This window comes from Schizophyllum commune (assembly GCF_000143185.2).
Source record: "Schizophyllum commune H4-8 unplaced genomic scaffold SCHCOscaffold_13, whole genome shotgun sequence".
Lineage (NCBI taxonomy): Eukaryota > Fungi > Basidiomycota > Agaricomycetes > Agaricales > Schizophyllaceae > Schizophyllum > Schizophyllum commune.
The window spans coordinates 5,487-74,063 of NW_026089550.1; the positions used below are offsets into that span (position 1 = coordinate 5,487).

At 57.2% G+C, this 68,577-nt stretch overlaps 11 protein-coding genes across 11 annotated transcripts; 9 read left to right on the top strand and 2 right to left on the bottom strand.

Annotated features, from left to right (window-relative positions):
- Positions 1-782: 782 nt before the first annotated feature.
- SCHCODRAFT_02518165 (uncharacterized protein) lies at positions 783-8,214 on the top strand (the record flags this gene model as incomplete). Its single annotated transcript, XM_003026988.1, has 10 exons — positions 783-872; positions 923-1,291; positions 2,754-2,947; positions 2,998-3,160; positions 6,306-6,457; positions 6,513-6,901; positions 6,960-7,136; positions 7,185-7,320; positions 7,370-8,035; positions 8,094-8,214. Coding segments are annotated over 10 exons (2,457 nt in total), but the record flags the coding sequence as incomplete, so codon positions are not given.
- Positions 8,215-15,863: 7,649 nt separating this feature from the next.
- SCHCODRAFT_02705868 (uncharacterized protein) lies at positions 15,864-16,148 on the bottom strand (the record flags this gene model as incomplete). Its single annotated transcript, XM_050347009.1, has 3 exons — positions 15,864-15,971; positions 16,017-16,085; positions 16,131-16,148. The coding sequence occupies 3 exons, from the start codon at positions 16,146-16,148 to the stop codon at positions 15,864-15,866; spliced, it is 195 nt and encodes a 64-aa protein (XP_050197543.1).
- Positions 16,149-16,909: 761 nt separating this feature from the next.
- On the top strand, positions 16,910-17,254 carry SCHCODRAFT_02517717 (uncharacterized protein; the record flags this gene model as incomplete). Its single annotated transcript, XM_003026987.2, has 1 exon — positions 16,910-17,254. One exon carries the CDS (start codon positions 16,910-16,912, stop codon positions 17,252-17,254), a length of 345 nt encoding a protein of 114 aa, XP_003027033.1.
- Positions 17,255-17,690: 436 nt separating this feature from the next.
- Positions 17,691-17,927, bottom strand: SCHCODRAFT_02518113 (uncharacterized protein; the record flags this gene model as incomplete). The annotated part of the gene is made up of 1 exon (XM_050343390.1): positions 17,691-17,927. A coding segment is annotated over one exon (237 nt), but the record flags the coding sequence as incomplete, so codon positions are not given.
- Positions 17,928-20,423: 2,496 nt separating this feature from the next.
- SCHCODRAFT_02517427 (uncharacterized protein) lies at positions 20,424-20,579 on the top strand (the record flags this gene model as incomplete). Its single annotated transcript, XM_050343374.1, has 1 exon — positions 20,424-20,579. A coding segment is annotated over one exon (156 nt), but the record flags the coding sequence as incomplete, so codon positions are not given.
- A 12,533-nt stretch (positions 20,580-33,112) lies between these two features.
- On the top strand, positions 33,113-33,349 carry SCHCODRAFT_02518455 (uncharacterized protein; the record flags this gene model as incomplete). Its single annotated transcript, XM_050343395.1, has 1 exon — positions 33,113-33,349. A coding segment is annotated over one exon (237 nt), but the record flags the coding sequence as incomplete, so codon positions are not given.
- Positions 33,350-33,498: 149 nt separating this feature from the next.
- Positions 33,499-33,657, top strand: SCHCODRAFT_02453018 (uncharacterized protein; the record flags this gene model as incomplete). The annotated part of the gene is made up of 1 exon (XM_050342563.1): positions 33,499-33,657. A coding segment is annotated over one exon (159 nt), but the record flags the coding sequence as incomplete, so codon positions are not given.
- Positions 33,658-34,301: 644 nt separating this feature from the next.
- On the top strand, positions 34,302-34,654 carry SCHCODRAFT_01108244 (uncharacterized protein; the record flags this gene model as incomplete). Its single annotated transcript, XM_003026985.2, has 2 exons — positions 34,302-34,470; positions 34,521-34,654. The coding sequence occupies 2 exons, from the start codon at positions 34,302-34,304 to the stop codon at positions 34,652-34,654; spliced, it is 303 nt and encodes a 100-aa protein (XP_003027031.1).
- Positions 34,655-37,150: 2,496 nt separating this feature from the next.
- On the top strand, positions 37,151-37,995 carry SCHCODRAFT_01108510 (S-adenosyl-L-methionine-dependent methyltransferase; the record flags this gene model as incomplete). The annotated part of the gene is made up of 3 exons (XM_003026984.2): positions 37,151-37,568; positions 37,621-37,733; positions 37,813-37,995. 3 exons carry the CDS (start codon positions 37,151-37,153, stop codon positions 37,993-37,995), a joined length of 714 nt encoding a protein of 237 aa, XP_003027030.2.
- Positions 37,996-38,522: 527 nt separating this feature from the next.
- SCHCODRAFT_02672508 (uncharacterized protein) lies at positions 38,523-45,236 on the top strand (the record flags this gene model as incomplete). The annotated part of the gene is made up of 15 exons (XM_050346646.1): positions 38,523-38,681; positions 38,737-39,545; positions 39,596-39,724; positions 39,776-40,071; positions 40,119-40,409; positions 40,433-40,532; positions 40,580-40,606; positions 40,656-40,824; positions 40,889-41,106; positions 44,070-44,423; positions 44,474-44,557; positions 44,607-44,660; positions 44,713-44,747; positions 45,079-45,109; positions 45,164-45,236. The coding sequence occupies 15 exons, from the start codon at positions 38,523-38,525 to the stop codon at positions 45,234-45,236; spliced, it is 2,829 nt and encodes a 942-aa protein (XP_050197548.1).
- A 658-nt stretch (positions 45,237-45,894) lies between these two features.
- SCHCODRAFT_02672509 (uncharacterized protein) lies at positions 45,895-49,570 on the top strand (the record flags this gene model as incomplete). The annotated part of the gene is made up of 15 exons (XM_050346647.1): positions 45,895-45,933; positions 45,955-46,188; positions 46,285-46,548; positions 46,596-46,795; positions 46,849-47,011; positions 47,065-47,210; positions 47,265-47,433; positions 47,502-47,655; positions 47,713-47,747; positions 47,781-47,895; positions 47,947-48,061; positions 48,112-48,806; positions 48,832-48,852; positions 48,901-49,180; positions 49,315-49,570. The coding sequence occupies 15 exons, from the start codon at positions 45,895-45,897 to the stop codon at positions 49,568-49,570; spliced, it is 2,886 nt and encodes a 961-aa protein (XP_050197549.1).
- Positions 49,571-68,577: the final 19,007 nt, after the last annotated feature.

The window sequence follows — 68,577 nt, forward strand, 5'->3', positions numbered from 1 at the left end:
CTGTCACCGCTCACAGCTACTCATACGCCGACCCCCTCGCTTCGCGCCCCGGATCTCGTCATGCCCCTGCTGCCCTTGCCAGACATGACCGCCACCTGTACCCATGGCCCGCACGCGCATAGCAACCGCGCGCCCCTCATCCCAAAACCCCACCCGTCCCCTTCCTTAGCAGCCAGGCTCAACCGAGAGCATTGCCTGTCCCGCCCCCCTCCCACACGGCACGTGCACGCTCACGCTTCCTTGCGCGGGGTGCACGACACGTGTCGTGCTGGCGAAAATTTTCGCCGGCGTGTTTTCGTACTTTCTCGCTACGTTCCGCGCTTCCCAGCGCTCCCTTTTGTACATTACATGTTGATAATACATCTATTCTATGTTTTCTACACAAAGCCGAGCGAGAGCGCGACCAGAGGCGGCGGCGACGCGCGCGAGCGCGACGCGCCGACAAGCTGACTAAGCGATTGCAATGACGCGCGGGCGGCGCATCAGCCGCCGCAGGGCACGAGGCAGCCCCGATGGCGGCGGAGCGCGCGCGATGCGCGGCGCGTGCTGCGGAAGACTCCGACCGGCGAGGCCGGGGGGTCACCTACCGCAAAGGGCGACGCTCGGCATCGTCCCGGGCAGCGGCCGGAGGGCCGTGGCTGTGCGGATAAGACATTCCTTACTTTTTCAACGGTTTGCCGGACACTTGTCAGCTACTTTTTAAAATGTGTTACCTGCACAGGTGAGCTGAAGACCCCCCTCTGCCCTCTCTCGATCCCCCGCGCGCCGCCGAAACATTGCGGCTGTTCTGCTGCTGGGAGTGCGGTGATTTCAATGAGTGTTTGAACTGCGCTCTGGCGCGGCACCGCTCAATGCCCTTGCACGATATCCAGGTCAGTTCTGCGCCACAATTGACGCGTCGCGATTGCTAATGAATTCTCAGGAATGGACGGGGTCGTACTGGCAACGAATCACCCTCAAGAGCATGGGTTTAATCTATCAGCTCGGGCACGGGGGGCTTCCTTGCGCTCATCCCGACCCGGTCGTCCGGCAAATGGTTGTCGTGGACGATCTTATTCATACTGTCGCGTACCGATACTGCTCGTGCCGTGGACTTTGCTCCAACAACGCTGTGCGCCAACTCCTCCGCAATCGATGGTATCCCGCGACCATCGCCGAGCCCGAGACCTGCGTGACCTTCCGCGCCCTCAATGCATTTCGATTGGCGGCGGTGCATGCTAACGTCAACGTGAACAACTGGCTGAAGGCAATTGAAGAGCGGACGGATGCTCTGAAGCTTGGGAAAGTGCTGGTGTCAGGGGATATCCATGCCACCCACAAGCGCCCACAAGCGTGATGTGGACTCAATTGGTTTGGTCATGTTTGATTTGTGGACTGATGGCATTTGCATGTGTTGACACCCCCCATCAGTCATCACCTATGACTCATTCCTGGTGTGTTTCCCTTATATCTCCTACTTCCCTTCTCCCCTCTCCCTTTGGCAACCTACCCCTTTCCCTGTCTCTTATTTATCCCTTCCCCTTCCTGGACATTGCCAGTACTCTACCTGTCTCCCACCACCACTACTGTATGGCGCCTTATCGCACCATCATCGCTCACCGATCTTGTGACCTGATGACTGTAGTAGTTATCTCCTATCCCCTTGATTACTATAGCTACAGTATATATACAGGCAGTGGGCATCAGGAGATCCTTTGGGTTTGATCTCCTTGGTTCCCCGCTCGCCTAGGTGTGTTGGTACTTACTGGTTACTGTTCCCTGCTAATATACCTTGGTTCCCCGCTCGCCTAGCTCGCGCCCCTACGCCTGGCTCTTAGTTAACCTCTGGGAGTTCTCTAATCCAGAAACGCTCGTCGTTGGCTACGGTGGGTGTCGCCCATCAATGATCGCCCCATCCCCTCCTCGCTGCCTTGGGCCCTCCACACCCTCGGCTGCCTCCGCCGCCTCCTAGCGAGCCCGCCTCCCTTGGCTTGGGTTGCGCCCCCAGGCTTGGTCTACGCCCGCGCCTCTGCAGCGGTTGTGGTGCTAGTACTCCGGGGAACGGCCCTCCCTGTACGCCGTGGCACCCCTCGCCTCCCGCTCTGGTGTGTTTCCCCTTCGTCCCCCGGTGTGGTCTAGTTGGTCGTCCACCCTGGCAGCAGTGGGAAGTGTACCTTTGGGAGTACCACCCCTCGTCAGGCCTTCCGCTCCCATCGGCCCGTTGTGGGCTCACCTCCCCTCGCCTCGCTGGCCACTCGTCCTGGTCGCATCCCCCTTCCCTGACCGATGCCGCCATCCATCGATCACCGCCACCGGTCATGTCTCTGACCAATACGCCTTCCCACTCTCCTAGTGACGCCGCCCCCTCGTCACTACCCTCCACCTCGTGTAGGCGCTGGCGGCGCTGCCTACCGGGCACCCTACTCGTGGGCGCCCCCCCATGTATGGCTCACGCATGGGTCCACTGTGTAGTGGTATTCAGTACGCTTGCCCTCCTCTCTCTACCGAGCTACGCCCTACCCTACTCCCTCTTCTATCGTCGGTCACGACCCGCCATCACCGTCGATCCTCTCCCTCGTCCACCGTGACGCTCTTCACCCTTCTAGGACGTCACGCCTCCCTCTAGGTGGTGTGGCTGTCCGGGGACCATGGCTGCCTAGACGTTAGCCCCGTCTCCGCTACCGTCTCCACTCGGCCACTCCCGGCTGGTCCCCTTACAGCCGGTGAGTCGGTCTTCTTGTTCATACGACATGTTCATTGACCCGGCGCTACAGGATCGTCGCGCTGCCTCTCACCGAATATATCGGCAGTACACGTTCCTTCTGCGCTCGAAGCGCTTTGGTCGCGGGAACGATCCCTCCGGGCTGCAAGGAACGACGCAAGGTGCGTTGGCGTGGCGATGCTGGGCATGCCCGCGGGAGGGTGTCAACCTCCCGGATGGATGGAAGGACGTAGAGGATTCCCAAGCGTACATACCACCCTCGCTTTGATCTTCAAGTGGCTGACATTGGGCAATAGGTATCTATATCGGCCGACTTTGGCTTGTGATGCGAACTTCCGGTTGAAAAACCTTGTCCGCCGCAACGAGCGACACGACCCTGAGCTCGGCGATGGCCTCGGGTATTTCGTGAAGAAGGACGACTACAAGGAGCATCTCACGCGCTACGTGAACGAGACTGACGTACGTCTGAGCATTGTTCTTATTGAGCTTGCGCTAACGCCGACCACAGATTAGTACATGCATTGCTTTCAAGCACCTGTGGCCGTAAGGACCTTTAAAAGACGTCCGACTATTATCATTCAGGTATTTCAAAAGACATCGTATGCCTTATCCACACAGCCACGGCCCCCCGGCAGGTCGCCGGGCAGGCTCCGGTCGACGCCCGATGCGGCAGGCGACCCCCCGGCCTTGCCGGTCGGGGTTTCCCGCAGCACGCGACGCGCGACGCGCGCGCTCCGCCGCCGCCGCCGTTGCCACGTGCCCTGCGGCGGCTGATGCGCCGCCTTCGCGCGCGCGTCGCGGCTGCTTAGTCAGCGCGTCGAGGGGCATCGCGCTCGCGCTCGCGCTTGCGCGCGCCGCCGCCGCCGCCGTCGTCGTCGTTCACGTTGTGTCATGCAGAAAGCAAAGGAAAGTGTATATATTGGGTGGTAAATACATATAACGTAACTAAAAAGTGCGGGGGATGCGCAGAGAAACACAAAAAAGCGCATGCGAAAATTTTTCGCTGGCGCAGCATGCCCTAAGCAGCGCGCGAGAGCAAATGCGCACGCTCGCGCGTGCTTGGGGTGGTATAGGAAAGGAGGGGGGAGGGAGTGCGAATGGTGGTGGGAGGAGCGACGCTCGACCGGCATCACCATGGGGTACGTTGTTAGGTTGTGGCAGGGGGTGTGAGTGCAAGCGTGCGTGTAGTGGGTTGATGGGGGCGAGACGAGCCGCGCGCGGGAGAGGCGGCGCGAGTGGTGGTGGCGGTGGCGGTCAAAAGGCAGGTGCGACTGCCGTCGCACGGTTGCGCGCTAGCGAGCGGGCACCTGCACGATTGCAAGCGCGCGGGCGACCGCTCGCAGGTTTCAACCCCTCCTAGGCCGAGATGACCCAGGAATGTCGAAATACGCGTCCCGCGCCGAGCACAGCACCGCGAATTCGCCGGTGCGGTGGGTACTCAAACGGGCCGTGCTCGACACGGGGACGCGTTTCGGCACAGAGGGAGGGGGGACGGGGAGGGGGAGGTCTTGAGGAATTACTGATTAGAAAAATCGCCCCGCAGCGCTGGACGCGCCGCGGGGAGATGCACTGTAAAAAAGCGGGAATAGAGAGCAAAGGGGGTCAGTAAAAACCATGTGCAGAGCGCAGGGACGCACCTGCGAGATGCACGGGCATCCTCCCCTCCCCTTCGACGATTTTCCGGGGCTTTGACGCGTAGCCGCGCGTTGCAGGCGGCCCCCGCGTGTCGCTTGCCCGGCTAACATCGAGCGCGTGTTGAGCACGCATTTGGCGCGTGAAAACGCGTAAAACACGCCCTATATCGTCTTGTTATGAGAGGAGGAGGACGGGTGGACGGGTGGGGTGGTGGTGCGGGTGTCGAGGTGGTGGTTGGGAGCAAGGAACGCGCCGCCACGACACGGCGGATGTCCGGGCCGGCGACTCGGTCCGATGTCCGGGCTTCGTCGTCGTCGTACTCGACGGCCTCGGACGCAAGCCGAGGGATGCTAGATGGTAAAGTGAAGGAAGATTAGCGTAGTAGACATGTATTAGATTGCACATATGAGTTTTTGTAGCCTATAAGTGTCTGTAGCTTGCTGAACTTGAGCTTCAGTTACGATGCCCTTTGTGCAAACCAATGTATTCACCTTCTTCAGCCTTGAAAACAGATCTTTTGGGTTGTATCTCGCTCAAAACCAGACGGATGGGCGTCAAACAAGCTGCAATGCGTAGAGTAACTCTTTCTTTAACTTGGCATGTATGCTTTACAATATTCTGTGTTCTAGATAGAGTGTAGGGACACAGATAGTAGGTCTTGAGGGGCAAATTTGGAATAATTTGATGTCTGACACATACTCTGAGAGGGTATTCCAGTTCAGACCTCAGATTCAATTTCTATACACCCTTCCCCTCCTCTCTATCAAATTTCTACGCTCATAGATGCTCATTGGCATGCTCAAGGGCCCATCGAAGTTGACGAAGGCGCCGCTCGGATGCCCGGACCGATATCCGCGCAGTCCCGAGACAGATTTCAGCGGTCCCGAACATCGAGACCAATCTGGCACGGCTGGCCACCGCCCGCTGCGCGCTATTCCAGAGCGCGTCTCGCCGGTACTTCCCCCCAACATTTCCAGCAATCTTGGACACCTCTCCCCCTTCCTTTTCCACCATTTTTAGCACACGTGGTTGCTCACCGTTGCGCGCGCAGGCATCGTGATCGGATGCCTGCACCTTCCCTCTCACCACCACCTCGCCACCCTCGCCCACCGCCGCCCCCTCCCCCCTCATTCCTGTCGCGTCGGAAATGCCAAGCAGCCCCTCACACGCGCTCTCCCCACCCTAAGGCAGCGGCATGTGCGCGACCCGCAACCCCCCAGCCCGCACGCGCTTCCGAGCGTGGTGTTGATCCCCACGCCCCTCAAGACCGTTGCCCTCTCCAAAACCGCCTACGTCACCCCTGTCGCGGCAACGGCAACGACACTCGATTGCACGTCATGTGCAGGGATAGCACAGGTTGTGCTCGACCTCCCCCTTTCCCCATCCCCATCCCCACCCCCCCCCCCCCCGTCTCAGCTTGCGGCCGGAGCAGTGGTTGGGGGTGCTTACACTGCTCACCCACACCCTCTCCCACCCTACCTAACGCGCGCTCGGTCGTGCCCGCTTGTGCGGGCTCGATGACACGTGTCGCGCTGGCGAAAATTTTTGCTGGCGCATTTTCACTCTTTTTCTCTACTACCCGCACTCCCTAGCGCTTTTTATGTACACTGTATATTGTACTATGCATATATCACTCATTTGCTATACGAACTAGCGCGAGAACGCGACCCGCGGCAGCAACGACGCGCGCGAGCGCGAGGCGCCGACGTGCTGACTAAGCGACGGCGGCGGCGCGCAGGCGGCGCATCAGCCGCCGCAGAGCACGAGGCGGCGCGAGTGGCGGCGGAGCGCGCGCGATGTGCGGCGCGTGCTGCGGGAAACCCCGACCGGCGAGGCCGGGGGGTCGCCTGCCGCATCGGGCGTCGACCGGAGCCTGCCCGGTGACCTGCCGGGGGTCCGTGGCTGTGTGGATAAGACATACGACGTCTTTTGAACTACCCGAATGATAATAGTCGGACGTCTTTTAAAGGTCCTTACGACCACAGCTGCTTTCAAGGCACTCGTCGAGAAGGACACGAAAGCGACATCGGGCCTGCGAGTCTCGGGGGTGGTCGGGACCATCTGCGCGCGCCACGAGCTGGTACAGCCGCACGGTATCGCCGACTTGCAGAAGGGCGAGAGGTCTGTCCGTCCCCACCTTCACCTAGGCATTCCATCTGACCAGTCTCGCGTGCAGATACTGCAACGTCGACTACGTCTTGCTGTCGGTCGTCGCCATGATCGGCTGCTTGGCGCTAACCGTGTCCTACGACATCGGCTGCCAATATACGATCAACTTCTTCGACAGGATGAGGAAGATGCCGCGCGCGCTGCAACGAGAGGACCTGGACGTCGTGTTTGGGCTTCCAGTCTGGCACGGCGGCATCCACGAGGAGTCTTGCAGGACAGTTAACTCGCTGAAGTACCACGATGGCGTGGGTCGAACAGATGGGGAGGCGATTGAGCGAATATGGTCGCTTCTGAACCCTTCTGCTTGGGCGACGAAGTACATGGGCGAGGGCGCGCGGCATGATTGGCTGGAGGACAAGATAGATAACGTCAATTTTGGCAAGCTCATCGGCCTCGGTAAGTCTTCCAGTGGTGTGCTTGACTTGCTTTATTCATACTGAACCCCACCCGACAGTCTATCTTCTCGCGCGTCGTTATATCGTAGCCACAGACGAGCTCAAGGTCCAGGTTGAGTCGTTCCGCATCATCCAGAAGTCGATCGAGCGCGACTTGCTCTCGAAGTGGAAGGCGGAACTGACTGCTTGGAAGAGTGACCGCAGCCTCCCGTGCCCATATATGGCCCCCGTCATAGGTTAGAATCATCGTGTCGTGGGGCTGCTCATGACTAACGCGTTCTCAGAGGGCTTGTCAGAGGCGGAGGTTCGACGTCGCTTGGATCGCGAGGAGCTGGACGAGCTCAAGGCGGGTCGCGCGGGTGTCGAGGGGACGTCGCAGACTGCGTTTTTGGTTGCCGGCATGCGACTAGAGGCAGCACAGTGAGTGTTCCGTTCTTACCTTACGACGTGGTCTGACATGATGCTGCAGACGACGAATCATCGCCGACCTTGACGGCGTTGCTGTACTGCCCATGAACGTTGAGGGCCTCATCAACAACCGCCGACGAGCGCTCCTGGAGAAGATAAAGCCCTTCAACGACTTGCTCAAGACTCACATCCCTGGCGCGCCGTCTACCGCATCTGAAGAAGAACGCGACAAAGCCATCGATCCCGAACACCTCACCATCACCATGCCGTCGCGTTTACCCGCAGACAAGCGATGCGTCGCGTGCGCTGAAGGGCTGCCAGCAAAGGAGTTGAAGTTACGCCGCGCTCAAGCGCACGATACCATTCAGCAGATACGCAAGAAGCTGCATGCGAAGCAGTATTACATCCAGTACCGCAACTCGAACCTTACGGGCCAGAAGCAAAACACCCGCGCGCGTACATTGCTGGCCACCTTACAAGAACGCATCGATCTCGACGCGCAGGCGTATCGCGCGGCCCGTCAGGCCATCTTGGACTTGCGGGGCGTTAACCAGGACCCGGACTACCCCGTGCTCCATGCGAAGGACCTCCAGCTCGAGGGCGAGCGTGCCGAGGCGGACGACGACGCGGCGAGGAAGTCAGCGGCTGCCGATAGGCAGCGCACTCGTCATGTCCATGTCTCGATGGGCAAGAGCACGATGTCCTGGATCTGGACAGCAAACGGACTGTACGCCAACACCGACATAGACGCTGCGGACGTGGAGAAGAGTGAGTCTTCTCTACAGTCATATCTGTATATGTGCTGACACTTGTACTACTGTAGCTGTACGGCATCTGTGGGCGCAAGCTCTAGCACGCAAGAATTGTTGGGTGGAGGAGGTGGAGCTGCTGCGTGAGGACATGTGACAGTGTCTGCGTAGCTTGGAGGCGGAAGCGGAAGTCTGGCGCGCGCGGGCAACTGTCTCGCTCGGGCGAGGGCCGGCTTATGATCTCGGCGCGCGTGCATACGCGCTGAAGCAGCAGGCGCAATGGCTGCAGCTTCGTGACCACTTCCGCGATGTCTGGGACCATCCGGTCGGAAAGACGAAGCGTCGCATGTTTGAGACGTGGCAACAGCTCAACGACGACACAGACGTGTGGTTGGCCGAGTCTCAGACCCTGCTAGGCCTTGACGAGCCAGTGGATAGCCCAACGGACGCGCCCCTGCCCCTGCTCCCATCTACATCCTCAGGACGCCAGGCATAACATGCACCGTGAGCCGACCATATAAGACGCGCGCGATTCGGGTGGGGTACAAGGCCGGCTACGACGATGGTGGACATGTAGGCTCCGCGCGAGCACGCGGGCACTGCGCTCCGAGGTCAAGGATGGCGAGGAGGGCGAGAACGAGAACGAGAGCGAGGGAGGCGAGAGGGAAGGCGAGAGCACGCGTCGCCTTCCATGTGCGCCTCATCGAAGGGCCGCTGCTCGCATGCCGGATGCTGCAGCGCGGGCATCGCTTGAGGCGTCGCATAGGTACACAGCGCATGCGCGATGGTGCGCGAGGGACGGCTATTGTCCCGCACCACCCGCGGAGGTGCTCTCGGCAACCGCCGGCAGCAACCCCTGCATCATTACGACCGCGTCGCGAAGCTGCCGAGCCGGAGGAACACGACGACAGCGCGAACGAATGCATACCCCATCCGCACGAGTACCAGCACGATCGACGCGAGTGCGAGCAGGACCGGAAATGTCCGTGCGGAACCGGCACGAAGAGCGCTATCGCAACAGAGGCGCTACACACCGTCCAAGGGCCTCGTACAAGTGCCTGTGTATCGTAGAGGCACGCCAGCGCAATTCCCCCGGACCAGCATCTATGTACGGCGCCACGCAATGGTCCCGGCAGTGGCGTGGCGCCCGGAGGCATGCCGCCAGAGCGCCGGCACCAACCGAATCGCCCCAGATTTGCGGTCTACGGGTCGCGAACGCGCACGATTTGGAGCACAGACACGCCGGCGGCGTCGCGCGTATCCCTGCCTGCTCTGCACAATGTCGCGGGGTATATGCTGTCAGAATTGTAGGTACCAGTAGGGGGCGGGGGGCGCGCGGGAAGCGCGCCAGGCGTGCACAAGGTGCGTGGCATCCAAATGGGGCAAGACTTGACTCTATACACCTAAATACCGATTTAATGTATTATACCTGCCCACACAGTCAATAAAACCGCGAAAATGGCTTTATCTGTGGTCAGAATCGCCGAAAAACCCAAAGCCTGCATTTGTAAGCTGGCTGGAGAGCGCCGCAAAAGTGAGCTAACCAGCCCCTGGATAACGCCATGGCTCGTTGAATGAGGTCCCGTGGATAGGTTCACGCCCGATGGGAACTTCTTACATCGTTGGGTGCTCGGGCAAAGGTCGATGTCCGGTAACAAAGTGGTACACGCCACCGTGCGAGTACGGGCAGCATGGACCGGCATGGAACTGGCACAACGGGTTCGGATTCGACGCCGGCTTCTTGCAGCGAGGGCACTTGTTCTTGTTGAGCATGCTGGGAAGCGCACCACTCAGCTTACCTGAATATAAGAGAGCTTAGCTAGAGGCTATGCGCAGAGTAGGTGAAGACCTGTTATTACAGGGCAGAGGAGCCCTCCTTATATACTACAGGAGAGGCGACGATGTCATACGTAGTAATAGCTAATGAGTCAAGAGGACAGAACACGCTGAGTAAAGCGTACATGTGACAAGTCCAACCTATGTGTCCATATGTGTCCATCTGAGTCATATGATACTCGCGTGTAAGTGCATGTGATGCACACGTGACATGTCGTGACAGGCCGAATGTTCAACACTCCCCCTCGCTAAGTGCGCGCCAGCGTATGCAAGCGCATATCTTCATCGGCCGTCTAGGACGAGTAGAACTCAAGTCCTAGTTGCGATCTGAACTTCAAGAACAGAGTGCGCCCTAAGTTCTTGGTGAACAAATCCGCAGGGTTGTCTGAGCCGTCTATAAAGAACAACTCGACCTCCTTCTCCTCGACCAGCTCACGGATGTAGTGGTAACGGATGTCGATGTGTTTCATCCGGCGGTCTCGGTAGGCGTTAGAGCCCGTGAAGATGGAGCCCTGGTTGTCACCGCAGATGGGGACAGGAACAGTGATTTTGCGTCTGAGTTCTGCTAAGAGACTCTTCAGCCACATCACCTGGCGGCTACAGTCGGAGAGCGCCATGTATTCTGCTTCTGTCGACGAGGCTGCGACTGTGCGCTGCAAACGTGACTGCCAGCAGATGTTCCCGTTGGCCAACTTCATGAAGAAGCCGGTGGTCGATCTCCTCTTGATTGGATCGGAGGCCCAATCCGAATCAGTGTACGCAATAAGTCCGCCATTGGATTTGCCATCAAAGACAAGTGCGTAATCCCTGGTACCAGCCAAATAGCGGCAGATATACAGCGCTTTATGGAGGTGATCCTGAGACGGGTTGGCGGCGAACTGTGACAACTTGGTCACTGCGAACGCAATGTCGGAGCGTGTGCCCAACATGATGAAGAGAAGCGATCCAATGACCGACTGGAATTTCTGACGGAGTGCGGGATCGACTTCATCCTCATTTGGCATCGGAACGTAGCCGGCCGGTAGAGGTGTCGCTGCGAACTTGCAGTTCTGCATCCCAAAGCGTTGCAGCACCTTATCGAGGTACGGAATCTGATCGAGCTTGATCTTAGATCCGTCTCGTGTGATGCGCATGCGCAGGAACTCCTCAGTGATTTCCTGATTGCGGCATTCCCATCGCTTGTTGAACTCAGCCTTGAGAAAGGCAATGAGCTTCTTGTCCTTCGAGAAGAACATCGCGTCATCTACGTAGACAATGATCACACAGAAGTGACCGTTCGAGTCCTCGTAGAAGAAGACACCGGCATCCGATGTGAGTCGGACCCAGCCCATGGCTTTTGTGGACTTCGTCAGCGCTTTCCACCATGCGAGAGCAGCTTGTTTCAGTCCGTAGATCGCCTTGTGCAGGAGCATGACTTTGCCCTGCTTCCCTTTGGCAATAAAGCCTTCGGGTTGTTCCATGTAGATCTCTTCGTCTAGATCGCCGTATAGAAAGGCTTTCCTGACGTCAAGACCTGACATATGCCAGCCTTCAAGCGCGGCAAGCGCGATGACCAGTCGGAACGTCTCGTACCTGACAACAGGCGAGAAGATTTCGTCATAGTCGATGCCCTCGACTTGACTGAACCCCTTGGCTACAAGCCGGGCTCGTTTGCGGCCATCAGATTTCTGATCAAAGACCCAGCGGCATTTGATGACCTTCCGTCCTTTCGGACGGTCCACAAGGGAGTAAACCTTGCGCTGACGGAGCGCCTCAAGCTCCTCGCGGCAAGCGTCAAACCACTCCTTCTGTAGCGCCTTCGGCAGCTTGTAAATATCGCGAAATGTCCAATTGCGAATATTGGACGTGTCTGGGACGGTCTCATTCGGAATCGCCTTTGAAAGCAGCTCCGTGATGAGTCCTACTCCCCCTTCCCGGCATAGCTTTTGTATGCGAGCTTCGTCGTCGTCTAGATGCTCAGGAGCGTCTGCGCGCGAAGATGGCTGCGAGCTAGGGTCGGGAATCCCTTTCTCAGCACCGGATGTGGCTTTCGAACGCGAGCTACGCGGTTCATCATCGCCAACCATCTCTCTCCACTTCGTCTCGCTCGAGACATCGCGTTCAATTTCCGCTGGAGCGCGATCTCCATAGACATTATTCGGACGTGCAAGCTTCGACCGCAATCGCGTAGACTTCCGAGTAGGTTCAGGAGGTGGTCCTGCTTGCTTACGCCCTCTGCCTCGCTTAGGAGCGGGCGGGGCTGCCTCTGGAGTCTTATCCCGACGATCAGGCGGCGGGTCCTGATGATTTTGATCGTCATCATCATCATCATTTCCTCTTGGGGGTAGAGGAGGAGCCGGAGGTGCCAGTGGAGACGGAGCATCGTCATCATCACCTGGCAGATCTCCTGGTCCCTGCAGATCTTGTGGATCCGCTGGATCATCGTCACGCTGTGGTTCATCACCGACAGGGACATGTTGACGACGATTCGAATCGCTGTCAGGGCAGCGGGGAAACACTTCTTCATCAAACATCGCCTGAGTGGCAACGAAGAGAGATGTGTTAGAGCGCATGAACAAATATCCCTTCACACCATCGGGAATACCCAGGTACGTCATCAGCTCCGATTTGGGCGATAACTTGTTCTGGCGTTTCTCCTCGGGGATAAAGACATAAGCAGCGCAACCAAAGACCCGGAGATGTGAAATATCCGGTTTCTCCTTGTGGAGTGCTTCGTACGGAGTTTTCCACTTCAAACGCCGGATAGGCGTCCAATTGTAGATCCGTGTCGCGAGTGCAATCGCGAACTCCCAGAACGAGTTAGGCAGACATGCCGTGAAGCGCATGGCTTCGGCCTTGTCCATAATCGTCCGGTTGAAGCGCTCGGCGCGACCGTTCTGCTGATGAGCGTAAGGTGCGCCTTTCTCCACCAGAATCCCGTTCTCCGCAAGGAATTCCTCCATTCCCATGCCTTTAAACTCTCCCCCATTATCGATATGCCACTTTTTAATCGTAGCACCGAACTGGTTTTTGACCATCGCAATAAAGTTGCGCGTAGCCTGCTTGGCGTCGGACTTCTGCGATATGCATACTGTCCAGCCAAAGGAGAGTGCCTCATCAAAGAAGCCAATAAAGTAACGATACTTGTGATAAGATATCGTCGGGAATTCTTTGAGATCCGAATGGATAACATCAAAGGGATTTTTCGCACGATGCTCGGAAGGCGGGAAGGCACGTTGGTGCATTTTCCCTTGCGCGCAACCTTTGCAGGGGCGAGTTTCCTCGGGAAAAACAAGGTCTTGGGGAAAGCCCTTGGTGTGTTTCTTCGCCTGACGTAGAACGTCTTTCGACGGATGTGCGAATCGCCGGTGCATGATGTCATAGTCGACCTTGTATACGGTAGACACAGACTGCACAGTCTTCGCCGTAGAAGGCGTCGACCAGAGGAAGTACAGGGTTTGCACTTCGTTGAGCTTGTAAAACTCAAGTACCGAAAGAGGAGAGTTCTTCCGATGTAAGCTGATCATCGTGCTGTTTCCACGCACAGATAATCCTCCTTGAAGTAAGGAGCCCAAGGAAAGTAGACGACCATGCAATCCAGGCACGTGGTACACTGGATATAGCTGCGAAGTCGTGACAACTTTCCTCCCATGCCTCGTGACGCAGTGATCAACAAAGGCTGTCCCTCGACCAACCAATGCAAGCGTAGTGTCTTTGGATGCGGTCTGCGCGACAATTGGCTCAGAGAGTTTCTCATAGCCAGCCAGATCACTCTCTTCCGACGTCACGTGGAGAGATGCACCAGAGTCGACGAGCCAAGAAGGCGGGAAACCCAATTCGTCTCCGTGAAGCGGTGCTTTTCCCTTACACTTAGGACACGCAGCAATGTCGTTGCAGGCACAAAATATATTCGTACATAATTCATGCGAACCAGTCAGCATACAATATAGTACAGAATCGCGCGATAAGATCAAGCGCTGTGTGCCGCAATCAGTATTGCGCAGTAAATCCTCGTGAGAGGGTACTTGCCTGTCGGCGCCAGTGAGACCAGCAGCCTGGGCGATGGCGTCATCGACGTTGACCTCGACGTCCCCGAACATATTCTCCTCGCGCAGGTACTCCTCCAGAGGAGAGAGATCCCAGCTGATCTGCTCATCGATCGTCCCGTCGAAGAGGAACGAGTTGAGCGTGTGATCGTCGACGCGAGCACGCTTGACGGGCGGCTCATCATCGATCTGCATCTTCGAAGAAGACGCGCGCGGAGTGGGGAAATCGTCGGTACAGTCCATGTTGACGGGGAAGCCGCCAACGTTGACGACGGAGTCGATCTCGCGATAGATCTCAGGAGTGACCTGAAGGTCGAGCTCCTTGGCGGTGGCGAAGACGTTCTTCGCGCCTTCCGCGATGGGGGTGTCGGCGATCGCCTTATCGGCGGCGACAGCTGGCTTCTCAACCACCTGACGGACCTTAGTCCCGGCGGGAGTGATGAGGGCGACGTGAGACGTCTTGACGTTCTCAACAGATGGAGTGAGCGCCGAGATGCGAGCGGATCCGACGACCTCAGAGATCGTGGCATGCGCATGCGCGTGCTCAGGCTGCTTCCCTTTCCCCTTGTCCTTCTTGTTCTTCCCGCCACGCTGGCCGCGTTTGTCCTTCTTCTTCTTCTCAGCCTTATCGCCACCATTGGGCGCAGAGTTTCCACTCTGTTGCTGATTAGAGTACTTCGGATCATCGCGCTTGCGCTTGACGTTCGAGAACTTCTGGACGTGAGAGCCAGACATCGTCTGCTTGTGGGAGTAGTGCGTAAGAAGCGCCTCTCGAACCACAGCAACAGTGAGATCACTCTTGTCGTATCGCTGAAGGATAGACTCGGTGATGGACTGTATACCAGCGACATGCAAGAGAATCATCGCCTTGAGTAACTCAGGGATGACGATCTCGTCGGCAGCGAGCCGTGCAAACGCGTTGGTGACGACGTTGATCTGGGGATCAGGATGCTGACCGCTATTGAACTTGGCGTTCAACGCCGTCTGGAAGAACCCGAAGAGGTCGGCAATCTGAGTGCTGCCATACTCCTCCTGGAGATATTCAACCAGCGACTTCGCAGTCTCCATCTTGTCCGCCGGGATGCTGCTCTTGACGTTAGGCGAGAGGCGCAATTTAATGCTGCCCCTGACCTTGACGTCGTCGCGCTTCCACGACGTGATCTCGTCTTGATTGACGACTGTGCCCGCGTCGTTCGTCCGAGGAGAAGGAACTTCTTCCTCAATGACGTAGGCGAGCCCTTGGGCTTCAAGCCACGACGACATGCCATCCACCCATTGGGTGAAGTTGTTCCCCTCGAAGAGGAACGTGGCCTGGTAGAGCGAGTTCGACATGATCTGAATAGATCGTCAGCATCGGATCGAACATCATAGTGGCGGCCAGGAACGGCGCCGATGAGCGAATCGAGCATGATGCCGATGGCCATCGTCTCCTTCAGAGACGGGTGCATCGGATCAAGCGTGTAAACGCGATCCGGCATGGTGTCACCTGCGCTTAGAGCGGCATGGTGACGGCAAGCAATGAGGGTGCTCGTCATTGCAGCCAGTGACGGCGCTAATGACTTGTGTCGCAGCCACAGAGGGCGCAGACACTGTGCCGCTGCCAGCAAGGGCGCAGGCACTGCTCACCGGGGCTCATAACCTGTTGAGCATGCTGGGAAGCGCACCACTCAGCTTACCTGAATATAAGAGAGCTTAGCTAGAGGCTATGCGCAGAGTAGGTGAAGACCTGTTATTACAGGGCAGAGGAGCCCTCCTTATATACTACAGGAGAGGCGACGATGTCATACGTAGTAATAGCTAATGAGTCAAGAGGACAGAACACGCTGAGTAAAGCGTACATGTGACAAGTCCAACCTATGTGTCCATATGTGTCCATCTGAGTCATATGATACTCGCGTGTAAGTGCATGTGATGCACACGTGACATGTCGTGACAGGCCGAATGTTCAACAGTTCTTGACGCAATCGTTGCAGACGGGTTGGTTGCAAGGCTGTGCCCGGCCGTTGGCAAGTTTGCTGCACGCGCAACGCAGTGTGTTGTCGCGGGCGCGGATCTACGGCTCGTTAGCGTTCAGCCCTATGAGCGGCGTGTAACATACAATCTCTTCAAGGCCTGGCTTGAGGAGGGCGCTCAGAACCCGGGCAGTGCGAAGGGCCGTCGCGATGTTCTATGCACCATCAGTATGGTGAGAAGGAAAAGCGATAGTGCTTACCTCAGGAGGTGAAGACATGTCGATGTGGTGAGGATGGATAGCAACAAAGAACCGCGTACCTCTTATATGCGACGGTCAGCTAATGTTGTAAGCCAGGTTATAACTTCCCCCGAGATTAGTCGGAGGGCGGGTTGCAACTCCTGCGAGTAGGTTCACGGGCCCGGCAATTGCCGAGACCGACCTCCGCTGGAGGAGCCGGGCGGCGGGATCGTTCCCTTATACGGCGCCGTGGCCGTGATGCGTGCGTCGCCGACGTCGGCTGTGATGCGCGCGCTTTGATGGCGCGTCGGGGGGAGCACGTGCCCGCCGTCAACGCGTCAGGACGCCTCGCGCGCGCGCGCCGTTGCCGTTCCGCGCATCGTATTGGACGAATACAACAAAATACAGATATATGTTAAGTATATACATACAGTAAGGAGTAGGGAGGAGGGAGGGAAGGGGGGGAAACGAAAAAAAGCGCGAGCGCGATTTCTTGCGAGCGCTCGACACACTGCTACGGTTCGGTAAGCGCGCACAATGGCGTGAGAGGGGAGGAGGGAGAAGGAGGGCGGTAAGCGCGGTCAATGCGCATAGGAACACGCCGAACAACGCGTTCAACGCGTCGATCGAGCGCGATAGGGGGTGGAGGAAGGCAGCGCTATGCGCGCTTGCGAAGCGCGTCATAGTGCACCTGATGCGCACGAAGAAGGTGGCGAGGACAGGGGTGAGGGTGAGGGGCGAGGAGCGCGCTACGCAGACACACGCATACTGGCACATGCCAGGTTCCCCATCACCTGCGCATGCATTCCCCTCGCCCCCCTTCTCGTCGTTGTCTCGTCCCTGTTCTCCTCACCCGTCCTCGTATCCTCCTCGCCTCGCCACTCCTCGTATCCTCCTCGCCTCTCCCCTCCTCGTATCCTCCCCGTTCCTGCCCAGCTCCCTTCCCCCCTACCACCATCCTCCCCCTCCTCATCCTCTCGGCGAGGCATGCCCTCGCACTCCCTCTACTGGCGCGTACACCGCGCACGCTTCCCATACCTCACTGTGGGTGGAGGTGGTATAGGCTTGGTACGCGGTATACGCGCCGGCAGAAGGGACGCGTGCGCAAGCGTCGCCCCGCTGGCAATCTCGGTGGGCTGGCATAGCCAGCCGACCGAGCCAGATGCGTGGCGCACTGGTCACCTTTAAGGGCGCCCGGCGCATCTCCAGCAATGCCGAGCCTCGCTGCAAAGGCGAGGCTGCGCAGGGAGGGGGAGGAGGGGGAGGGTGCCAACACCCGGCAGCCGATTGCAGGGCGCGACTTGTATGGGTGTCGGCGTTACAGCAGGAAGAATGTGGGGGACTCACTTTCAACGCTTTACGCGTCTCGAGCGAGTCCCATGCGTCCTCAGACCGCGTCTAAGGGCGGATGTGGTGCTGGGAGGGGGGCAATTTGCTTGCCGCCGCGTGTTACGACAACGCAGCGCCCCCCGCGCGTTCCCAAGGCGCCGTATAGAGTATATTTGTTAGCTTCAATACGTGTGAGGTGCGGGGATACGCACCTGCGACCTCCTCGCTCGCCAGCTGTGCAGGTAAACTGTTTTAAAAAGTAGCAGACAAGTGTCTGCCGTACTTTTGATAATGTAGCGAATGTCTTCTCCGCACAGCCACGGCCGCCCGGAAGCTGCCCGGGACGTTGCCGGGCTGCGCCCAATGCGGCAGGCGACCTCCGGGCTCGCCGCCGCGGGTGATCGCGCTGCACGCGTCGGCCGTCGCGCGTGATGCCGCCGCCATCGGGGCTCCCGCGCGCCGCCCGCCGTTGATGCGCCGCTGGCGCGGCTGCACAGCCACGTCAGCGCGTCGCGTTGACGTCGCGCCGCGTGCTGCCGCCGCCGCTGCGGGTCGTGCTCGTCCGCGCGTGTACAGCAGAGATAAGGTGTATATACAATATGTACACGAAAAGTACGTAGAATGCGTGCGGGATGCGCGAAGTGAAGAGAAAATGCGAAAAAGCGCCAGCGAAAATTTTTCGCCAATGCGACACGTGCAATGCAGCCCGCGCAGGCACGCGGATGCAAGCACGCGTTCGGAAATGGGGAGGGGAGGGGGTGGGAGATGGCGTAAGAAATGGGGAGGGGCAAGAAGGAGCCCAGATGACAGCCTATTGCCGTCGTTGTCTACGTGCTTGACGCGAGCGCAACAAGCGATGCTGGCCAGCTGTGGTCGTAAGGACCTTTAAAAGACGTCCGACTATTATCATTCGGGTAGTTCAAAAGACGTCGTATGTCTTATCCACACAGCCACGGACCCCCGGCAGGTCACCGGGCAGGCTCCGGTCGACGCCCGATGCGGCAGGCGACCCCCCGGCCTCGCCGGTCGGGGTTTCCCGCAGCACGCGCCGCACATCGCGCGCGCTCCGCCGCCACTCGCGCCGCCTCGTGCTCTGCGGCGGCTGATGCGCCGCCTGCGCGCCGCCGCCGTCGCTTAGTCAGCACGTCGGCGCCTCGCGCTCGCGCGCGTCGTTGCTGCCGCGGGTCGCGTTCTCGCGCTAGTTCGTATAGCAAATGAGTGATATATGCATAGTACAATATACAGTGTACATAAAAAGCGCTAGGGAGTGCGGGTAGTAGAGAAAAAGAGTGAAAATGCGCCAGCAAAAATTTTCGCCAGCGCGACACGTGTCATCGAGCCCGCACAAGCGGGCACGACCGAGCGCGCGTTAGGTAGGGTGGGAGAGGGTGTGGGTGAGCAGTGTAAGCACCCCCAACCACTGCTCCGGCCGCAAGCTGAGACGGGGGGGGGGGGGGTGGGGATGGGGATGGGGAAAGGGGGAGGTCGAGCACAACCTGTGCTATCCCTGCACATGACGTGCAATCGAGTGTCGTTGCCGTTGCCGCGACAGGGGTGACGTAGGCGGTTTTGGAGAGGGCAACGGTCTTGAGGGGCGTGGGGATCAACACCACGCTCGGAAGCGCGTGCGGGCTGGGGGGTTGCGGGTCGCGCACATGCCGCTGCCTTAGGGTGGGGAGAGCGCGTGTGAGGGGCTGCTTGGCATTTCCGACGCGACAGGAATGAGGGGGGAGGGGGCGGCGGTGGGCGAGGGTGGCGAGGTGGTGGTGAGAGGGAAGGTGCAGGCATCCGATCACGATGCCTGCGCGCGCAACGGTGAGCAACCACGTGTGCTAAAAATGGTGGAAAAGGAAGGGGGAGAGGTGTCCAAGATTGCTGGAAATGTTGGGGGGAAGTACCGGCGAGACGCGCTCTGGAATAGCGCGCAGCGGGCGGTGGCCAGCCGTGCCAGATTGGTCTCGATGTTCGGGACCGCTGAAATCTGTCTCGGGACTGCGCGGATATCGGTCCGGGCATCCGAGCGGCGCCTTCGTCAACTTCGATGGGCCCTTGAGCATGCCAATGAGCATCTATGAGCGTAGAAATTTGATAGAGAGGAGGGGAAGGGTGTATAGAAATTGAATCTGAGGTCTGAACTGGAATACCCTCTCAGAGTATGTGTCAGACATCAAATTATTCCAAATTTGCCCCTCAAGACCTACTATCTGTGTCCCTACACTCTATCTAGAACACAGAATATTGTAAAGCATACATGCCAAGTTAAAGAAAGAGTTACTCTACGCATTGCAGCTTGTTTGACGCCCATCCGTCTGGTTTTGAGCGAGATACAACCCAAAAGATCTGTTTTCAAGGCTGAAGAAGGTGAATACATTGGTTTGCACAAAGGGCATCGTAACTGAAGCTCAAGTTCAGCAAGCTACAGACACTTATAGGCTACAAAAACTCATATGTGCAATCTAATACATGTCTACTACGCTAATCTTCCTTCACTTTACCATCTAGCATCCCTCGGCTTGCGTCCGAGGCCGTCGAGTACGACGACGACGAAGCCCGGACATCGGACCGAGTCGCCGGCCCGGACATCCGCCGTGTCGTGGCGGCGCGTTCCTTGCTCCCAACCACCACCTCGACACCCGCACCACCACCCCACCCGTCCACCCGTCCTCCTCCTCTCATAACAAGACGATATAGGGCGTGTTTTACGCGTTTTCACGCGCCAAATGCGTGCTCAACACGCGCTCGATGTTAGCCGGGCAAGCGACACGCGGGGGCCGCCTGCAACGCGCGGCTACGCGTCAAAGCCCCGGAAAATCGTCGAAGGGGAGGGGAGGATGCCCGTGCATCTCGCAGGTGCGTCCCTGCGCTCTGCACATGGTTTTTACTGACCCCCTTTGCTCTCTATTCCCGCTTTTTTACAGTGCATCTCCCCGCGGCGCGTCCAGCGCTGCGGGGCGATTTTTCTAATCAGTAATTCCTCAAGACCTCCCCCTCCCCGTCCCCCCTCCCTCTGTGCCGAAACGCGTCCCCGTGTCGAGCACGGCCCGTTTGAGTACCCACCGCACCGGCGAATTCGCGGTGCTGTGCTCGGCGCGGGACGCGTATTTCGACATTCCTGGGTCATCTCGGCCTAGGAGGGGTTGAAACCTGCGAGCGGTCGCCCGCGCGCTTGCAATCGTGCAGGTGCCCGCTCGCTAGCGCGCAACCGTGCGACGGCAGTCGCACCTGCCTTTTGACCGCCACCGCCACCACCACTCGCGCCGCCTCTCCCGCGCGCGGCTCGTCTCGCCCCCATCAACCCACTACACGCACGCTTGCACTCACACCCCCTGCCACAACCTAACAACGTACCCCATGGTGATGCCGGTCGAGCGTCGCTCCTCCCACCACCATTCGCACTCCCTCCCCCCTCCTTTCCTATACCACCCCAAGCACGCGCGAGCGTGCGCATTTGCTCTCGCGCGCTGCTTAGGGCATGCTGCGCCAGCGAAAAATTTTCGCATGCGCTTTTTTGTGTTTCTCTGCGCATCCCCCGCACTTTTTAGTTACGTTATATGTATTTACCACCCAATATATACACTTTCCTTTGCTTTCTGCATGACACAACGTGAACGACGACGACGGCGGCGGCGGCGGTGCGCGCAAGCGCGAGCGCGAGCGCGATGCCCCTCGACGCGCTGACTAAGCAGCCGCGACGCGCGCGCGAAGGCGGCGCATCAGCCGCCGCAGGGCACGTGGCAACGGCGGCGGCGGCGGAGCGCGCGCGTCGCGCGTCGCGTGCTGCGGGAAACCCCGACCGGCAAGGCCGGGGGGTCGCCTGCCGCATCGGGCGTCGACCGGAGCCTGCCCGGCGACCTGCCGGGGGGCCGTGGCTGTGTGGATAAGGCATACGATGTCTTTTGAAATACCTGAATGATAATAGTCGGACGTCTTTTAAAGGTCCTTACGGCCACAGGTGTGCTGGCAGCGGAACTCGCGGGCCGCGCGCAGCAGCTAATGCTGTAAGGTGGTTTTAAAACCAACCCGACAACTTACGTAGCCCGGATTGCAAACCTACGGACAACTTGTCGGGCGCGGCAAATGCCGATTTTCGCCTTGCCGGATGCCCGGGAGGTGGCCTAATCGGGCACCGGCGCCGTGATGCGCCTCGCGCGTGGCCGCCGCGGCGCGGGAACATCACGCGCGCGCGCGCGCCCGGACGCGTCGAGGGCGCGCCGCATGCTGTCGCTGCCGCCGCTGTGCGTCGTAGTTCGCGCGGAATGTATGTAAAAGATGTATACAGTAAATATATACTACATTCTCAAAGGGGGAGGGCTGGAAAGAACGGAAAAAAGCGGGAAAAGCGCGAGCGAAAATTTTCGCTCGCGCGCGACGCGCTCTCGTCGCCCGTACAGCACGCAAGAGCGCGGGAGGAAGGTGGGGAGGAGAGGGGGATATCCCCCCAAGCTACGTGCACCCATTCGCGTCCAATGACGCGTCTGTGGTGGTCACGTAGCAGGTGGGGGGGAAGGAGGGTGGGTGGGAGGTGGCGGGAAGTTCACAGGTCCTCCCTTGCAAGCGGCACATGCAGGACACGCGCAGGCATGCCTAAAGCAGTGCCTGAGGCGGTTGCAGCTGTAAGCGCAATGCACAAGGGATGGTGCCATGGCGAGGAGGGGGAGGGTGGTTGACTGGGGAGGGCGGTGGTCTTGCGGCTCGCGCGAGCGCGCACTGGTTGGCGGCAAGGCGCGTGAGGCATGCTCATGACGCTGTCACGCGTCATGAGCAGAGCCTGCACCCCTTCGAAGAGTGCGAGAGGGGGAGGGGGGAGGAAAGTGCCGCAGCATGCGCGGCTGCACGTCGCGGGTGCCCTCACGCTTCCTGACGCTCCAAAAAATGAGAATTAGAAACATATAGTAAGAATGGGCGCTTTCACGCACCGATCACCCCTCCCCGCGCGCTGTAATGCAGCAGCGTCGTCTTGATCTTCCCGCTTCTGAGTGTGGCGCCGTTTTGGCGATTTTTTCGGATTTATCTTGATTTTGAGGGCGCGTGGTGGTGAATGGAATGGAAAAGGGTGATGAGAGGCATTAGCGCGAGAGGGCGCGAGACGGGTGCGGTGGTGGGCAAACGTAGTGATAGCCGTCATGATCGCTCTGAATGTTGTTCTTCAGGACCGTATTTGTTGTTCTTTGGGACCGCGCGGAGGCCGGACCGAGTACCCGAGACTCCTCCTCGCCGTCTTCAAGGGCCTCGGAAAGAGGCCGAGAGGGTCAGAGCTCTGGATGCGATGCTTTATAAATTTATGTGAGTAGCATAGAGTGCCTATGTGAGGTTTGAACAGCGGGGAATTGCGGGAAGGCTTCGAAATCTTGCAAAGATTCAAAATTCATGCTCTTGAGATCGGTTTGCCTTATTTTACACGCACTGAAGGTTGTTTCTCGAACCTATAAGTACACAGATAGGTACTCGCATTAATAGCCTAAGAATCACAGCTTATTTGGAGGCAATCGATGTGGAGACGAGGGAGGGGGATGCAAAATGATACTCAAAAGCAATACTCAAAGTGTGATCAATCAGTACTTCTCGCAGGCCCCTGGTCAAGCTCGACTTAAGCACTTTGGTGAGCTTCAAACGCTGTAAAACTCTCAAGATCGTTTCTAACATAAATGTAGCAATATATTATAAAGAGAACGCCCCCTTAGCTGCCTCTCGGCCTGAGTCCGAGGCCGTCGAAGGCGACGACGCCACCGCGGGGAAGACGGCCCGGGATGCCGGTCCACTCATCCGCGGCGTCAAGCGCGCGCGTCCCTCGTCCTCAACCACCACCATGCCGCCCCTTCGTCCCCCTCGTTCCTCCCCCTCATCCCTCCCCCACTTCCAATACTTCTCAACACCTCGATTTAGCCGCCACCGAGGCGCACACCCACAAGCGCGTCACACAAGACAGCGCAAAAACAACAACGGCAATGGCCATCGAGCCGGATAGGAGGGGGCAACGGGTGCGTGAACGCGCCCCGCTCTCTACTTTATTAATCACTACTACTTGTCTGCCGCGCGGAGGGCGTAGACGGGAAAGGGGCGCCAGTACGGCGAGGTGGTGAAGCGGGGTGAAGACCACCCCCCCGTCCCCTCATTTTCGCCCTCAGACTACGTCTGAGGGCGTTAGGGCATCGCCTATGACGCTTTGCGCGTCATAAGCGAGCCCTTGACAGCTATATAGCTGTCGCGATACCTTCGCGCTCATCCATCGCGACTGGCGCGCGTGGGTAGCGCCGCTCACCTCCCCATGCCCATCCCCTCCCCTCCCCTCCCCTGCCGGCAGGAGAATCGCCTTGACGGCGATTTTCCGCATCGCCGGAGATGCGTCTCACGCATCCGGGTGGCCACGTCGGTGCACCATGCACGCGGGGATCGCAGCCGGTGCGTGCAGCGTGCCGAGCGGTTGCCTGCCGCGCGTCCTGCGCCCCTCGCCCAATCCTCGGACCCCCCCTTTTGCGTGAGGGGATGGGGTGCTGGGTCCAGGTCCTCCCGCGCCCGACTGCGCGTCTTGACAACGCGCGGGGCAGCCCCTCCCCCTCCCCTCCCCCCACCTGCTACGTGACCACCGCGGACGCGTCTTTCGACGCGAATGGGTGTACGTAGCTTGGGGGGATATCCCTCACCCCTCCCCCACCATCTTCCCGCGCTCTCGCACGCTGCACGAGCGGTGGGAGCGCCTCTAGCGCGAGCGGAAATTTTCGCTCGCGCTTTTTCCCGCTTTTTTTGTTCCTTTCAGTCCTCCCCCCTTCCATGTTTAGTATATAGCTCTTATATACATACTGTACATGTGTTTCGCGCTAGCTACGACGCGCGCAGGCGGCAGCAACAGCACGTGGCGCGTCCCCGACGCATCCGGGGTGCGCGTGCGCGTGTGATGTTCCCGCGCCGCGGCGGCCACGCGCGGGGCGCATCACGGCGCCGGTGCCCTATTAGGCCACCTCTCGGGCATCCGGCGAGGCGAAAATCGGCATTTGCCGCGCCCGACAAGTTGTCCGTAGGTTTGCAATCCGGGATACGTAAGTTGTCGGGTCGGTTTCAAAACCACCTTACTGCACAAGGTGCGTGTTGAACATTCGGCCTGTCACGACATGTCACGTGTGCATCACATGCACTTACACGCGAGTATCATATGACTCAGATGGACACATATGGACACATAGGTTGGACTTGTCACATGTACGCTTTACTCAGCGTGTTCTGTCCTCTTGACTCATTAGCTATTACTACGTATGACATCGTCGCCTCTCCTGTAGTATATAAGGAGGGCTCCTCTGCCCTGTAATAACAGGTCTTCACCTACTCTGCGCATAGCCTCTAGCTAAGCTCTCTTATATTCAGGTAAGCTGAGTGGTGCGCTTCCCAGCATGCTCAACAGGTTATGAGCCCCGGTGAGCAGTGCCTGCGCCCTTGCTGGCAGCGGCACAGTGTCTGCGCCCTCTGTGGCTGCGACACAAGTCATTAGCGCCGTCACTGGCTGCAATGACGAGCACCCTCATTGCTTGCCGTCACCATGCCGCTCTAAGCGCAGGTGACACCATGCCGGATCGCGTTTACACGCTTGATCCGATGCACCCGTCTCTGAAGGAGACGATGGCCATCGGCATCATGCTCGATTCGCTCATCGGCGCCGTTCCTGGCCGCCACTATGATGTTCGATCCGATGCTGACGATCTATTCAGATCATGTCGAACTCGCTCTACCAGGCCACGTTCCTCTTCGAGGGGAACAACTTCACCCAATGGGTGGATGGCATGTCGTCGTGGCTTGAAGCCCAAGGGCTCGCCTACGTCATTGAGGAAGAAGTTCCTTCTCCTCGGACGAACGACGCGGGCACAGTCGTCAATCAAGACGAGATCACGTCGTGGAAGCGCGACGACGTCAAGGTCAGGGGCAGCATTAAATTGCGCCTCTCGCCTAACGTCAAGAGCAGCATCCCGGCGGACAAGATGGAGACTGCGAAGTCGCTGGTTGAATATCTCCAGGAGGAGTATGGCAGCACTCAGATTGCCGACCTCTTCGGGTTCTTCCAGACGGCGTTGAACGCCAAGTTCAATAGCGGTCAGCATCCTGATCCCCAGATCAACGTCGTCACCAACGCGTTTGCACGGCTCGCTGCCGACGAGATCGTCATCCCTGAGTTACTCAAGGCGATGATTCTCTTGCATGTCGCTGGTATACAGTCCATCACCGAGTCTATCCTTCAGCGATACGACAAGAGTGATCTCACTGTTGCTGTGGTTCGAGAGGCGCTTCTTACGCACTACTCCCACAAGCAGACGATGTCTGGCTCTCACGTCCAGAAGTTCTCGAACGTCAAGCGCAAGCGCGATGATCCGAAGTACTCTAATCAGCAACAGAGTGGAAACTCTGCGCCCAATGGTGGCGATAAGGCTGAGAAGAAGAAGAAGGACAAACGCGGCCAGCGTGGCGGGAAGAACAAGAAGGACAAGGGGAAAGGGAAGCAGCCTGAGCACGCGCATGCGCATGCCACGATCTCTGAGGTCGTCGGATCCGCTCGCATCTCGGCGCTCACTCCATCTGTTGAGAACGTCAAGACGTCTCACGTCGCCCTCATCACTCCCGCCGGGACTAAGGTCCGTCAGGTGGTTGAGAAGCCAGCTGTCGCCGCCGATAAGGCGATCGCCGACACCCCCATCGCGGAAGGCGCGAAGAACGTCTTCGCCACCGCCAAGGAGCTCGACCTTCAGGTCACTCCTGAGATCTATCGCGAGATCGACTCCGTCGTCAACGTTGGCGGCTTCCCCGTCAACATGGACTGTACCGACGATTTCCCCACTCCGCGCGCGTCTTCTTCGAAGATGCAGATCGATGATGAGCCGCCCGTCAAGCGTGCTCGCGTCGACGATCACACGCTCAACTCGTTCCTCTTCGACGGGACGATCGATGAGCAGATCAGCTGGGATCTCTCTCCTCTGGAGGAGTACCTGCGCGAGGAGAATATGTTCGGGGACGTCGAGGTCAACGTCGATGACGCCATCGCCCAGGCTGCTGGTCTCACTGGCGCCGACAGGCAAGTACCCTCTCACGAGGATTTACTGCGCAATACTGATTGCGGCACACAGCGCTTGATCTTATCGCGCGATTCTGTACTATATTGTATGCTGACTGGTTCGCATGAATTATGTACGAATATATTTTGTGCCTGCAACGACATTGCTGCGTGTCCTAAGTGTAAGGGAAAAGCACCGCTTCACGGAGACGAATTGGGTTTCCCGCCTTCTTGGCTCGTCGACTCTGGTGCATCTCTCCACGTGACGTCGGAAGAGAGTGATCTGGCTGGCTATGAGAAACTCTCTGAGCCAATTGTCGCGCAGACCGCATCCAAAGACACTACGCTTGCATTGGTTGGTCGAGGGACAGCCTTTGTTGATCACTGCGTCACGAGGCATGGGAGGAAAGTTGTCACGACTTCGCAGCTATATCCAGTGTACCACGTGCCTGGATTGCATGGTCGTCTACTTTCCTTGGGCTCCTTACTTCAAGGAGGATTATCTGTGCGTGGAAACAGCACGATGATCAGCTTACATCGGAAGAACTCTCCTCTTTCGGTACTTGAGTTTTACAAGCTCAACGAAGTGCAAACCCTGTACTTCCTCTGGTCGACGCCTTCTACGGCGAAGACTGTGCAGTCTGTGTCTACCGTATACAAGGTCGACTATGACATCATGCACCGGCGATTCGCACATCCGTCGAAAGACGTTCTACGTCAGGCGAAGAAACACACCAAGGGCTTTCCCCAAGACCTTGTTTTTCCCGAGGAAACTCGCCCCTGCAAAGGTTGCGCGCAAGGGAAAATGCACCAACGTGCCTTCCCGCCTTCCGAGCATCGTGCGAAAAATCCCTTTGATGTTATCCATTCGGATCTCAAAGAATTCCCGACGATATCTTATCACAAGTATCGTTACTTTATTGGCTTCTTTGATGAGGCACTCTCCTTTGGCTGGACAGTATGCATATCGCAGAAGTCCGACGCCAAGCAGGCTACGCGCAACTTTATTGCGATGGTCAAAAACCAGTTCGGTGCTACGATTAAAAAGTGGCATATCGATAATGGGGGAGAGTTTAAAGGCATGGGAATGGAGGAATTCCTTGCGGAGAACGGGATTCTGGTGGAGAAAGGCGCACCTTACGCTCATCAGCAGAACGGTCGCGCCGAGCGCTTCAACCGGACGATTATGGACAAGGCCGAAGCCATGCGCTTCACGGCATGTCTGCCTAACTCGTTCTGGGAGTTCGCGATTGCACTCGCGACACGGATCTACAATTGGACGCCTATCCGGCGTTTGAAGTGGAAAACTCCGTACGAAGCACTCCACAAGGAGAAACCGGATATTTCACATCTCCGGGTCTTTGGTTGCGCTGCTTATGTCTTTATCCCCGAGGAGAAACGCCAGAACAAGTTATCGCCCAAATCGGAGCTGATGACGTACCTGGGTATTCCCGATGGTGTGAAGGGATATTTGTTCATGCGCTCTAACACATCTCTCTTCGTTGCCACTCAGGCGATGTTTGATGAAGAAGTGTTTCCCCGCTGCCCTGACAGCGATTCGAATCGTCGTCAACATGTCCCTGTCGGTGATGAACCACAGCGTGACGATGATCCAGCGGATCCACAAGATCTGCAGGGACCAGGAGATCTGCCAGGTGATGATGACGATGCTCCGTCTCCACTGGCACCTCCGGCTCCTCCTCTACCCCCAAGAGGAAATGATGATGATGATGACAATCAAAATCATCAGGACCCGCCGCCTGATCGTCGGGATAAGACTCCAGAGGCAGCCCCGCCCGCTCCTAAGCGAGGCAGAGGGCGTAAGCAAGCAGGACCACCTCCTGAACCTACTCGGAAGTCTACGCGATTGCGGTCGAAGCTTGCACGTCCGAATAATGTCTATGGAGATCGCGCTCCAGCGGAAATTGAACGCGATGTCTCGAGCGAGACGAAGTGGAGAGAGATGGTTGGCGATGATGAACCGCGTAGCTCGCGTTCGAAAGCCACATCCGGTGCTGAGAAAGGGATTCCCGACCCTAGCTCGCAGCCATCTTCGCGCGCAGACGCTCCTGAGCATCTAGACGACGACGAAGCTCGCATACAAAAGCTATGCCGGGAAGGGGGAGTAGGACTCATCACGGAGCTGCTTTCAAAGGCGATTCCGAATGAGACCGTCCCAGACACGTCCAATATTCGCAATTGGACATTTCGCGATATTTACAAGCTGCCGAAGGCGCTACAGAAGGAGTGGTTTGACGCTTGCCGCGAGGAGCTTGAGGCGCTCCGTCAGCGCAAGGTTTACTCCCTTGTGGACCGTCCGAAAGGACGGAAGGTCATCAAATGCCGCTGGGTCTTTGATCAGAAATCTGATGGCCGCAAACGAGCCCGGCTTGTAGCCAAGGGGTTCAGTCAAGTCGAGGGCATCGACTATGACGAAATCTTCTCGCCTGTTGTCAGGTACGAGACGTTCCGACTGGTCATCGCGCTTGCCGCGCTTGAAGGCTGGCATATGTCAGGTCTTGACGTCAGGAAAGCCTTTCTATACGGCGATCTAGACGAAGAGATCTACATGGAACAACCCGAAGGCTTTATTGCCAAAGGGAAGCAGGGCAAAGTCATGCTCCTGCACAAGGCGATCTACGGACTGAAACAAGCTGCTCTCGCATGGTGGAAAGCGCTGACGAAGTCCACAAAAGCCATGGGCTGGGTCCGACTCACATCGGATGCCGGTGTCTTCTTCTACGAGGACTCGAACGGTCACTTCTGTGTGATCATTGTCTACGTAGATGACGCGATGTTCTTCTCGAAGGACAAGAAGCTCATTGCCTTTCTCAAGGCTGAGTTCAACAAGCGATGGGAATGCCGCAATCAGGAAATCACTGAGGAGTTCCTGCGCATGCGCATCACACGAGACGGATCTAAGATCAAGCTCGATCAGATTCCGTACCTCGATAAGGTGCTGCAACGCTTTGGGATGCAGAACTGCAAGTTCGCAGCGACACCTCTACCGGCCGGCTACGTTCCGATGCCAAATGAGGATGAAGTCGATCCCGCACTCCGTCAGAAATTCCAGTCGGTCATTGGATCGCTTCTCTTCATCATGTTGGGCACACGCTCCGACATTGCGTTCGCAGTGACCAAGTTGTCACAGTTCGCCGCCAACCCGTCTCAGGATCACCTCCATAAAGCGCTGTATATCTGCCGCTATTTGGCTGGTACCAGGGATTACGCACTTGTCTTTGATGGCAAATCCAATGGCGGACTTATTGCGTACACTGATTCGGATTGGGCCTCCGATCCAATCAAGAGGAGATCGACCACCGGCTTCTTCATGAAGTTGGCCAACGGGAACATCTGCTGGCAGTCACGTTTGCAGCGCACAGTCGCAGCCTCGTCGACAGAAGCAGAATACATGGCGCTCTCCGACTGTAGCCGCCAGGTGATGTGGCTGAAGAGTCTCTTAGCAGAACTCAGACGCAAAATCACTGTTCCTGTCCCCATCTGCGGTGACAACCAGGGCTCCATCTTCACGGGCTCTAACGCCTACCGAGACCGCCGGATGAAACACATCGACATCCGTTACCACTACATCCGTGAGCTGGTCGAGGAGAAGGAGGTCGAGTTGTTCTTTATAGACGGCTCAGACAACCCTGCGGATTTGTTCACCAAGAACTTAGGGCGCACTCTGTTCTTGAAGTTCAGATCGCAACTAGGACTTGAGTTCTACTCGTCCTAGACGGCCGATGAAGATATGCGCTTGCATACGCTGGCGCGCACTTAGCGAGGGGGAGTGTTGAACATTCGGCCTGTCACGACATGTCACGTGTGCATCACATGCACTTACACGCGAGTATCATATGACTCAGATGGACACATATGGACACATAGGTTGGACTTGTCACATGTACGCTTTACTCAGCGTGTTCTGTCCTCTTGACTCATTAGCTATTACTACGTATGACATCGTCGCCTCTCCTGTAGTATATAAGGAGGGCTCCTCTGCCCTGTAATAACAGGTCTTCACCTACTCTGCGCATAGCCTCTAGCTAAGCTCTCTTATATTCAGGTAAGCTGAGTGGTGCGCTTCCCAGCATGCTCAACAGTGCGCGCAGACGCGTGAGAGGGTGCTGAGGGTAGGAAGGGGTACGCGCTGCGCGTGAGAGGCGACGGCAGCCCTCAACGCGCGCTCACCGTGGTTGGTGATCGGTGGAGGGAGTGGGGGAGGGGGTCGATCGCCGCACCCGGCGTTTTTCCCAGCCCGCGTCGACTGCCAGGGTGAGGAGGGATAGGGTGTGAGAATGGGGTGTGGCAAGGCACGCGGTAGGTCCGCGAACGTTGCCCGCGCTGGTACGCGTCGAATTTTGGGGTTAGGCAGCGCGCGCGGGCAAACACGCGTATTTGCGCGCGATCGGGGGGCTTCTTGAGGCGAGGGCGCGAGAGCGGAGGGCGCAGGTGGTTTGTATGAAGGAAGAGAGGCGGCAGGCGGACGAGTGGCGGTGAATGGCGATGAGGAGGTGGTGGTGGGAGGTGAGATGTGGTGGGTTGATCGCAGGCCTGTGCGCACGACAATGAGTAGGTGTGTGCACAAAATCGGAGCGTGGGAGGTTGGGGAAGGTCTTGGGCATCGCGTTGGGCTATATTAGAGGGGTCAGCGAGGTTGTGAGTATGCAGAGACTCACGAAGACGCAGGCTGAAGTTATCTAGATGTTCGGGTCGACGGAAACAGGTCTTGGGACCACGCGGAAGCCGGACCGGGCGTCCGAGAGGCCTCATCGCCGTCAAAAACGCCCTCGGGAGCACGCGAATCAGACCCAATTTACTCCAATGTTTTTGCAAACAGTAGAGGAGTATCCGAAGAAAATCCATGCGAAGTTTCAGCAAGCCTTTGTGCATAGAACGGCCGCCAATAGCAACATTAACGCCAAATCTGTCGAAATCAAGCACTATCACTCGATCTACATATAATCTACAGCTGAGAATATTATACGCAATACATGCCAAGATAGCCCCAGCGTCCACCTACAGTACGCCGTTTATTTGATGCAAATCCGCCCAGGTTTCGCCGAGATCGACGCGAAAAGGTGGTTGTACAGACTGAGATTTGAGGAATGCATGATTCTGCACATAATACCTGGGACAGTCGACTTCAATTTGGGTGGGACTCAGGCATTGTGTCCATTCCATACCTCATAAGCGTCATCTTCTACATGTATACTAATGTATCCTGTGATGCTTTTAGTACAAAAAGGTTCACGGCCTTCTTCCGAGGCCATCGACGTCGACGACGACGGCCTTCGGACGTCGGACCGCGCTTCCGGACCGGTCATCCGAGGCGCCAGCCCGCGCGTTCTTTCTGTCCTCAACCACCATTCCTGCACCCCACGTCACCTCGCCCTTCCCTCATCTCTCCTTCTCGCTTCCCTATTGACACCTTCCCCCTTTTTTGGCGCCGTCTCACCGCACCATCCCTCACGATCGAATTATCGCTTAGAAGAATCGACTTTTGCGCGTAGGGCAATGCTTCGTGCCTCGTGCCCCGCCCAAGAGTGCGTGAGGGTCACCAGATGCTGAGGGCGCTATTCGCGTACCTGTGGAGGTGGAAGAAGGTGCGTGACTATGTCCTATGCCCTCTATATGTACTGATATATTTCTTTCATGCTATTTAGAGATCGGGTGCTGCTGCTCCACCCCTCCCACGACGAGCCTAGCGCGATGGACGGCCCTTGAAGACCATCCTGAAGTTCTGTGGCCATCTCCCTCCCCATGCCTTCCAACGAGACACGCGCCCTGTGCCGAGCACGGCCCGTTCGAGTACCCACCGCACTGGCGAATTCGCGGTGCTGTACTCGGTGCGGGGCGCGTTTCTCGATTCTCCTAGACCTTCTTGGTCTAGGTAGATGGGAGGGAAGATTTCTGGGGCGTGTACGGTCGTGCCACTACCCGCCCGCGCACTGGCGCGCCACGCGTCACACGCGCGTGACTGCCCGGTCGCAACCACGTCACAGGACGCGTCCCCATCGCCACCGCCATTGCTGCCCTTGCGCGTTCGCGTCCGCAGCGGCCTTCGCCCTCCCCCTTTTTGGCCTTCCTCAGCTACGCGACCACGCGCGAGAACGGAGCCGCCAGCGCCAGAGGGTCACACGGCAATGCGTGAGAGCAAACTAGCCAAACCCCCACCCACCATCTTTGTCCGCGATGATGAGGCTCCCAAGAGGAGGGTTTCTGCCTCGCATCCCACGTCCCCATTCATGCAATCACACTCTCGTAGACCAGCTTCCGCTGGCTACTTGGACCGCGTCACCCCCAGCACACACATCGCCCAGGCAACGGCCTATTGTCGTTGTCTGGGCTGCTCAATGCGCCCCGTACACACCCTTCCCCTCCCCTCCCCATTTCCGAACGCGTGCTTGCGTCCGCGTGCCTGCGCGGGCTGCATTGCACGTGTCGCATTGGCGAAAAATTTTTGCTGGCGCTTTTTCGCATTTTCTCTTCACTTCGCGCATCCCGCACGCATTCTACGTACTTTTCGTGTACATATTGTATATACACCTTATCTCTGCTGTACGCGCGCGGACGAGCACGACCCGCAGCGGCGGCGGCAGCACGCGGCACGACGTCAACGCGACGCGCTGACGTGGCTGTGCAGCCGCGCCAGCGGCGCATCAACGGCGGGCGGCGCGCGGGAGCCCCGATGGCGGCAGCATCACGCGCGACAGCCGACGCGTGCGGCGCGATCACCCGCGGCGGCGAGCCCGGAGGTCGCCTGCCGCATTGGGCGCAGCCCGGCAACGTCCCGGGCAGCTTCCGGGCGGCCGTGGCTGTGCGGAGAAGACATTCGCTACATTATCAAAAGTACGGCAGACACTTGTCTGCTACTTTTTAAAACAGTTTACCTGCACAGGTGCGCTCGCGCTGTCTTCAAGCACCGCGCGACTCCGGGTGGGGGTGGGGTGTAATCAATGCGCAAGCACGTGTTTGAACGTGTTTTTCGCGTCTTTTGTAGCGTGTTTGGTGGTGATAAAGAGGGGGAGGGGATCCGGGAAGTGGGGGAGCGGGCACGGGGACGTGGTGGTGGTCGAGAGTCAAGAGACGCGCGGGCAGGACGCGCCGGATGACCGGGCCGGTGGCTCGGTCCGAGGTCCGGGCTTCGTCGTCGACGCGCTCGACGGCCTCGGACTCAGGCCAAGGGTGTCCGCAGTACATCTGGTCATCGTTTGGTATTAGTGTACTTTAATCAAGACAGTTCCCTAAAGTTTGGGAAGGATTGGATCATGAGAATGTACAGAACTCGATCTTGGGTACTACTACACAGGAGGATCATGTATTCCTATGTGTATCTAGTAGGATCCGGGGCCATTTTGCTTCCCCTCACCCTGAATTTCCTCAGATGGACATCAAACAAAATTTATCGTGTAGGGGGAGATGTGCTCTACATTGTTGCGCTCTGCAATAATCCCATATCCTAACAGATACATCACAAACAAGGATGAACAGTCATATGGTGCTCGGATAGCGGTGTTCTGCACGTTTTGGGTATATACCTGGCGTCCCACTGACCCCAAACTCTCACTACATACCCTATACATGTTTGCCCTGAGGTGTATATACTTCTTTGAGCCTTGGACACAAATCAGGGTCTTACTGAGGGCATTTACTTCGCTACGCGGTTCCAAATCGTGCGCTATGGTCCCAAATCACCTGATAACACATATACCCTAGCTTTACTGTCCTCTTCTTCGTCCCCCTCCCTCTAGGATCCTTTTTACAGCCTTCAATCCCTTCTAAGAACCCCTCCCTTGTCCATTTTTGTTGTTATTCACCCTCCCGGACGACGCATGCGCTGCGCCAAGATCGTGACACATCCGTCACTCCGATCGCGGACGCGTCACATCTTGTCTCCCACCACCACCACCGCTCCCCCCAACGTCGCTCATCGCCCAATGGCTGCCCTATCGGACACGGAAGGCGAGGAGGAGGGGGAGGGGGCTCCAAGTAGCCCCCAAGGTACGTAATCGTAACAAAATACGCATTAACATGCTGACGAAAAATTTCAGCGTCGCTCGCGTTCCCGAGCGGCGCTGCGCCTCGCTGTCTGGGCCCCCTCTCCGACCCCGGCACCCGTCCTCTTTCAGCCACGGACCTAGGCGCCCGCATCCATCAAAACCTTTCCCTCCCTTCTTCGCGCTAGCCGCCCACGCCCCCCATCCTCCATGTCCCCCAGCCTCCCCGCGCCCTATGTCGTCACCGCTCGCGCATCACGCGTTAGCGAAGCACGTCAATTGCGCGCGACGACGGCATGAGCCCCCCTCCCCCCCCGCTGCCGCCCTGCTACCCGCGCGCGCAGCCCGCCGTCAACGCCAACTGGCATTGCGGCATAAATGCGCGCGTGGAAGCTTTCAGCGGCTCCACCTACACCCCTCTCACCACGCGCGAGGCTGGGGAGTAAGGGAAGCGCCAATACAGCGCAGGAAAGGGGGAGATGACGAGGGGAATGCAGGGAGCCCGCGCGCCCACCTGCGAAGGGTGCGCGCGGGTTCGCGCGGCCTCTCATAGACTAGCCGTACGCGTACGCGTTCGGCTACTATATGAGAGATGATCAATGCCAATACGCCGACCCATCGACGTGCGAGAACAAAGCCGCCAACCGCAAGCCCCACCCAAGGCCCGGAGAAGCAGTAATCACTGCCCCCTCCAGCGCGTTCAAGGTGCTACGGGGAGCACACCCCCTACCCCATACCCTCACCCCCTTCTCTACGCCGTCTCCGCGCAAGGCGTGGATGTGCGATCTCCGTGCCCCCGCCGCCGCGAAAATCTCGCGCGCGGCGGGATTTGAATGTACATATATACGTTTGCATGTAGTATATACATATAATAAAACTCTTATACACTGCTTTGAGCATGCAAGCGCGAGCGGGAACGGCAGCGACGCGCGCTCGACGCGTCCCGACGCGTCGAGCGCGGGCACATGCTCCCCCCGACGCGCCATCAAAGCGCGCGCATCACAGCCGACGTCGGCGACGCACGCATCACGGCCACGGCGCCGTATAAGGGAACGATCCCGCCGCCCGGCTCCTCCAGCGGAGGTCGGTCTCGGCAATTGCCGGGCCTGTGAACCTACTCGCAGGAGTTGCAACCTGCCCTCCGACTAATCTCGGGGGAAGTTATAACCCGGCCTACAGCATAAGGTGCGACGGTGCCCTCCCTAAGCGCCCATTATCGTCGCATGACCTGCAAGCGACACTGCGAGAGTGCAAGACGCGAGCACTTCAGTACAGGGAGTGTATCGTACCAATCTCTCGCGGGCGCTTACCTTGCCAATGTATTCCGAAGCGCACCGGCTCCAGATCAGCCTCGCATGATTCTCAGGAGGTTTGGTGTCCGTGGGAAGCGCATTGGAAGGTCGCAGCTGGAAAGAGTCAAGGAGGAAGCATATAGGACAAGTGAAGGAAGACTGAGGGCGTCCATGAGTGCCAGAGACGGCCTGGCGCATTTTCAGTAAGTCCTTTACTATGAGTACATACGAGTGTCGATGAAGTGCCCGCTGCCCAACGCGTCTGTTTGCTTTCGTGAATCACATCCTCCGTGCATCGCTGCTGTCGGTCGCAGTTATGGCGGCTGTACTTCTTTGCAGCGGCAAGCACCTGCTGACGCTGTGGTCCCAGGAGTAGGCGCGGCTCCCGCGCGCCAACTGGGGTCTTTGGAGCCCTGAGTCATTCAGCCCCGAGTGAACGCTAGCTTGCCTGCGCGCGCGTCTTGTCACCGCTATCGAGGCAAGCCTGATAAGCCCTTTTCACTCACCTGGTCTTGTGAGCTCCCGCAGTCTCCTTTCAAGGCGACTGTTGCGACATCATGAGAAAGTTCAAGGTAAGTTGTGATCGAGCGCACCATAAGACGCGGCACGCAGCAGCGTTGCCTGCCAATCTAATTCGTGGCATGGAGACATTTTGTGTTCTGTCCTAGACATCATGCTGCTCCTCTGAGGATCCATAAGCACACCTCAAGCATTCACTGAGATTGGCATACCGTGAGGACCTCTGCTGAACGCCTATTGCACCCGCGCTGTGGCGGTTAGCTTGAGGGTAAAGTGATTTGTCTTAGCTGAAATTTCAAAATGCGGGGGTGGATGGACGAACTTCACGCAACACTAAGCTGGGAAGCATGGCTCCAACTGACACGAGCAACAGGCGAACAGTGCACTGAGTCCGTCGTCCCGCGACGGGACGTTTTGCGCCTAAAACGGCAATCCGTCAGCGAACTCCTGTCAGCGACCATGACGGCGCCCGATGCTTTCAGCTGTGTTTTCAGGTAAACCCGATTGAAATCTGTGTGTGTCTGCTCAATTCTGTCCAAGGGTCGATCCTACTGAGGATACCGCCTCGGGCGCAACCAGCGGGCGGCCCGTTGCCCTTAATTCTGCCGCACGCTCCCGGCGCCAAAGGAAGAAGGCTGGACACCAGGAAAAGGAAAGGGATGCAGCTCGCCGCCGCAGGTAACCTCTGCCTGCCCTGCAAAGTCGCTGCGTTAATGTTTATCTGATTAGAGAACGCGAGAAGGCCCAAAAGGCAGACTTGCTGAGAGAAGTGGATCACTTGAGGCGGGCGCAGAGGGCGGGTATGTGGGCCTCTTCAATGATGAAACACGGCTGACCACCTCAGCTCTGGCAGGCCCTGAGACTTTGCGCGTGATGCGCGAAGTTAGAGACGGCATCAGCGAGACGCAGCTGCGTGAGCTGAGGAACAAGAAACGTGACTTCGAGAAGATGTACGGCGAGTTCGAGCCGCACTTCTTTCAGACGATCCTGGAGGAGCAGAAGTTGGGTCCCCAATCAACCTTCGTTGACCTGGGCTGTGGTATTGGCAATCTGCTTGTGCAGGCGGCCATCCAGAGCGGGTGCAGCGCCTTCGGCATCGAGCTGCGAGACGAGCTCATGGGCACGGCTGAAAGCCTCAAAGATAGGGCCCTGGCCGTCTGTGAACTGCACGGCATCAGCATGGGAAGCGTCACCATGGCATGGGGAGACATGGTCAAGACTCCGGCGGTCAAGGAGTGGATGAAGAAGGCCGACCTCGTTGTTGTGAATAACCTGAAGTTCTCAGCGACGTGTGAGGCTCCTGTCCACCTGCTCATTTGCAACACATGTCTGACATGTCGTAGTGAACCTGCAGATCTTGGACTCATTCCTTCCGCTCATGAAGCATGGTGCATGCGTCATAGCTACTGACCTGTTCATCAGCGGCAAGCAGACGCGACACGGGCAGTACAAGGTTGTGAAAGCGGGCTTTTTGATATACGTCCGTCAATTCTCCATGCTGAAGTATACTCTAACGGTCATCTCTCATGCAGGAGTACCCTGATGAGAGGACACTGGAGGTGACAGAGCAGAAATACCCCGAGCGGTCCATATCGTGGACTAACTCTTCAGCCCCATACTACATCCATCGCGTGCATGACCCAGCAATTGCCCGACGTCGGCAGGAACAACTGGGGAAGGTCTATACCGGGTCCGACCTTGGGAGCCACGCAGCATAGTCGACACTGGACTACAGCATGAGACAATATATTTCATTCCTACTGATGGGCCCATGTCTTTCGGCGGCTGAGAAGGCAAAGCACGGCCTTCATTGAAGCCCCACACCGACGCAGCTGACATACATGGTACTAGCAGCTGCGGGTACAGTTGCATGTAGAGTTGTGGCTCCATGTTGTCAGCAGTGGTGAGGCTGGCTCGTGCACTTACAGTCCGGACGCTTTCCGTCAAGGGTGCGCTTTTCATCCGCCTCACCTTCCTTACTTGGCGAAGATGTCCCACGCCACTGCAGCTGTCGTTGGTTCCCGTACCTCGGTCATCGACTTCCAGACATATCCAGCCCACAGATCGTCAATGTGAGCCCCTTATCCTAACTGGAGTTTCTGTCCCAATAACCAAAAGCTTCGGTTTATCATAAGCCTGTCACAGGACGATGTGACCGTGACAAATTGGTGACCGGCTGATGTGAAAAGACGGTTGCCTTCCCCTGACATTCCAGACCGCCATCTGACCTGATATTGTCGCAGACATGGAATCCCGCACATCTCTCACCACCTCCGAGAAAAACTGGTTGCAGAGCAAAGTGCCTGCTGATAACCAGCTTAATAAGGAGGTTAAGTCAGCCGCAGCTCACTTGCTCTCCCTCCGGGATGGGGAGATGCGGGTTCCCAAAAAACAGCTTGAGAGGGTAAGCCCCAGGTGTAGTATTGTAGCTGGATGTACTGCGCTGACACAGACATCAGGCCGTAAAGGCATACTGGAGGGCAATCCAGGATCCCGATGGCTCAACCGCAAATCGCCACCATCAGGCGTCTATCAAGGATTTGACCAAGAAGCCATCGCATGGTAATGGCCGCGCGTCAGGTGGCTTGGACGAAGAACAGGAACCAGAAGAAGACCGCGGCAATGGTCTGGATGGCACGAAGCAAAGGGGGGAGCGGAAGGGGAAGAGGAAGGCGAAGGCGAAGGCGAAGGCGAAAGGGAAGGGGGATGGGGATGGGGATGGGGCGGAGAACATGGTGGAGGAGAAGGAGCATGAACAGGAGGAGGAGGAGGAGGGGGAAGTGGCGAGAGCAAAGGCGAAGGCAAAGGCAAAGGGGAAGGGGAAGGGGAAGGGGAAGGGGAAGGGGAAGGGGAAGGGGAAGGGGAAGGGGAAGGGGAAGGGGAAGGGGAAGGGGAAGGGGAAGGGGAAGGAGGAGGAGGAGGAGGAGGAGGAAGATGCTGACCCGGGAGGCAAAGGAGAAGACGACAGGGATAAGACGGATCAGGTCGAGGATGAGGACGACGAGGACGACGAGGTACTGCCCGGGCCGGCAAAGCCCTCGTACCACACGCATGTCACGTGGTGCGCCGTCTCCCGCCACAGTCACCCGGAGGTGTGGGACAGAGTCCGCCGACGGCTCGCTAGGGAGACGCCTGGTACGCCATTTCAGATAGAACAAAAAGTCAACAAGAAGATCCGCCACGAATTCACGGAGGACGAGGTGGAAGCCTTCAAAGCTAGAGCCCGAGCAATCAACATCGGCCAACCGGCCAAGCAAGACCAAACATGGTGTGCCCTACGTGCTGCTGTTCTTTCCAACTAATCTAATCGCCACCCAGGTTTCGCAAGAGTCACTGCCGACAGACCATTGCGCGCTTCTTGAATTGGGCAATGGAAGTTGGTGGCGTGGCCGTTGTCGGGGTTGCTGCTTGGGTCGACGAAGAAAGTGGAGAGCTGGAAATGGTCAAGTCAGTGGCAGCCTGTTGTTCATATTTCTTTAGCGCCTGATTGGTGCACAGTGTCGGACCCAACGTCAAGAACGGCCCGCTGTTCGCGGAGAAGGAGAAAAATTGGCTGGCTCGAGGCCAGTTGTCAGACCGCGTCAAGGGCTGGGCTGCCGAGGTCTTCGGACTAGAGGACGGTGACCATGACATCGCCGCAATGGGCGACCATATAGAAGGTGGTTCTTTGCCGAGTTGGGCTCAGGTCAAACGTCGCCCTTGTCACTACCCGAGATTGCTGGCGGACCCTCCTGACAGCGCGAACACGAAATTACTGCGAAATGTGATCAGGCAGTATATCGCCCACGCCATGAGTAAGGTTCGCCGCTGGCAAAGGTTTCTTAGCTCATCTGTCTGATAGGCTTTCACAATCAATCCAAGGCCACTCGTTGGAGCCACCTGCGGGCAGAGTTGGATCCCAGCGCGTTCCCGGAGCCTGCTCCCGAGAGAGGCTCTGACCCCTACGCCATGGACCCATCCAGCATGAAGAAGGAGCCTATGCTCAAGTTCATTCGCCATTGGCTCCAGGCGCAGGAGGGTGGCAGCATGCCCGTTAAGCCCTTCGTCAGGAAAGCGTCTGGTGTGACTTCCCGCACGTCTGGATCTAGAACGCAAGCCCACAGGAAGACGAAGGCCCCGTCCATGGATCCGGGTCATCGTCCGAGGAGGAGCCAGCGGAGGAGACAAGCGACGAGGACAAGGACGAGGAAGAGGACGAGGACGAGGATGAGGAAGAGGACGAGGACGAGGAGGAAGGACCTGCGATAGGACGACGGTACGCACCCATGCACCCCTTCACTTCGCTGGTTCTGACTGCTCTAGGACGAGAAGGTCAAACGCGACTGCCATGTGAGTTCTGTTGCCGTCCGGAATATTGCGTCACTCACAGGATATTCAGGTCTCATAGCGCGGGTCCCAATAGGCATCAGCCCCAGAGTACTGTGTCACTCCTACTTGAGAACAACATGTCCATTGGGAAGCGCGCCATAGCACTCATCAAGCGCGCGAAAGAGACTTCGAACCGTGTCGCGGCTTCAGTGGCCGTCTACATGGTTCAAGTCTGCTTGGTGAGCAGCAACAGTGACATCAGGTATTTGTGTTACTCATGGCTGCTTGCTTTATAATGCGCAGGAGCATCCGAATGATGACGGGATCCCAGAAACCCCTCTAGACTTCCGTTTCCAGGACATCTTTTTAATCACCAACCTGGAGGACGTCTTGCAGGTATCCGTGTTCACCAGCGGGAAAGCGCAGCAATATGTGGACTGGGTTGTGAAGGCCAAGCCTCACCTTTTGGGCACACGCCCCCAAAAATGGGCTCGGAGGATTATCGTGATGCAGCTGATGCTGTACCCCGGATTTAAATCTAATCGACAGTTTACATACTCCTTATTACAATCTAGACGTAGAGCCTACGAGGCCGGCAATTTCCGTGAACCGCCTCGTGAGCTGAGCTGCCTACCCCGGGCGATGCCCTTATAGGGCAGCGCGCCTGCGGCGGGCCTCGCGCATGGCCTGCCCGCGCTCGGGCAGCTCGCGTGACGCGCTGATGCGATGTGCTCACGCCACGTGCACCCGATCGACGCGTCGCTGGCGCGTCGCGCGGCGTCGCCACGGGTCGCGTCGAGCGCGGAAAGGATACTTAAAGTGTTATATATATATATATATATATATATATGCGTAGGGTCTATGGAAGGGGGAAGGGGGGCAGAATTGGTAGAAACACGAAAACCAGCACGGGCAAAATTCGGCCCGCGCCGATCGCGCTCCTGCCCCTTGCGAGGGGCCAGGGGCGGGTAAGGAGAAGGCGGGATGGGGAGGGGACTCACCCCGAGCTACGCGCGCGCATCCGCGTCAAAGGACGCGTCTGCGGCGGCCGCGTAGCAGCACGAGGGAGGGGGAGGAGATGGGGGGAGGAGGGGATGGGTATAGCTCCCAACTCGTGGACGCGCGCGAGGCGCTGCAGGGATATATCTGAGCAGTATTCACCTAGGGCGCATAGCACGCCCTAGGCAAAGTCCTCGCGCCCTCAAACGCGCGCACCAAGACCGATGTGAGTGTGGGGTGGGCAGGCCAAAATCGCCCCACCCGACCCCCTGCTCACTAGCATATTCGCCTTGCAGCGGGGAACACTTATTAGTTGAAAGCACAAAAGCGGTGCGCGATGACGCACCGCTGCCAACACTCCTCCCGCGCCTCGCCCGGGGTCGTCATCTGGCACTGGGTTGTCGTGTTGGGCGGCGTGATCGTTATCAGCAGCGGCGGAGACGTCGGTGGTCACTAGGAAGGGGAAACCAGGTCGAGGGGTGAGCGCGGTGGGCAAGAAGGCGGGCTGCGCGGTGATGGCGGTCGAAGTCGAGGGGTGGCGATTTGTGATGTGACTTCGGGACCGTTATCCTGTTCTTTGGGACCGCACGAGGCCCGGGCCGAGCGTCCGAAAGCGTTCATCGTTGTCTTGAATGGCTTCGGAAAGTCACCGAGGGGCAAGGGAACCCATAAAAAGTGGATATAAGTATCAAGCGCATGATACAGCATGTAGATATGAAAAATCTAGCTGAAGAGAGGTCAAGAACGTACTCAAATCTTGCAAAATCTCGGAAATCAGCCTTTGATGAATACATCGGTCATTGTAATCCACTCTGGGGATATTTCAAAGCGGTTACAGGACGTTTGTGTGACGATAAGCTTCCCCCAGATGTCCAAGAAATTTGAGGGCAAGCAAGGGTCATGGCAGGTGTGTAGCAGGGGGTAGGTACCTAGAGATGTTGCCTCGAAGGGTAGTGATTGATCCCTTCTTTGCTTCTTGGACCCGAGCTCGACTTGTACAACCTCCTAATCTCAGAGCGTTCCCAGAATTTCAGAAACAAATGTAGTAGAATTCTAGTAATATATTGCGAAGGAATCACATCTTCATTGGTCCCTCGGCCTGCGTCCGAGACCGTCGAGCGCAACGACGACGACATTCGGCGGTCGGATCGAGACTCCGGCCCGATCCTCCGCTGTGTCCCACCGCGCGTCATCTTGCCTCTGACCACCACCCTCGCACTCCCTTCGTCGCCCCCGCAGCCACCAGCCACCCCTGCCCCCTCTCCATCCTCCCTTTCACCTCGAAAAGCCGCGTGTGCCATGTGCCACATCAAGACCGGCACATATAGCGACAAAATGCGCCGGATGACGCGAGCCACCGAGGCGTGCGCGGAGGGGGAACGCGGGTGCGTGTACACGCCCCATATTATTCATATTACTTACCAACTAAGTGTGTTGCAAATGGCGACGCGAGAAGGGCGGGGAGCGGGGCGATATTCCCCCGTTCTCTTGCTATCGCGCCAAGTTAGCCCTCAGACGTGGTCTGAGGGCGCGGGGTTCTCATCTAGGGCGCGCATATGCGCTCTAGATGGGTCCCCGCATTTTCTTTGCTGCCGCGTTGCGACTCGCAGCCGCGCCTTGTGCGCGTGCGAGGTAGCCGGCCATCCCCCTCTCCTCCCCTCCTCTCTCTCCCGCGCAGACTTGCCTTCATGGCGAGTCTTCACGCGATGAGAGACGCGCTTTCCCCTGCTGGGCTCGTCCTCAGATCGTGCCGCGCATCTGCTGTCGCTGGCCGCGGCCCTACCCGCGCGCACGCTGCGGTTGCCCAGCGGTGGAGGCCGGTCGAATGGGCATACCATTTCCCGTCCCCCCTCACATCACCCTGGGCGTACCTGTTGAGTCCGCCTCCCCGCGGGCTCTGCAGACGCGTTGGGCGTACATAACGCACATTTCCCCTCCCTCCCTCGCACTGCTACGCGGCCGCGACGAACGCGTTTCTCGACGCGGACGCGCGCGCGTAGCTCGGGGTGAGCTCCCTCTTCCCTCCCTCCTCCTTCTTACGCGTGCCCCCACCCTCGCGAGCGGCAGGGACACGATCGGCGCGAGCGAAATTTTCGCTCGCGCCGTTTTTCACCTTTTGCCGTGACTCTCTTGCCCCCTCCCCCTCATATAGGCATGGGTACATCATACCCACCCATGAACTATCATTTTCTATCTTTCCTGCGCTCGATACGCCCCGCGGTGCCGCCGCGCGACGCGCCGACGACGCGTCGGGCAGACGCACGTGACCTGAACGTGTCGCATCAGCGCATCACGCGAACCGCCCGAGCGCGGGCAGGCCATGCGCGAGGCCCGCCGCGGGCGCGCTGCCCTATAAGGGCATCGCCCGGGATAGGCAGCTCAGCTCACGAGGCGGTTCACGGAAATTGCCGGCCTCGTAGGCTCTACGTCTAGATTGTAATAAGGAGTATGTAAACTGTCGATTAGATTTAAATCCGGGGTACAGCATAAGGTGCGTGATGGCCATCGCTACGGGCTTGCTTCACCTCGCTATCGACAGCCAAGGCTATGCAGAGGTGGAGCCTGATGATGAGGACAGTCCTTACTATCCCGGCCTGGGTTGGGAGATCAAGGACCACAAAAAGCTGATGGCCGGCATTCTCAGGGCGCTGCACACTGGCCCGGACAAGGACAGCCTCAGTCCTTGCCCGAAGACCACCGCCGCCCTAGCAAAGGACCTACCAGGCGTGGGAATCGAAGACTACGTTGAATCTCATTCCAGCGCGCGCGATGACACTGCCGTGGCGGCCATGTGTCAACGCGCAGGCGTGCACGCCGGCGGTGCCAGCGGTTCTACTCTGTGAGTCGCGCTTCGGGGTGTGGGGAGCGGACTGAACTGGAAATCTGCAGAGCTAGCAAGCGCAAGGCGGCCACGGACAGTCAGCCGTCGAAAGCCTCCAAACGGCCACGCAACGTCCAGGATGTGGATGATTCGTAAGTGTTCATGGGAGGGCAGAGATAATCCCGGCTGAATGAGTTGCAGGGCAGACGTGCAGATGGAAGAGCAGGAGGTTTCCATCCCTCCGCGAAAGTTGAGGTACGCCCCCATGTATGCTCCATGTCTCAAACATGCTCTGACTAAGGAAAAGGTCCGAAACCAAGAGGGACGACTCCATTGCACAGTGTCAAAAGTAGGGTATAGAGGGGCGAGTCTGCCTCCTCCCATGGGCGGACGGTTTGCCTCGCGTCCACGCTTTTGGTCCGCCTTCCTATTCGGGAAGAACTTTCCCACGCCGCTCCGGGGGCGTCCATATTTATCCTTACTGTACATCTCTTTTCCCTCAGTCGCTATTCCACTAGCAGGAAGACTGAGGGTATGTTTCTCACTTACTATACTCATACTATTTACTGACTGTACTTTAGTCTTGCGCGTCCTGCGCTTCTTTAGGTATGAATATTAGTCGCTATTCCACTAGCAGGAAGACTGAGGTCTTGCGCGTCCTGCGCTTCTTTAGCTCGTGAAACACAGCAGGGGGTCAGAACATTGTATGCAGCCGCTGCCCCATAACCATTCAAGTTCACGTCTAAGTACATTCACAGGAGGAAACACACACCCACTGCCAAGGCCGCCGCGATGCTGCTAAAGCGCTCCAAGAAGTCAAAAGGCCCTTGAGCGCGTTTGCTGTCTAGGTCTACGCTCTTTTGTACAGTGGTCTAGGTCTTCTAGCACTTTGACTTTGATTGGGATGTAGCTTGTGCCGATGCAGATATATGTACATTTGCCCGTGTCGTCTATGGAGGGACGGCTACGACAGAGGCAGCGCAATGGCTGACTGGCTACCGGGGCTATACCCCCATTTAGGAAGTACAAGCTGGGAATGTGCCTGGCGATCACAGATTCGTGAGAATTGATGGTATGACTTGTGCCCGATTTGGCATAGTCACGCAAGCCATTCACCCATCACCCTCTTCATCCATCCCCCGTCGCTCGTCCTCGCAGCCTATACAATAATGTCCAGAAGCCGAAAGGGTGGGGGGTTTACTCCAATAGCGCAGGGCAGCATTGTACGTAGCATGACAACCAGGCGGACGCCGGGGGGAAAGGAAGTTTATGTGGAGAGGGAAGATTTCGTGCCCAGCCCACGTCTTCGCAGCCCCCAGAAGGGTCAGCGGCGGCCCTTGAGTGGGAGTGGTACGACTACACCCCGCAAATGGGGCCATATTGGGAGTCCCTCGCCTTCGCCTCGAAAGAGACGGACGGCGGTAAAGGTGCGTGACGTATACTGTGAAGAGATGTCCATTTAACGAGACTGAAGACTTCAAACAATCACATGCACGCGTGGTTACATAGACGGGCAGCCTACGAGGACGTCCTCATGCGTTGATTCGAGCCCAGCAAGCACAAGTGTCAATGCGGTGCAGCTACTGCTTCATACCTCTGCGAGACCTGCCTGGGGCGTAAGAGGCAATGCAGAGGCTGCATCCTTCGCGAGCACGCGTCCATGCCGTTCCATCACATCCGAAAGCATGACGGTCGCTCTTCAACGGCTACCGACCTTGGCGCGTTAGGCCAAGTTATCTGGTTGGGCCATGGAGGAGAGCCGTGCCCAGCCACCCTCGCGCACGTCCGGCTTCCTATGGACGAGCGTTGGTGTGATGAGGGGGAAGAGGAGGAGGACGACAATCTCAGTGACCTCCTCAGGGACTGTGACCTGCGATAGGGACATCGTTTAATTATCGGTGATGTCGAGGGTATCTGGTGTCGTACGGTATACTGGTGTACGTGCCCCACTGCGGAGGATAAGGATATCCAGCTGCTGCACACCGGTTTGTACCCGGGTACCGAGGATGAGCCAGCCACTGCGTTCACATTGACGATGCTGGATGACTTCCTCCTATCGCAGTGCGAGGGTCGGATGTCTGCCCAAGGATATGTCCAGAAGTTGCGGAGGATGGCCAACCCAGCGTTCCCTTATCGAGTTTCGGTGAGTGGGGAATATAAGCAATAAGTGACCTTACTAACGAGGCGTAGGATGTCTATAGACCATTCCTGCGCGCCATGCGTCAGTATACCAACATGATCACGAGAGCTAAAGCAGGTGTCGCTCACAAGATTCGGAGAGATCAAGTCCGCATAGCTAGACCGCCAGGAGATCTGGCTTGGCGCTGCCCAGCATGCCCCCAGCCGGGATATAATTTGCCTCCAGAAGACCAGAGAGACGCAGACCATCCGTACGTACCTTGTTGCTCCAACGAGGAAAACAGTGGACTCAACATCCAGTCAGAGAGCTTTACATGCCCATGTTCACGCACGACGGTTGCTTCAAGTTGAACAACCAGCGTACCCGCAATCCCGATGCTGATGTGCGCCTCAGCAACGGTGAGTGCATGCTTGTCGGGAGCAGGCAATACCAGACGCACCTCAAAGTGACCAAGGAGCCCGCCAATGTACGTGCTCTGACCACTGCCCCACCTGTCATCCACGTGACAATTCACTGCAGAGGAAATCCTGTCAGAATCACCGGGCGGTTGCCAGCAGTCGATCGAGAGATCGCAACTTAGCTGCCAGTGGAGTGGGCACATACACCTATGCCCCTCATGGTCTGTTCATCCCGCACACCACCGTTGATTACCAGAAAGGCGAAGCGTGCGTACTACAGTCGGAAAGTCGCCAGCATCCCCTGATGGTATGACTGCGTAGGCAAATGAACACAGACTACTCAACCTCATGCCTCATAGAAGGGTTGTCTGCAGAAACGCACAAGATCCTCATCGCCTACGACATCATGTGCGAGTATATCGTCAACCTCAAGACGCACCTAACCGAAGGACCCTACCTTACCAACCGTGCGATCGACATTGAGGCCGCTGTGGGCAAGTTCCATCTCGGCGCACACATCCGAGAGTGCTTCGCCAAATTCTCCCCAACTTCATCAAGGGAGCCGGCCAGCTGGACGGAGAGATCCTGGAAACGCTCTGGGCAACCCTAGAGAAGCTGGCCTCCAATACAAGGAGCATGTCACCCGCCCATAGGCAGGAAGTTCTTGATCTGCTCATGAACGACATGAACTGGAAGAAGATCATTCAACTAGGTGGGTGACAAACGGCCGCAGTGAATGATTGACTCACAGGATGGTCGCCTCACGCAGCCGACGTCCTTAAGAAGAAGGCGATGAAGGCCTCCGTCGAGTGCAAGCACGCCCGCGCCGCATATTAGGAGCTCAAGGACACACTATCCGATCAGCAGACAGCTCGGTGGCTACAAGAGGAGCGTGAGTCCTTGGCGGAGGGCCGAGAGGGAAAGAGCGTGTATGACATACAAGAGGAACAAGGTGAGCCTTGCATGACGGGTCTGCATGCGCCCTTATAGACTGCAGTTTTAGTCCCCGGTGTTGCGGAGCGCGCCCTCGCAGTAGCGAGGCGGTATGAGGATGATAATGTGGAGGAGCCCATCGGGTTAGAGTTGCTGAGGGAGGCCATGAGGATTGAGAGTGTGCAGTGCGTGTCTAGAATGTCATGATGACACCGCGTTTTCTCACAAAGACAAGGGACAATCTACTTCCTCTGGCTAAGCAGCAAAACAGGACGGCCTCGCAAGAGCGTCAGCTGCTGCTCAGACGGGGCAAGCTACACAAAAGGATTTGCAAATTCGAAACACGGATCGCGAAGGTTCTCGATGCTGCCCCCGTGGAGGGCGAGGTTGCCTTGGGAGATGAAGAATTGGAGGAATGGCTTGGAGATGAAGGGGAAGCAGAGAGCGAAGGGGAGGTGGATGAGAGGGAGGGTGAGGGAGAGGATGAGGATGAGGACCCCGACGCGCCTGACGTCAGGCTGCCAGAGCGCGAGCGGCTCACTCTGCCCTTGACCACTGGGCACATCACCGGGGAATTGGCAGACTTGGAGAGGGACCTTCGGGACGGCCAACGAGCGGATGCCCTGCGAGGCGTTAGGCTAGGCCTTGCAGAGAGAGCCCGCTTGTATCGCACCTCCGTGCGTCGCGGCCGAGGGAGTCACAAGACGACTACAAGGGCTTTTGCAGCGTTACGTAAGTCAGGCGCACGCATCGCCCGCCACGTGCGGATGTACCACCGCGCCCGTGACGCCCTAATTGCCCTCGGCAAGGACGAATCACAGCTACCGAAGATAGATAGTCAAGACCTCCGCATCAACAAGGACTGGACAGAGGAGAACAGGACAGGCCAACGCTCCCATACCTTACCCTGGTTCTGGCGGGTCGGCAACAGTGCAGCCGCGAAAAGATGGGACAGAAGCCGCTGGTGTCCATGACCGTAAGCGGGACCAAAGAGCGTTCTTTTGGATACTGATTGGTACTGCAGTATACAGAGTGAGCTTCCTGCAAGCCAAGTGCCGACTGGAGCGATGGGAAGAAGAGGAGCGTCTGGTAAGCCACGAGATGCTGTGGACTCGGCTAGCCTTCAAAAAGCAGCAGGGTACATGGCAAGCGGCAGGGGACGCTGCGAGGTCGTCCACAGAAGGTGCGGGATGGGCTGCGTATGCCTATAACCAAGCGGACATGTGGGGCTCGTTGGCGACTGAATGCGTGGCAAAGTTTCAGGACTACGCGGGAACCCTTCCAGGGTGGGAGCAGAGCAGTAGGTAGTAGCTATGATCCATGTACCATGTACATAACCTCGTATCTCCATTGACAAAGTATGAAGGTGAGTGTGTGCCATTGTGGCTGAGAGAGCATGGGCCATCAATGTACCGGCCAACAAAGGGTATCTCACCAGCTTGGCTGAAACCGGCGAGCGCACACACGGTGGACGACCTGAGGTGGAGCCGCCGTCTAACCGCGTTGGCTGCATCTCATATGGTGGTGCAGGCCCAGCAGGAAAAGCAGCGTCTCACATGCAGCCGGCAACCCCGTCTGACGTCGACTCTGTAACACCAGCACTTGCACTTGACACGGCGCCGGCGGCTCGGCCTGTCAAGCCAGGTGGGGTGGCAGTCGCTGGCCAGCCGTCTGTGCCGCACGAGCTGGACTGAACGTGGCCGGCCATTCCACTTCATGTGGTGTGTAATGGAAATAAGGGTCTGTGCCTTGCGCCGCCTCTCGTTTCCTACCACCATCATCTATCACGTTCATCTCAGATCCGTCACCCATGGTAAGGGAAAGAGGTTTTGAGGGCTCTGGGACATTCAGGTGTGTCCGCTACACATGCGGTTACAATATTTAACTGATCTCTTAATTCTCTTTTTCCTTTCATCGAGCGCGTGTACCAGAAGACGTATATCATCGGGGGATGCGAAGGGGGATCAGCCGCTGTCACCTCCGCCGTAGCAAGACACGGATGATCCCCCCTAGTAGCCCTCGCCAACGCGCGCCTTCATGGACGCAAGCGCGATCAACAGGACAACAAATAAAGAATGATCGGCATCATTGGTGCGTTTCCCCTCGCCAATGTTGCCGCTCCCCTCCCTGTGCTTTCCCCTCCCCCCTCCCCCTCTTCTTGCTCTTCCAACAGCCGCACTATGCCAAAAAGCGCCAGGATCACCATCCACGTGGGTAAACACACGTCGCAAGCCCCCAAACATTCTGTCCCTCCCCACCACCACTTTTCCTCTGCACGACGCAAGCACGTCGCGCCGTCTCGCTTGTGAGATGATTGCTAGCGCGTTCAGTGTGCCGAGCGTGCTCAATCACGGAGCTGAGTGCGCGCGTGTGACACTCTTCTGCCCCCTACTTGGGTGTAGGGAGGCTCGCTGCGCGTAGCCGGGAATGCGGGCGCTACTGATGCGTCACTGCAATGCGTCACCCACGCGAGGCCAGCTGTGCACTTGATAGGTCAAACATATTGCGCACCCTGCCCTGTCCCTCATTCCCTTCCCCCTCCCCTACTCCCACTTTTTATCAACAAATTGTATTAATGGTATATACACGTTCTGTATATACAAAATTTCTTTGTTCTACAACAGCGCCGACATTGCGTGGAGCGGCAAGTGCGGGCGATCACGACGACGGCAATGACACGTTGCCATGACACGCACGCTCAGCCGGCGCGCACCGAGCCAGAATCCCAAAGGCACAGAGGCACAAGGCACAACAGGCCACGCTCTGTGCCATCTCCGAGCCACACCCTGCTCACATCCCAGACAAGCTCGAGCCGGCAAGCCCTGCCCTACAGGCCGGACCGGTCCACTAGCACAAGACGGGCTGGTGACTTACCGGTAAATTCCCCGGAGGTTTCCCATGCATATTGCAATGTGCTCCTGGGAGATCTCTGGGTTATATTGTATATTACCACACAGCATCAGCTGAGCATGAGTGGGAATGGCGGCAACACCTCCCAAAGAGTCAAGGGTGGGCACATAGTGCCCCAACTTGTGATCAAGGCACCTAAGAATGACCAGCCAATAAGAATCCTGGGATTAGCTATGTGCTGTGGTCTGCTGGGCATGCTCAGCTGTCTCTCAAGCATGTTACCTGAGCCCACCCAATCTATTAGGCCAACTCAAAGATCCAAAACCCAGACAGTTCAGTCAAAGGTCAGTGGGCTACAACCAAAATGGGTTGAAAACTGGCTGGGGACGACGACGCGTCGTTCAAATTGCTCAAAAAGGAAGGTGGGTCACATTAGTCACAGTAACATTCTATGTTCAAATCCAGCTGCACCTTGGTAGCGTGTTGCAAATTGAAAGCTCTTTCAAGTCGCCAAATGCATCTCATCTCTTTCTAGCTTGGTCTACCAATGAGTCTGAGCAAATCTCTTAATTAGATGTACATCATTCAGCATGAGTACAAGATGCAGATTTTGTCCTGCCTGAGATCACTGCTTACTTGATTTAGTAAGATCTTCTTACAAACACCTTCGTCAGGAAAAGCGGGCCGGGGGCCGAAGCGGATTCAGCCGGACTCAAGCAGGCTCAAGCGTCTCAAACGCTCAAGAGCTTCAAAAGTTATTGCCCGAAATCAAACACTCTCAAGACACTTGACTCACCCTTGAACCCGCTTGAGCCCACTTGAGTTGGTTTGAGTTCAGCCAAGCATCATGAGCCCACTTCAGTTTACATCTTTTCAATCACTAGATTCATTTGATTGATCACTAAACTGGTTAATTATTGATCACAGTCACTAACTCATAATCTATACTACAGTGTAAGACTACATTTTTCAGGGCTACTCACTGAAACCTAGCCTAGCCAGTCCCCGACACTCGCCATCACTGGGATGTGCTTGTTGTCAACGTCTACACTCCTCATCATCGCCCCGACACACCCTCCCGAGCATTACAACATGTGGTCATGCCAACCTTCCCAATCCGTTGCGCGCACCTGCCACCGCCTCCGAAGCTCCCGTGCGTCAGTCGCACGCATTCCCGCACACGTACCTGCATCTGCCGCCCGCCCCGTTCTTGTTGTCGCCCAACGCGCACCTTCCAACACCGTGGCACGTGTCTGTGCCGCTCGCGCTTGAACGTGTTGTGTGAAGCCTGACTTCATACTGCAAAGTTATCTGCTGCGTGAGTAGAATGCGGAGACCAAAAAACGTGTCGTGCACACCTTGCGCTACCATCAGCACGTCCTGTGCTTACGTGCTCCTGCACATCATCATGTGTTGTTGTGTGCTCGCGTGGTCTGGAAAACTCTCCACTCGGCAAGTGCCGAGCTCGTACTTGCATGCCTGCTGTTGATTTGCCGCTCGTCAGATAGCACGCTTGGATGAGAAGCATGCCCCGCGTCGTCCTGCGCATCGCCGCGTCCACTCTCACAGCCGCACCGGCTGCCGCTCCGGTCCGTCCCGAGCGCGCGGCGTCCCCCTTGCCATGTTCAGCGAATGTATGCAAGCCGGGCAAGGTGCACGTACTTCACTTCGCGCGGCCGCCACGGACCACGGACACAAGAGATCAATACAAGCGTCAATGTGGACATGCCACGTCACGCGGTGATTGGCCGTCGCGCGCGGCGACGGGGGCGAGCATAGACCACCCGCGCGAACAAGACGTGCGGCAGGTAAATGGGAATTGAGAGCGGGATGGTGGACAGCAGCGATGGCGATGCGGCCGACGTCTGACCTGCATTGGCGGTTGCTTTGGTAACGTGTTTTGGGGCGCGTCAGGCCGCAGTGAGGTAGATGTGGTGGTGGTGGTGGTGGTGGTGGTGGTGGTGGTGGTGGTAGTGGCTGCGACGTCGAAGGAACGTAGATGGAGGACACCGCGCAGCTGCGCTGCTGACGCGCGTCGAGCGACAGGAAGGACGAAGGCAAGACGACGATCGACTGCGGCGGACTTGTTCCGAGAAGCCACGTGATCACGTGATCTCGGAAGCTCGGCGCGGAACGCCGAGCTTCGCCTCGTCCAGTGGCGCGGCCGTTGTTGCCGCCCTCGCCTCTCCTATCCGCGTGGTTTTGCACTTTTCTCTCATGTAGTTCTCTCTAGGGTAATGCTAGATTAATTCACATGTATTATAACAGAGGGCCCACTGTCTTCCATTCCCTCTGAGTATGCTCTACTAAGGCCTTATTTACGTGTGGTTACTTTACTTGAAGCATACTGTATACAATATAATAACTCAGACTATGGCTGAAGATGTTTGTGAGTAGTCAAAGATCTATCAGTCCTCTTGAGTACACTTGACATGGGCCCTAGAATCCTCAAGTGCTTTCAAGTGGGCTCAAGCCGGCTCAAGAGCATTTAAGCGCCTTCGGGAGCTGCCAAAATCTCAAACGGTCTCAAGCAGCTTGGCCGCGGGGGTGTTTTTGGTGATGTTCACAGAATACCTCTAGATCTCAAGCACCAAGTTAAGCATGGCCTATTTAGGGCTTGCACTGCTTAGTGCATGGGCTAGTTAGCAAGTGCACTAAATAAGGCACACACTAATTAGGGCATGCACTATCTAGCATGTTCACTAATGAAAGCGCGCGCTAATTAGCGCACACCTTAATTAGGGCGCGCCTTAATTAGGGCGCGTGTTAAATAAGGTGCGCGCTAAATAGAGCGTGGACTAATTAGTGCATGCGCTAATTAAGGTGCGCGCTAAATAGGGTGTGCACTAAATAGTGCATGCCCTAAATAAGGTGTGCACTAATTAGGGCACTTGCTAATTAGGGCGCGCATTAATTAAGGCAAGCGCTAAATAGGGTGTGCACTATTTAGTGCTCGTCATCTAGTGCGTGTTCTATTGAGTGCATGCGCTAATGAGTGTGTGTGCTCCTTACACAATATATGAACAAGTGCATTGCTTATTTAGTGCTTGTCCTGATATGAGGACTTGGTCTGAACTTTGATCGCAAAGGCATACTTCACAAGCAGAGTCTGAGATAGACCTCATGACTTGGGACAAGCAATGCTTAGCAATAGATTGGATATTTCTGGTCTGATTGTTGATACATGAGAAGTTCTGTACTTAGGGCACAACATCTGAATTGAGGCAGGTATGCAATCAAGCTGATTTTCAAGGGCATAGGGAGCTACCACCTGTCCTTTCCACCATCACTGAGGGTATATATGGCAGTAGGAAGGTATATAAGAAGCTAGGAGCAAGTACACAGTGTAAGGGGACCAGCCGGGAGTGGCCGAGTGGAGACGGTAGTGGAGACGAGGCTAACGTCTAGGCAGCCATGGTCCCCGGACAGCCACACCACCTAGAGGGAGGCGTGACGTCCTAGAAGGGTGAAGAGCATCACGGTGGACGAGGGAGAGGATCGACGGTGATGGCGGGTCGTGACCGACGATAGAAGAGGGAGTAGGGTAGGGCGTAGCTCGGTAGAGAGAGGAGGGCAAGCGTACTGAATACCACTACACAGTGGACCCATGCGTGAGCCATACATGGGGGGGCGCCCACGAGTAGGGTGCCCGGTAGGCAGCGCCGCCAGCGCCTACACGAGGTGGAGGGTAGTGACGAGGGGGCGGCGTCACTAGGAGAGTGGGAAGGTGTATTGGTCAGAGACATGACCGGTGGCGGTGATCGATGGATGGCGGCATCGGTCAGGGAAGGGGGATGCGACCAGGACGAGTGGCCAGCGAGGCGAGGGGAGGTGAGCCCACAACGGGCCGATGGGAGCGGAAGGCCTGACGAGGGGTGGTACTCCCAAAGGTACACTTCCCACTGCTGCCAGGGTGGACGACCAACTAGACCACACCGGGGGACGAAGGGGAAACACACCAGAGCGGGAGGCGAGGGGTGCCACGGCGTACAGGGAGGGCCGTTCCCCGGAGTACTAGCACCACAACCGCTGCAGAGGCACGGGCGTAGACCAAGCCTGGGGGCGCAACCCAAGCCAAGGGAGGCGGGCTCGCTAGGAGGCGGCGGAGGCAGCCGAGGGTGTGGAGGGCCCAAGGCAGCGAGGAGGGGATGGGGCGATCATTGATGGGCGACGCCCACCGTAGCCAACGACGAGCGTTTCTGGATTAGAGAACTCCCAGAGGTTAACTATAATGGGATCGTACGTCTCGAAAGACCTCTGATCGACTCAGGCCTCAACCACACACAACAAGCACACAGTAGAATGGTCAATCACCGGTCAGAGACGCAGCGAGTCCGGGTTTTTGTATTGCTTGGGAGTAACTAGTCTACTGGAGAAATAATGGATACCGTGCTCTGGGAGTCGCGGTTACTGAGAGGGTCTGTGCTCAAAGCTTTCGCAGGCGCTTGGGAAGCGTTATACGAAGGTTACGACGAGATATTCAGGTGCTTAGTTGCCAAGGGCTGATCAGACGGTCAAATGCTGGTTAAGCTTATGATTCTAGCGGTGCGCTGTACTGGGGCTTCTCGGGGTCCGACAAGTCCCTGAATCCATCCTACAGTCTGGTATTTGAACGTTCGCCCCTCCGAGGCCTGCCCGACGCCTCGCCGCGGCACTCCTCCTATCTCCTCCCAATAATTCCCTCATATCGCGCCATTCCCTGCAAATCCCGCCCAATTCCTGCCTATCGCGAGCGCCGGAGCGCTGATACCGGGCTTAGGACGACACGGTCAGCCGGTTGGAAGATTGCCGGTGTCGAAGAGGCGCCAGAGAGTCGAGATACCGAGATATGGATCTTATCCGCCTAGGGAGCGCGCGGTTTCTCCTGGGGACCGCAAAAGTCCGCAGTCGAATTCTCCGCTCGCCGAGGTGTATCGAGGCACGCGTGGTGGGGCCGCAAACCGAGCGCGCGCCGCGGAGGACGCGTCGCGCCGGTGCGAGTTGGTTTCGGCAAAGTCCGAACCGCGTCACGGTTCGAGTTACACGGTCAGGTGACGCGCGTGCGGCACCGGCAACAGGCATTGTTTCGGGAAAGATTCCCTTGGCAGACTTCCCTTAGGTAGCTAGCAGAGACTGCCTGAATGGGTGCGACATATTCCTATACGAGATTCCGGCGCTGCTAAAGCGTGTTATAGCCGTGAGTGGCGGTCTTAGAGCGACTGCATCCCACTCAGCCCTTTCAGGGATCCAAAGGATGTCATCTAAGGCGCGCAGACATGGCGGTCAGGTGCCTCAGAGCTCCTAGTGGCCCTCAGGGTAGCCCGCTAACCGGTTTCTCTTATAGTACCCGCTTATAAAAGCTGGGCAGTCTGACAGTCTCTTGTACCAGCACCTTTGGTACCATCTAGGCTAAGCTCCCTGTACAGTAGTAGCTTGCTATTTCATAGCCCTGATTGCTTGCCGGCGATCCGCTTCATATTGCTTAATTTCCCCTTATAAAACGCGATTTTCTTAGCCCCGGCGTATCATCTCCCCCACACCATAATCTTGACCGTCCTCGGTCATTTCAAATGGCTAGTAGAGTGATTCGGCGTTGTTACTCGTAGGGCAAGCACTACCGAGTTGACTGCGCGACGCAGTCTGTTGAAATGGCTGCCCCAATGTTGTCCGCAGGTCGGGTTTCTGCCGGATTCGAACTCTTGTGGCCGGGCCGAGGCGCCGGCAACGTAACTTAAGCTCGCATCGTGCATGTTCGAGTTCTGAAATTTTGTCTCTAACCGTCATCCTGGTACGTTCATCGCGCGGACGTCGCGTTCTGCCGCTGATTCAGGCCTCTAGATGCCTTCAAAGTCAGAAGCTCCCCACCCCGAAGCGCGCCAGGGCCCTCAAGCGTACGCTGGTCGCTTCCAAGCGATCACGGGACCGATTCGCGCGAGGTTAGGCGCCGACAAGGCGCCTACTCTTCGCAACTTGTGTTTGCTGTTCATACGCAACGAGGCTCTCGCCAAGTCGACCTCTCAACTGTTAGTAAGTCTCTTCACTCTCGCTTCACGCGATTTTCTCGAACTAAATTCCCGTGTAGGGTCGGTTCATGAGTGTGCTCGTCTTAGGCGAGCCCGACGACGACGTCAACTTCCTCGATCCAATACCACCATGGGCGGCGGCGGCGTATTTCATTTGGGACGTCATCCGTCTCGCCAGGCCGGGCCCTAAGTGGTATAGCAATCACGACTTTCCCCGGCCCGGGTAAGTCACTTCTCTTGCTTTCTTCTCTCATTGAAGAGTCCCTGGCTGACTATGCGTTTCCAGATTTCTCATAAACGCCGTCGGTATTGATCTACCAGCGCTGGAGACCACCGGTTCGCTCGAGTTCCGTCGGGCTAGCACGGAACGCGCCAACCGCGAGGCTGTAAGTACACATCCCTTTGTTCACTTCTCGCGTTATTTCTGACTTCTCTACTTGCAGCTCGAAGCGCTTTGGGACGCGGAGTTCCTCCCCGACACTTGGGTGCGCGACGAGGCTCTGCGGTGTGGGTATGGTGACGTCCAACTGGACCGCTGTCGCCCTGCCACTCCTTGGGAGCTGGGCTTCGCAACTCGGCAACGTCAGGCGCGCAAGAACGGAGTGGAGCTGCCCGAGGCCACGCGCTCCTCGCACTTGCCTCAGGAACCGGTACGTTCCCTTCTCGCTTGTGTATTCCATAGTTTTCTGACTTTGTTTCTCCCGTTCTAGCCTTCGCCAGACGGGGAGCGTTACAGTCGCCGCATCGCCAAGTTGTCGGTCGAGTGTCCGACCTCCTACCGACGCCCGGACGTGCGCGTTCCGGTTATTCCGCCCGCGTTTCTGGCGATGATGGAACGTCGCGAGCAGCGCGACGCCGCAAAGGCCCTCGGCTTCGATTTGGACGTGCAGCCGCGCGGAAAACAGCGGCTTGTCGTGACCTCGCCGCCATCCTCACGTGCGCCTTCTCCCGCCGCCTTTCTGCCTCCGTCGCCGGCTAGCGTTCCAGCGCCGCTCTCCTCAACGCGTGCGTCCCCTATTTCCGACGCCCTCCTCTTCCAGGTGTCGGTTACTCCAGAGTCGTCGCCGCCTAGGCCACCGATGGCTTCGCCGCTGCGTACGCCCCCACTTCACTCGAGACACGACTGGACTCCTCTTGGCGACTACACGGTTGGGCCCGCGGACCTCCGTGAGGCCACTTTCGATTCATCTTCCGTTTCGGACAGTGCCGCTAGTTCGCCACTCAGCTCGGTGGGCGAGCTCACTCCGGGCGGCTGGCTCTCGCCTTGTCTCTCTGACGCCATGGCGCTCCCTGAGCTGCCACAACCCTTCATGCCGCCTGCCCCTTCGACACCCAGCGCGGAATCGCTCATATTCGTCAATAGCCACTTCTTCGAAGTGCTGTACTTCACCCGTCATGGTTTACCCATCTCCCCGGACACTCGGTCGTTCATCCCAGCGCTACTGGGCTACGACTACGTGCATGGCAGAGATTCCTTCCCGATGGAGCCAGTCTCCCCGCCCTCTCAGGACGGGGTGCTCCAGCCCGCGGTCGGCACCGACACGCCACCGGAGTCCGATCCCGCTAGCTTACTTTTCGCGGGGTCTTCGACGTCGACGGGTCCCGAAACCCCTTTGTCGCCGGTCCTCCCCGTGATTGACACTCTGGGCGATACCGCGGTCTCTTCTACTGCATCGTCTCCTTCCAATGCGCCGACACCCGTCCTCGACGAGCTGGATTCGCCGACATCTTCGACTCCGGCGTCGCCCTCGATGGACGCCACTCAGTCCCCCGCTTCATCGGATCTCCTCGAGGTAGAGGTGATGTTGCGGTTCCCTCATGCTGGAGTGATGGAGGAGGACTGAACGCGTAGGTGATCGGTACGTACGAGTTCGTACTTGCCATTCAGGCGTGCTTACGCCTTTCTTCCAGGGACTATGCGTACCACCCAGAGTAGATGGGCTTCGTCTTTTTGTTCTCTTTTCTCTCTTTCTTGTCTCTTTTCTTGGGTTAGAGTAGCTCTTAGCATCGTCCACAATTGACTTCTTGGTTTACTATCAGTGTGGTATATGACAAAAAGTTCTCATTTATCTGTGAGTAGCTTCTCGTTTTCTCGCGGCGCGTCAACCTCAGTTCGCTTCTGCGGCACGTGGTAGTCAGGTGGCCTGCTCGGCAATCGCCGTGGTTCGTCTTGTTTGCTTCCGCTGAACCAGGCCGTGCTGCCATTCCATAGTCGTGGTTCAAAATGGAAAATCGACAAATTTTGGGGCCTTGCGACTGCTCCATCTCCCCCACACCAAAATAAGCGGCGTCCTCGCCGTCGGCAATAGGTGGAGGGCAGCGCTATCGCAACCTCTCTTCACTTCCGGCACTCTGAGCAGACCGTAAGGTCGTGCCTATAAAAGGAGGCGGGCCTGAATCGGCTCCCGCCACCCAACTTTGCTACGCTCTTTTCGATCCCTGCTTGTCAATGTCGTCCTTCGGTCACATCAACGTCGAGAAACAGATTCAGGCGCTGCCCTCGGAGCCCACTGCCGAGGTCGCGTCTGCAATCCGCGCGATTCTCAGCCTCGACTTCAACAAGCTTCGCCAGTATACGACGCAGCTCGCAGACAGCCGCGCCGACATCAAGAGCGACCCGTTGCTCAAGGCGCTGAGGCAGAGCGTGGATCGGACTATACATCCCCGCCTTGGGGATGCACGGGTGCGTTTCTTCTTGTACAGGCCTGATTCGGTTGCTCACGAATGCGTAGGTCGTTGTATCCGACTCGGGCTGCCGCGGTCATTATCTCATCATGTCCCGCTGCTCCACTCTCTGCATTTTCGCTCTCAACATTCTCGCCATTGACGAGTCGCCCAACGACTACTTCCGCGACCTCGAAGTCATTCAGCAACTGGCTGATGACGCCGTACAGTCGGTGAGTACTCGCCCGGCTGGAGTTACTTCTGCGTGCTGATTATTGTTTGTAGTTGAAGATCCGTCGCAGCGGCGACACCTTCGGTAGTGCAGACGCCATGAGCGGCATCGAGGGCAACGCTGCGGCCGGTTCTTCGTTCAAGGGCCGTCGCCAGCGCGGCAAAGGCCGCGAGAGGCAGCCGCCCGCGGCGCCTCCGACGGACTTCTCGCTGTCACTCAAGCGAGGCCTGTCGCCCTCGGCTGAGTTCCCTCCTACGAAGGTACGTGACCTATTCAGGTGTCGTGATACTATTCGCTTATACGATCTAGATCGGAGTCTTCGATGCGAGCAACTCGGGCATCGCTCACTTCGGCGATACCGGCTTCGTTTTCAACGGGCTCAACGGCACGGATGTCTTCGCTCAGGCTCTCGGCTACGACGCCTCGAAGACCATGCTCGAGGCGGCTGCTTCAATCGCGCGTCGCCAGTCATACGGTGACGGCAAGCCTCACCTCAGCAGCGTCATGAAGCTGCTCAAGGAGGTGACTGCGCATGAGAACACCCTTGTTCTCGGCATCGGCTTCCTTCTCGAGGCGCAGCGCGAGATGGAGCATTGCCGCAAGGGCCTTCAAGGCGTCTATAAGTCCCTTACTCACCACAATGAGTATGTTGCTCAGGATGCAGTGAGTGTTCATGTTTGGAGTCTCATTTGCTCATTACTGAAGTTGTTCTTTTCTGTAGAGCGACGGTCCCGAGGTCCCTGGATCGCGTCGCACGGCGCGTTCGCCCGCTGGCTGGCGCGACAGAGAGTTGGAGTCGGCATCGCGCGATCTGCGCGACGCGTCCCCCGACTCTCGCCGTCGTATCAAGGCCGACTACGACAACGCCTTCCTGAACGACCGGCCCACCTCCGAGGACGAGATGGACGACGCTATGGCGGCCGAGACGGCCAAGGCCGCCGCTACTTCCGCTACCACGCCTGACTCGGTCGCGGCTGTCGCTCCGTCTTCGTCTGCGGACCCAGCGCCGATGGAAGTCGACGAGGGGTCGTCGTCGAAGACGCCTGCGAAGCCGAGCGCCCCCTCCAAGACCGGGAGCGCCGAGAAAGCGGATACTCGCGCTGTGAGTCGCGGGCGTCAGTCGACCGCCCCTTCTCGCACTTCTACGCGTCAGCGTGGCAAGGCCGCCTCGCCTGAGGCTCCTGCCATTGCATCGCTGAAGAACTAATCGGTTCAGGGCACTTGGCGACCATTCGAACAGTCTATACCCCGTTTTACTATTTATCTTCTCTCAAGCAGTGTATACACTGTCCCTACTGTCGTTACCGCTGTTCCGAGTCGTCTTAACTTATTTTCTCTGCCACAGCGTCGCCTAGACGCGTCCGCTCTTTGTATCTTCGTTCTGTAGTGGCTAGCATGTGCTGTTTTATTTATCTGCAGATGCAATATATGTTTATGCGCCTGCAACCGCCTTCGTGTGTCAATTAGGCCTTCAGTCCGAGTTATCGCTTCCTGAGCGTGCGCATAATGGCGTCCCAGCCTCCTTTTTCGGCCATATCCCTGCCGGGACGACCCTCGCGCTTCCTGCGACGCACCTCGCCAGGCTGCAGCGGTGGAGTGAGCTCACGGTCAGGCTCCTCAATGGGTGCCCCTCCGATGAAGTCGCCTTCATCCCCTTCCACACTGTCTTGCTCACTGGGTGTGGGTGTCGATGATCGCGATGCGCGAGGCTCGTCGCTTCCGTTCCCCTCGGTTACCGCCCGTTCGTGGTCGACTTGCACTTCGGGTTCAGGCGTAGTTAGCCTAGCCGCGCCCCCATCCGCCGCTTCAATCTCCCCAATTACATCTTCGTCTATCCCTTCCAGGTCCGCGGGTCCAAGGTGAGCCGCGTCGACCGAGTCAGGCTCATCGGAGGCCATAAGGTCCTCCAATTCGGACGGTGATAAATCAATTAATGTATGTATATTTGAGGGCAAGACAACTCGCTCACGCGCTCGGTACGGCAGCACGCGGAAAGCGCCAACTTTATTTTGGAAGACGGTCCCATCCATCTCCGCCAGTACGTACGATCCCCCTTTTGACCGTCGTATAACAATCATGGGGCCACGATATCTCGGAAGCATCTTGTCGCTGTGAGACTTCTCTATTCTAGTATTCCTGACTAGGACGAGGCTGCCCGGCTTAAAGTCAAGCAACTTGATAACATGTCCGTACTCTTCTTCGTACCGCTTCAGGCGCGCTCGCTTTTCTTTGTCAATTTTGTTGCGCACTGCTTCCACATCAAAGTGGTGCTTGGCGAGTGCCCGCGCGCGGTAGCCTATTAATTCCTCGCGCGAGAGTATGCGCGTAGGATAGTCAACAAGCCAAGTCGCCTCGGCCAAATCAAAGGGCAGGGTCGGGTGCGCTCCTGTCACGAGGAAATAGGGCGAGACACCGATCCTTTTTCTTATGGTAACACGGTCGGCCCACCACACAAAGGGTAGGTGGTTGAACCATTTGCTCAAGTCCCCGTCGCAAGCCTTAGCTAACGACTGACGGATATCCCAGTGTACCTGCTCGACCTTGCCGTTCGCTTGCGAGTTGTAAGCAGATATCTTGATATGGTTAATTCCATAGTTTTTCGAGATCCATTGCATGGCCGACTTAATGAGGTTGGCGTTGTCCGTGACGATCTCGCCAGGACAGCCCCAACGGCAGAGGATGTCCTCTAGAATGAATTTTGCCACTGTGACCGCGGTCTCTTTCCGCAGCGCTCGCCCTTCGAGCCAGTTTGAAAGGCTGTCCCGCGCATGCACGATGTATCTGAACCCTCTTGACGACGGGGTGACGTGCATGGTGTCGACATGGATCACTTGGAACAGTGAAGGTGTGAAGGTCACTACCGGCGGAATCCTCGCCAGAGTTTTGAGCCTCTCCTGACAGGGTCGACACGTATGGATAAACCAATCGACGTCTTCCACCAATTCAGGCCAGTAAAACCGCACACGGAGTAGTTGCTCGGTCGCATAGACCCCTCGGTGCCCAAGATGATCGTGCGCTTCAGTCATCATCTGTATTCTCTTGTCTCTCGGGACGTACAGCCTGGGTACCGCATCTTTTTCCCGTTTGTACAGTTTCCCTTCCGCTGCAAAGAACCGGTCACTGTATTTTTCAGCGATGGGCTGGGCCTCGCGGAAGGCCACGGCATTACGCTCTGGGTCGGGGTCTTGCACCCATCTGAGCCACGTCTCTAGTTCTGTGTCCATTTTATTACCTAGCCTTGGTCGCCTCTCATCGACTGGTTCTGCAACCAACTCTTCGAACACTTCTGTCTGACAAGGCTGGTGAATAAAAGCCCTATAGATGTCTGAGGACTCGAGGTGTCCCTGTTGCCGTAGCTGCTGTGCGCGTATCTCGTTAAAGTGGCGCGTCTCAGCTGCTGCTTTCTGTAATTCTATCTCGAAATCCCGTAGATCTCGCGCAGCACCAGGTGGCACGGGTTGTTGTGCAGCCCAGGCGGGAAGCTTAGGCTTTACTTGCGTTTGTTCCACCAATTCAGGCCGCTCCTGCTCGGACTCGTGGTAGAGTGGAGAGCGACTGAGTCCGTCCGCCATGTCCGAAATCACTAGAGCTGCCACCGACTTAACTTCAGCTGGTGACATGCCGTATTTTTCCCTCAGTTCCCGCTCCAAATTCGCTACACCCGATACGGTTGTGCTATGAGTGGCAGGCTCCCTCGAGACTGAAACGGGTCCGCTCGTTAAGTAAAGGCACTTTGGTAGGGATTCAGGCATCCTCTCACGCCCGGCGCAGTAGTCGCAAAGGGTGAGGTAGTGCTCGACGTCCGCTTCAATACCAGGCCACCAATATTTTGCCGCTACGGTGCTATAAATTTCGGTAAACCCGCCGTGGTGGCCCGCGCTATGTGCGCAATCCAACACGAAGTAACGGTCCCTTGGCCATATTAACAAAGCGGTACTGCCGTTGCCCATTTTTCTATATATTCTGCCGGTCTGAGTCATGCGGTACTCCTTAGCCAGAGGTGCTATCTCTTCCCACCGATTAGGCTCGAGGTCGACTGGGTTCATACTAAGGAAATCCCGCAAGTCCCATAATTTCTCGTCAAATTCCCTTAGCTCTAGCGAGCGGGGGAAACGAAGATAGTTTTCTAGCGTGTCCTCATCATTGAGGTTCTCTATCGGATCACGCAGCGCCCCACGCTTCTTGCGCTCCTTCTTGACGGTCAGATTAAATGCGAACAGTCCTGGCGCCTTTTGTGTGATTTGTGGCGTAAGCCAGTCGCTCTTAAATTGCTCGAATATATCCTTGACATGTGCTCGTCCTAAAAAGGGGGAGTCTTGCCCTGAATGCGTCATCTCTGAGTGGAAGTACCCTCCCCGAGAGTCTATATGGTCTTTAAATGCTTCAAAAGGCAGCGTGTCATCGGCGCCCTGGCCTTTAACTTCGAAGCCACCGAGACCCTGAGGCTCGTCTTCGTCGTCGCTCAGGGGAGTCTCACGTGGTTTATCCCCAGGGAAGGCCGGTCTTCTGGACAGCGCGTCCGCTATCGCGTGCGACTTCCCGGGTACGTGCCTTAGCGTAAAGTGGAAGAACAACACTTCCTCTATCCATCTGTTGACCGTGGCGTTGGGTCCAAAGCCAGGGTTGCTCAACATTCCCTTAAGGAACTTCGCGTCTGCTTCAACAACTAATCTGCGGCAACCCGCGATCCAATAGTACGCTGATTGTAAAGCCGTCTTCAACCCGAACAGCTCTCTTTTTGGTTGCGAAAACCGCGCTTCTCGCTCGTTCAAGAGCGTCGAGCCGAACCGGCAGTAGTAGTATTCCTTGTCATTTTCAGGGTTGACTTGCTGTATAAACCAGCCAACCGCTATGTATGAGGTGTCGACCCCTAGGATAGTGTCCCAATCCGTCTTATAGTCGACAGGCTTCAGCGGTGGACTGTCGAGCAGCGCCGCTTTCAATCTATCCTGCGCTTTCTGTTGCTCTGGGCCCCAATCGAAGGGTACACCGAGTCTTGTTAACTTAACTAGTGGGTCGGACACCGCAGCGTAGTCTTTAATGAACATGCGATACACGCCTGTCAGTCCGAGGAACTGCTTAATCTCCGAGGGATTTTTGCACGGTCCCCAATTACTGATGACGTTAACTCGATCGTCTTCAGGCTTGCGCCCTTCGTAAGTACAGCGGTGGCCCACTACTGTCGTTTCCGCCGCTATAAGTATGGACTTCGTCCCTGAAAAGGTACCGCCTGAGTACCACATGTGCTGAATCACTCGGTTGACATTCTGCAGATGCTCCCACACGAATCGACGGATTCCCGGGTTCTCTTTCAGGACCTCGTAACCCCCATCCGGCAACTCGTATCGTGTCGCCGGACCACGTACTGGTACATCGTCAATGTAGGGGATGGTAATGTCCGGTATGAGCGGTTGTAGGATAGTAGTAACGTCGTCGTGGAAAATTGGCACGGCATTGGTCCAGCCCATGGGTAGCGTCCTTAAGCGGTACGCGCCAAAAGGTGTTTGAAAGGTGGTTAAGTCCCGTGAAGACTCCGCTAGTAATCGCTCGTCGTATCCCACAAACAGGTCTAGGATACCGCCGCAAGCGCGGCCGGCAAACCAGTTCGCAAGGCTATCGGTCGCTGGTGGTAGGCCTGAATGCGCAATTGTAACTGCATTGAGCGGTTCCAGGCTATGTACAAGGCGTAGACTGGTCCCATCTTTCTTCACGACGCAAAACCACTTCGACCGGTATGAGGAGTTCGAGGGCTCATACACGCCAGCTTTGATTTTCTTCATTATAATTTCACAAATCTTTTCATACAGCCCAGGCGGGATCGGTATATTTCTCTCCGCCCACGGCTTGTGAGGTATAACCGGGATTTCTACGGGTGGGAAGAAGTCCTCTCTGAAGCAGCCACGCTCTTCGTCCGTGAAGGCAAATGCCTGATTGTGTACCATGTATATGTAGTGCAGCAGCTTCATCTCTTCCGGCGTGAGGAAGTCCGTCCCGTGCAGTTTCTCTATCAAGGCCTTACGCTCTTCCGTATACCGCCCCGTAGGCTGAAAATCTGGCGGGTGAACCGGGAGCTTAGGCATTCTTTCTTCGGGGTCACCCCTTATATTGCGTTCTATATGGAATTGTTGGGGTAGCTGGGCCTGTACCGGCTTCACTTTAAGTGCCACCGGCTTGTATTTCTTTCGAGCGGCCGCAAAGGCGGCTGCTTCTGGTAGCGCAGCTTCGGCTCGCTTTACCGCTTCATCGTATTGGTAGGCAGACCTGAGTGGGTCACTCAACAGGTTCGCCGATGCTGGCGGCGCCTCTCGCGACTGCTGACTTCTCTGTTCTGCCACCCCGGTGCTTTTTCCGCCATATGTCTGGTAGTATGTCTCTAGTAGCTCTTTCCCGTCCTTATCGGCTATGTATCCAGCGTCTAAGGCTGCTTGTAGATACCTCGACTGGAGGTCGCTTCGGTCAAAGGCGCCCTCCTGGTCGGGGCGTGAGATATGGGTTATTTTAATCGACTGATCTTCATCCATCTCGATTTGTAGGGCAGCTTCTCCTTGATCCTCGAGAAGCGAGATCAATTCGCAGAAGCCTCCGGAAAACCCAGCTGCTCGCGCATGTGCTCCGGCACCGTGCCTCTGGGGTATGTGTGCATGGTCACTTTATTACCGGTGTTCGGGCAAGTGATCGTCACTTCCTGATTGCCAAATCGGTCGTTAGAGACCACGGACTCGCACAGGGTGTCGAAAGGCCTCCCCAGTAAGATCCGGAAGGCGGCCGTATCCGATACGTGGCACTGAAGATATATAGTGGTCCCCGCAAAATCGAAAGGGATGTTCCTCGCGAGTCCCAAGGTTTCATTTATTTGGTTATTCGCGCTCTGCATGCGTATTTTCACTGTGGGGTCATAGGCCGCTCCCTTCGCTCGAGCACAGTCTTTCGACATCGATACGACCTGCGAGCCGCTGTCCAAAATACACTCGTCCGCGCCATTTTTATTTATGATAGGCCATAGCGTACGTAGGTTAGCAGTGGGTTCTCCAGCGAAGATGACCCCTGCCTTCTCTTTGTCATTCATACTCTGGTAGACCTCGAAAGCCGAGTCGATTTGGACGAAAGACCCGGCAGGTACTTTGCCACAAGCGCCCGAGGGTAACTCTACCGTCGTGGTGATCACTTCGTTTTGTAGATTCATCCAATCTGCAGGTAGGCCTGAATCGGCTGGCATTTCCTCGGGTGCTGACCGCCAACGAATACCCTGTGAGTAATCGAGCTCCCTCTTCTGATACGCTTCTCTCAACAATGTCTTATGGAAGAGACTCCCAAAACTATCAATAATGTCACTCTTTCGCGTCAGCGCCTTCCGAAGGAGGTCCTGTAGCGACGGACTGACACCGAGTAGCTCTCTTAAGGAAATACCCGTCGTAGGGCAGCGTGATTCAAGTAATTTCTCTAGCACGTTCTCAGGTTCGGTAGCTCTTTGGACAGGCGCTTGAGGCCTTCCCGCCGTCGCCAAACGGCCTGAATCCTTAGCCATGTCTTTCCTTGGATTTTCCCCTGGTTTTACCGGCAAAGCTGGCGGTCTCTGATCATATGGTACGAAACGAGTCTCTGGTACAGCTCGATAAGGATGCGCGGGGCCCTCCTTTGGAGGAGGCGGGCCAGGCCGCGAGTTCGTGCTCTTATTCGCCCCACTCTTCGTAGGCTGGTTAGTTGTTGCCGCTTTGTTCTGTGTGAACGCGTTCGACGCTGGTCTAGCTATGTTCTCATCGCGTCCCCAGCGTTGGGCTTGAGGTGGGACGCGAATCCCTGAACCTCCTAAAAACCCGCGCCCGAAGCGTCTGCGTTCCCTTCAGGACGGTTCGTGGTGTAGTTACTCCACGTCTCAGGCATTGTGAGCTGCGGGTAGTACGCTTGTCCCTGTTCGTTGATGGCGTAGGGTATGTTTCCCGTCGAGCCTGAGTCGATTATGACTTCCTCGTCGTACCCTCCGCATCCCCACAATGTATTGTCGGCCGCTAGATTGGCCAGCTGCATCAAAGGCGCGACAACATATTGATGAGCTGAAGCTTTGATCTGGGCCCATTTTTCCTTCATGGGAGTGTCCATTGGACCCATGCGCTTAGGGATGGGCTCACCACTCTTAGTGTGCAAGTTACCGGTGCTGTCGGGAACTACTTCGCCCGAGCGCACCGCGGCTTGATAGTCAAGACAGTTGGACATCATGTGTCCGGTCAGTCCGCACCAATTACAGGTGAAGGGTGGCCGCGTGAATCCACTGCGTTGCCCACCCCCGAACCCGTTCTGCGGTCGGTTCATTTGAGCTGGGAAGTTCGGCCGCCCTCCCCATCCATTCTGTTGAGGGAAAGCTGGCGGACCCATGCTCGCAGCTGGACCCGGAGCGTTCGCATTCTGAAGAGCGCGCTGCTGGTTGGTCAACCGCTGAATGGTCTCGTTAATCAGCTGAAGGTTTTTATCGCTCTTCTCTAGCCCTTGGGACAACTCGCTCTTGACCTCGCTCTGCAGACTACGCAGTGTCGCACGCGTCTCAGTCTCTGCTTTGCTCGTTCTCTCGACCAGGTCGTGAAGATCCTGCTCCAATTTTACCAGGCGCGAGCCTGATTCGGTGGTATGAGCCATTCGGCCACCCAACTCATCCGCCGAAAGTACGCCCACGCCTAAAGCATCCGTTCGGTAGCCCCGGCGCCACAAATCGCGCATGCAAGCCACTACATCTTCCCACTTGTAGCCGCCCTCAACAATCGAGGTGCGATTCGGGCGTCTGACTGGCGCAGCCGCTCCTCCAGCTGGGGGTGCAGGCTGTGTTGGTGATACTAGTTGATGGGCCTGTCCGTTCAACGTCATGTCGAGCGTCCGGAGCAGCTCCGGCGTGCAGACCATGGCGATCTTCGAGCAGACATCGAAGTTAGACAACGGGTTTGTGCCCTTGTTGATCGCTCCTACG